Source organism: Ctenopharyngodon idella, chromosome 12, assembly GCF_019924925.1.
Source record: "Ctenopharyngodon idella isolate HZGC_01 chromosome 12, HZGC01, whole genome shotgun sequence".
NCBI lineage: Eukaryota > Metazoa > Chordata > Actinopteri > Cypriniformes > Xenocyprididae > Ctenopharyngodon > Ctenopharyngodon idella.
In genome coordinates this window covers 12,588,320-12,660,184 of record NC_067231.1, presented here as the reverse complement: position 1 = coordinate 12,660,184, position 71,865 = coordinate 12,588,320, and the positions used below count along the sequence as shown (strand labels likewise).

Genomic DNA, 71,865 nt, shown 5'->3' with positions numbered 1-71,865 from the left:
CCACAAACTGTTCTCTGGAATCAGTGCTTTTACTGGGGTGCACTAGATGCTGATCTCCACAGCAGGGTGTTTTTAGGCTGCAGAAACATTTCGTGTGCTATATGCAGGTCAGTGGCTCATTCTACTATGACATGCCCATAGATTAACCCTTCCATTCCCCCCTGCCCGATCACAACCCAAGTCAAATCCACCAGCTATGTGCCAAGACCTGCAACCTCCGCTAATCAGGATGCAAGAAGAGCCCCCCCTCTCACAGACAGCAGGCAGCCCTGCATTAGTTTCAACACTGGGGGCTGCTTCAGACAGCGTTGCAGATACCTACACATCTGCAACTTTTGCGGCGGCACTCATGCCCGTCATGTATGCCCAGTGTCTAAATTACTTAATAAAAAACATCGTCTTTCTATCAAATTAGCTCACCACCCGGACGCTGACTTTACTAATTATCTGCTGTCTGGTCTCGAACACGGCGTGGAATGCCCGCTCTCTCAGTCTGTCATTTGTAATAATCTCCAATCCGCGCTCGCAGAACCCGAAATAGTATAAACTGATCAAAAAAGAAGTTGATTCAGTTTCATGATCGGCCCGTTCGACAACCACCCTTTCGAAATATTTCGAATCAGCCCCATCAGAGTGGCTACAAGGAAATTTTCTGGTAAAAAACGTCTTATAATCGATCTATCAGCCCCGCACAATTCCTCATTACCAAGCATCAGCAGCTTGATCCCTCTCGATGAATTCTCTCTAAAATATCATGACATAGATCAAGCAATCGAGATGATAAAAATCGCAGGTCGAGGCGCTTGGCTTACAAAAATCGACATCACTTCTGCTTTCAAAGTGATGCCTATCCACCCTTATTTTTGGCACCTGTTCGGGGTACGCTGGCACAGGAAATTCTATTTTGCCGTACGTTTAACTTTCGGATGCAAAAGCAGCCCCAAGATTTTCTGACATGCTTTCAGAAACTGTTTGCTGGATTTTGTCAAACAATTACACGATTCCTCACCTCATTTATTTACTAGACGATTTTCTGGTCATTTCGCCTTCCGACGCCATCCCAGACCCGCACATCCTTACAGTTCAAAAAGTTTTTTCTGAGTTTGGAATGCCCATCGCCCTGGAAAAAATCATGGGTCCTGCCACATCCATCAATTTCCTTGGCATTAATTTTGATTCAGAGAAATTTCAGTCTTCCTTGCCAAAAGAAAAAATCGATAGAATAATCCTCGTCTCCTCAACTCTCCTACGTAACTCCAATTGCTCTAAACGCGAACTCCTATCCCTGCTCGGCCACTTAAATTTCGCAATGCGCATCATTCCGCAGGGCCACTCTTTCATTTCACATCTCCTCTCACTCACATCTTCAGTTCACGCGCTAGAGGACCTCATCTCCGTAACTCAGGCATGCCATGAGTCATTTTTCTAGTCATTCATTCCGCAGCAACATCAGCAGCCCAAAAAGGCCTCTCCCAGCAGCAGATTCAAGCTCTAGGAAGATGGTCTACAGACACTTTCCAAAGCTACATCAGGACCAACTGTTTCCATATCAAAAAAGAGAAAAAGAAAAATTTCCCCGCCAATGCTGCGAGTCTTCATCTCCCATCGGATGCTGAAAGAGCCCTCCCGCTCAGTTTCCAACTTTTCCCCTTCTCCGTCCAGCGAGGCTTACCCGTCCGATGCTGTGAGTATTGATCTCCCATTGGTCGCAGCGAGAGCCCTCCCGGTCAGCTTCCATCCTTTTATCCTTTCTCCATCTGGCGAGGCTTACCTGTCTGACACAGTGAGTCTTGATCTCCCGTCGGATGCAGCGAGAGCCCTCCTGATCAGCTTCCATTTTGATTTCCTTCTCTGTCCGGCGAGGCTTTCCTGTCTGATGCCATGAGCATTGGTCTCCGTTCAGACGCCGCGAGAGCCTCCCGGTCGATCTTCAGTGCTTTACCTTCTGCCTGTCCACTAGTGAGGCATACCCGTCCGATGCCATGAGCATTGGTCTCCTGGAGCCTTAGTCTCCCATCGGATACCGCGAGAGCCTCCTGGTCAGTCCTCATCTTTCCTCGTCCGGTGAAGCTCACCCGTCCGAGGCCCTGAGCATTGGTCTCCTGAAGCATTGGTCTCCCGTCGGATGCCGCAAGAGCCTCCCGGTCGAGCCTCTGCACTTTACTTTCCGCCTGTCTGCTAGCAAGGCTTACCCGTCCGATGCCATGAGCATTGGTCTCCTGGAGCCTTGGTCTCCCATCAGACGCTGCGAGAGCTCTCCTGGCCGGGCATTCCAATTCCGTTCACCCCTCTATTGATCTAATCTGTCAGAAGGTGAGTGGGCCCCCTTTTTCGTTTGTTCGGTCGTTCCTAAACCACGCCGCCCCTCGTCTTTCGGACGGTAGGGCTCACCCGTTTGACGCCTTGAGCCTTGGTCTCCCGTTGGACGTAACCAGAGCCCTCCCGATCGGGCGCTCCAAATCACGGGCTCCTCGTCAATCGGCCAGTAGGGCCCGTCCACCCGGCGATGCATGATCCCGTCAGAGGCAGCACAGACCCCCCCGGTCGGACGGTTTAACTCATACTGCTCGTCATTTATTGGCCTTTAGGGCTTTACCCGTCCGATACAACGAGCATTGGTCTCCCGAAGCCTTGGTCTCCCATCAGATGTCACGAGAGCCCTCCCAATTGGTTGTTCTAGATTTTAGTTACTCCCCCGTTTGTCGACCAGTAGGGCCCGTCCGCCTGGGACAGCAAGAAGCTCCTGTCAGCGGTAACATGGGCTCTCCTGGTCAAGCGACCAGGCTTCTTGAAATGCCAGTCCACCAATTCTTGGCGTCTTTTGGGGGTCTTTAGTCTGGCAGCTGTCATTTTGCTCTTTTTTGCTGTTTGGGGGAGTACTTTGGGTTCAGGCCAAAATTCTGAGCTCGGAGCCCTCCCCCCGGACAGCATGCCAAATACGCATTACTTTATTCTATCTAATTATATGTATATGTGAACTTGTGAATGGGGACTTGGTTCTATCCATTAGTTGTTGATTGAATTTTGAGATGTGGGCATTGCACTCAGAAGGGGAGGCAGATGAACATGAGCTTGCAGAAGCAGGGTTTGAGTGGATTAAACATGCATGAATTATTCACAATAAGATAATATGCATTTAGGAAATAGGTAGAATGAATTTTCATTTTATGCCAACTTTAAATGGTTAGTTATATTTTTTGAATGCTCAATTAAGGTAGTAGTGCTGACCTCAAGGCTTTGGAATAAGGCGACTAATCTCAAGTCTTTCTGGCAGAACTGAAGAACATGCAGCAAAGAACAGAACAGCGGTCATGATGAGCTGAATAAAATTAACCAAACCTACTTCAGGAATACACATGCTTAGCTAAAATATCTAGCTTCCGCCAGACCGTCTTCCGTATTCAACTTACGAAGAAAGTGTAAAACTCTCGCAGTTCATAACGCTTACGGTACATCCTACGCCTTCCGTATTCAACTCACGAAAAAAGTGTAACTGACGTTGCGTCGGTTACGTTTTTTTCGTAATTTGAATACGGAAGGCGGTCTGGCGAAAGATAGATATTTTACTTTATAACTTGTTAAATATGGATATTTTTCTTACACAAAAGCTTCAGATGGCCTTTATTAATCCCCCGGAGCCATGTGGAGTACGTTTATAATTGATGGATGCACTTTCTTGAGCTTAATACTCGTTGGTCCCATTCACTGCCATTATAAAGCTTGGATGCATCAGGATATTTATTAATATAACTCCGATTGTGTTCATCAGAAAGAAGAAAGTCATATACACCTATGATGGTTTGAAGGTGAGTAAAGCTTGGGGTAATTTTCATTTTAAAGTGAACTAATCCTTTAACATTGTTGCTGTCATCTTTGCTGGCATGTTGCATGAAAAAAAAAATTACTAAAAAGCTAAATTTAAAATAGCAGTTAGGGAAATTGGTGATCTTGGGAAGACTGGCATCATCATACTTGATGACATCATCATATGACCCAAGGAATTGAAATGTGTCAAGAGTCTGAATATTTAATGCTTCTTCACCACTAGGTGTAGCTGTTTTGAAACTCCTCATACTTTCAATTTTTGGATGTGTTACAGATGGGCAGTCTGAAATTGCATTTTATATGTTAAATTATTTCTTATTTTAAACTTTATTTGACAATTTTATTTTTATTTTTTACTCTGTAGAGGAAACTAGGCTTCTATACTTTCTCAGACTCCATAGGGGGAAAAGGATAAATAAATAAAGAAGAAAAAAATAGGGGTGTCACACCTTCTGGACTCAACAAATTGTACACAATGAGGATTATTAACATAAATGAATAATTTATGTCTGATTGAGTTATCTACTGACTGACAGATAGAATTACCATCTGTGTCTGTGTATTTGTCAGCAGATCAAGTAGCGGTGACAAACTGATGATACTGTAAATCAACAACAACAATAATAAAATAATAATACGGAAATCTAAGGGTTCAATAACCCTGTTATGTTTTTGTAATGTGCTGTCTCTTTTTGTTGTTTATATTTCTCTCTTTCTTTTCATTTGTATTCTGCTTTATCTATGTTCTTGCCACACATATTTTACCAGTGTGGTGTAGAGAGGGTTTGTAGCAATATTGTTTCTTCTCCTTAGCAGTGACCTGTCCTTGTGCAGAACTTAATGCTAAACGCTCTGAGGATGAATGTTGTGGGGTGGGGAGGAAAATGGGGTCCACAACAGCTTCCATACAAGACCTGACCTTGACTCTTATGGTTACATTTATTCTGCTGTATAAATTCAGGATCCATTGTGAGTATTATAATTTGGATTTTGAAATAATGCCAAATCCCTTGGGTGCTTTCACTTTTTACAAGGAGGTAGAGTCAGTTTTCATCAGTAGATGGAGATTTCTGAAGCTGCCTTTCTCCTTTATACATCTCACAGACATTTATTATGCATGTGAATGTCTTTTGGAGAGATAAATAAATTTCACTAAATTCAGATGACAAATGACCCCAGATGATATATACTTTTTTAGTTTCCTTGGACAATCCTCACACCCATGAGATGGGTTTTGCAGAAATGCAGAAATGGAGTCCACCAATTCAAAGAATATGTAGATAAGGCATAGTGTTCAGTCTGTCTGTCATTATTGCAAACCTTGACAGGGTAGTCAGAAGCCCAACACGATGCCAAGAAAAAAGGTCACTACAGCCTACAAAACAATCGGGCTGGCAACATGGTCATGGGACCTGACTGTTCACACTGGTTTCATTTTACCTGGATAAGCGGTCTAACATAGGGCAAATCAGAAGTGAACATCTCTATACTCAGTGCCCTTGTAGTGGGAACTCTGAAGGGCACAGGGCAATTGTGAGTGTGTCTCAATCAGCTCATGAATCAGTATATTGTGTATATACACTCAGTGGTGTAAAGTATTTGAGTAAATGTAATTAGTTACGGCACTGAAGTACATTTACATTTACATTTACTCATTTGGCAGACGCTTTTATTTTTTTTTTTTTATTAAGATGAGGTTAAGTGCTCACGAAAGAGATGAGTTTTCAGCTGTCTTTTGAATATTGCCAGGGATTCTGCATTCCGGATAAAGGCAGGAAGATCGTTCCACCAGCAAGGAACAGTAAACGAGAATGTCCTGGAGAGTGATTTCGTGCCTCTCTGTGATGGTACCACAAGCCTTCGCTCCTTTAATGATCGTAGGCTTCTGGTAGGAGTGTAGACTCGTAGTTTTACTGAGTATCAAAGTATTAGCAAGTATAAGTACTCTTTTCTCCAATACATTTGTGATAAGTAATGCAATGGCAAGAAGTGATATCTCCATCTACAGGGCATTGAAGGTACTATATCTTGTGCGTTTTGCCCTTACTCACCCAAACTTGTTGTCAACATGGCTACTTTGTGCGAATGCCAGTACATTAGCAGGTAGCTGATGAATCGCAAATGTTTTATATTTGAGATGAGGACATGGTTGCAGCCGCTGATGAGGCTGAAATGTCCAGTGCAAATGGGCTTTGACTAATTAATTTTAATTAACATTATTTTATTTAGCTGTTTGAAGAGACCTTGGTTAGGATATTGGTTTACTTGAGCACTTGAGACACTTAAGAGGCTGTTGTGTTGACCTTGATTTATTGCAATATTGAAGTGCTCAGTTTTATTTTGATTTTAGAAAATAAACATGTGATCGCTATCCTCACAAATCAACTGTTTCTTGTTTTTCACTGGCATTTAGGTGTTGAGGACTAGTGTATCTTTGAGCCTACATTCAGTATGAGTAAAACACGTAAGTACTGTTAAAATCATATACTCTAACCACCAGTTTCACAGACAGTTAAGCCTAGTCCCAGACTAAAATGCATATTTGAGCAGTTTTAACTGAAAACAACTTGCACCGACATATCTTAAAATATGTCAATGCCATTGTTTTTTCTCAAGATGCACACCAGTAATTTTCTTTTAAGGCGTGTTTATGAAAGCTATTTAAATATCCTAATTGAACTAAGGCCTAATCCTGGCCTAAGGCCTGTTTGTAAAGATTTTTACTAAGACTTTTACTCAAATAATTTTAGAACTGGTGACTTATAACTTGTAAGTCATTTTCACTGTAAGGTATCTGTACTTTTACTCAAGTATGGTTTTCAGGTACTCTTTACACCTCTTCACACACTATATTGGCAAAAGTATTGGGACACCTGTCCATAACACCAATATGTGGTTGTTTGGAATACTTGGCGACATACAGTGCATAAGGGTATGAAGCATTTTCGGACATTTGTGGGAGTGCACTTTATAAGGAGTTAAATTGGTGCTTTCATTTGAAACAACACTTTGGGCTTTTCACACTGTGCTTAACCCTGTGACGTAATAAACCCCACTTTTAATCCTAGGATGAGGAACGCTTCACACTTGGAATTTACAAGTTAACCTTGTATATTACTCTTAAGAAAAATTGGGTAACGCTTTAGATTACAGCCCGGAAAGTACTGCGTAATTACAACGAGTTTACAGCGTAACTTTCGATAATTATAGTGTACCTATAAAGTAAGTACATGTAAGTATAGGGCAACAATATGTAAAGTCTTGGGAATAAAGGGGTAATAACCAGGAAAATAACAAATTATTTATACTGTAAGTATTTTAGAACTAAGGGGTACTTATACTATTATGTTAGACAACAATCTTACGTTTGGGAGCAATTTAGCGAGAAAGTGCACTGATTAACTATTGCAATCTTTTTTAATACATGGGGAAATATACTTTTGTTTCATGTAGTTACAGGGTAAGTATGACATTGCGGGCTGTAAATTAAAGTGGTGCTTGTTACACTCTTGTTTCATGTAGTTACAGGGTAAGTAATAAAAAATAAAAAAACCCCGCAAACAATCTGATATTACTGACTCCGAAACCTTTATTTGAAAAACAACTTATTTCAAAACAGATTTACAACACCTCTTATTCATTTATTCATTTTTTAAAATCAACTTTTCATTTCAAATTCTAGTCCTGACAGAAAGTAACACATTTTGTCCTTTTTTTTTTTTCCTTGTTGTTGTTTCTCTTGGCTTCCTCCTCCTCTTGTTTCTCAACTGATGAATCTTAAGAAGGAATCCCATTGCTATTCTGTATTAAAAGAAAATACAGTACACCCAGAAATTTTCTCATGGTTTAGGCTATTCATTTTTTCGCTTCCGACCAACTGTCACCAGCGCCTGCATGAGAGTCGACTTTGCATTCGACAAAGCATATTGTAAGCACCGTGAAGCTTTCATGATGTTCTCGTGGGAGAGGAACACATGAGCTTGCATAAAGCATTCCCAGAGATTATTTATTTTTCTAAAAACCTTTGTTTGTGTTCATCTTAAGAAGGAAAGTCGTATACATCTCAGATGGCATGAGGGTAAAAGATGAGTAAACGGTGAGCACATTTCCAGGTATACTGTATTTTCTTTTAATACAGAATAGCAAATGACAAGGGATTTCCTCTTAAGATTCATCAGTGGAAAGAAAGAAAAAGAAGAAGAGGAACAAGAGGAGGAGGAAGCCAAGCAAGAGAAATGTATAGTGTTGTAACTTTAAATCTGTTTTGAAATAAGTTGTTTTTCAAATAAAGGTTTCTAAGTGATATCAGATTGTTTGCATTTTTTTTATTACCCTGTAACTACATGAAACAAGAGTGTAACAAGCACCACTTTAATTTACAGCCCGCAATGTCATACTTACCCTGTAACTACATGAAACAAAAGTATATTTCCCCATGTATTAAAAAAGATTGCAATAGTTCTTTCTACTTGCCTTGAAACAACTTAATCAGTGCACTTTCTCGCTAAATTGCTTCCAAACGTAAGATTGTTGTTTATCATAATAGTATAAGTACCCCTTAGTTCTAAAATACTTGCAGTATAAATAATTTGTTATTTTCCTGGTTGTTACCCCTTTATTCCCAAGACTTTGCATATTGTTCCCCTATACTTACACTTACTTACTTTATAGGTACACTATAATTATCGAAAGTTACGCTGTAAATTCGTTGTAATTATGCAGTACTTTCCAGGCTGTAATCTAAAGCGTTACCAAAAATTGTTCTAAACAGTATTAAATTGGGGTTCTTTGGCTTGTAACAATAGCAGAAGCCTTATTACTTTTATTTTTTATTGACATGGGAAATTGTTTAAATCACAGTGCTCTATAACAACAGTTATTAGCTGAATACATAATTAACATTGAACATGAATAAATACATGAATAAATAAAAAACAAAATAAATGTAATGAAGGCCAAGTTCCAATGAAAATATATTTATAATCCTCTGTGATGTCTTTACATTTATTATTTTGTTTGTATTTTGGTGTAATTTAGTGGCAATTTCTCTGATGAGGTTGTGGGGTGTGACATCATCAATCTAGGTAGAAATACACAAATGAGTTTAGAGTTGCAATGCATCTCTTTCATTTGTTTAAGTAAAAGCAATTAAGTTTAGGATGGTCAAAAGTAGCCATTGTGAATGGATAGTATGTGATCCCTTCAAAATGTTAAAAGATGAAAGGTTATGGTAACAATTTACAATAAGGTTCATTAGTTAACGTTAGTTAACTACATGAACTAATAATGAACTGCACTTGTACAGCATTTATTAATCTTTGTTAATGTTAATTTCAACATTTACTAATACATTATTTAAATCTTGTTAACATTAGTAAATGCACTGTGAACTAACATGAACAAACAATAAATAGCTATATTTTCATTAACTAACGTTAACGAAGATTAGTAAATACAGTAACAAATGTATTGCTCATGGTTAGTTCATGTTAGTTATTAACTAATGTTTAACTAATGAACCTTATTGTAAAGTGTAACCAAGGTTATTTAAAAAAATTCATGGGACAGATTTAATGTTTGTGTGACTGGCATGTTTATGCATAAACCCAAGTAATAATTGAAAATAATATGGATCATAAATTCAATATCTCTATCACTTAGTTGCTTAGTGGAGAATAGGATAGAAATATCCTCAACTAAGCTGGTAAGAGCTGGTCGCACATGTTCTGTAAAAAAAAAAAAAAAAAAATATATATATATATATATATATATATATTATATATACATATATATAATATATATATATATATATATATATATATATATATATATATATATATATACTTTTATTTATATAGCGCTTTTTACAATGCAGATTGTGTCAAAGCAGCTTTACAGTGATAACTGGTATATAATTATATATATATATATATATATATATATATATAGACATTTTAAGAAGTATATCAAGTACCTGTTGACAGACTTTGTTAGATGGTTGAGCTACAGTCAATAATGAGGTGTTTTTGAAAGGATTCTTTGAAAGTTACAGATTTAAAAAAAAAAAAAAAAGACGGTAATAAAGAACCATTTTAGCATAAAACGGTTCTTCGGGATGATATGGTTCTAAATAGAACTGTTACTATGAGTAAAGAACCATCTTTTTAGAGTATAGATAATCACAAATAATCTGTTAATAAAACTCATCTTTCTGTTTGACATTACATAATAAATTATGAATCTACAATTCCCACTTACATACATAAACTTAATTTAAACTGGCCTTGATGTCTCTCCTGTCACTCTCTTGATCCTCTTATTTAGTGCCTCTTTCCATGTTTCCTTCCTTCTCTCCTTGTTCTCTAGTGTCTCATCCCTCTCTTTTTCTTACCTGTCTTTGCTGCCCAATGTTTTTTTTTTTTTTTTTTTTTTTTTTTTTACTCCTCTTGAATAATACATGGCCTCACCTCTTTATTTATCTCCTGCAGGGTTTTTCTGACTGTCGTTGTCCCTCGTCGTGAGCTGAGGTCATTTTATAGAGGCAGAAGACACCATCATATCCTACCTCGATGAGTTAATGATGACTGGAAGCCAAATACTGTTCCTGTGCCTCAGTGTTCGTCCAATTTTGGAAGCTTTATTCACAAATACTAAAGCTTTCTCTGCAAATCTAAATTATTATTTAAAATTATTCTGCATTAACACATCTTATACAATGCTATACACTGTAGTTTACAGGTTTCAATAATTTTCTCCTTATTTCTTAAAGTTTCATTCACCTACTGCCATGCTACTTCTTAAAATTTGTTTTGCTAAACAGTTTACTGGTTAAGGAGAATCAATCTAAAGAGAACCTTTATAAAAGTTATTCACATAACTGAGAAAATAAGAGGAAACTGTAGTAAATTATTATCAAGAAAAAATGATAACATCTTATTATAACCACAATACATTCTACTAAATTTTATGAGTTTCCAGAGGATTTAAACTTGAAACTGATCAAATAAGTGCAATTAAAAGCACTTTGTAATTGTGGCACCACTTTGATTTTACTTAAGGTAGCATTTAAACTTGTTCAATTTTACATTTTATAAAAGTGTAAATACCACTATGATCAGACAATTGGTAATCGCAATTCTATATAAGGCCATGAGGTGGTAGTAGAGAAAAGTCTTTCTAAAGCAAAGTCTCGGAAAATATTATTTGCAAAACAATTTTACTTTTTCTTTACATTAGCTCACAATTCTTTTAAAAAATGTCTGTTTAATGTGCTGTGATGTTTAGGCTACTCTTTTTTTAAACACAGATGATATTGTCATGTTTGTCTTGTCTCATAAGATCCCATTCCTACAGTCATAGTCACAACACTGCACATTTGCAAACAGACACTCCAGCTCTAGTAATTTTTAAAGAGTTACGCCCATAAGCACCTCACGTCATTACGCACAGTCAAGACGCCAATAAAATAAAAGCCGCGAAGAGCGCGCGGTTCGTTCCGTGAGCGTTAACTTGGCAATTTGTGTGGCGCTTCGCGTATAGCTGGAAGTTCTTCTGTTATTCCAGATAGCGCCAGAAAATCAGTGTGTAGTGAAGGAGTGCGATTACACATCATGTTTTTAACTTGGACACGGATATCTGATGGATAATGAGAGCAAAATCTTTTCAGAACCAAGGACAGCTCTCAACGGTCAATATGATTTCGGCGCTGACGAAGGATCGCGTGCAGGCACTCATGACCAGTTTGACATCTGAAGTGATGGATGTGCGCTTTCTTAATAAGATACACGACACCACTACAACTTTGCCGACGGCAAGTTTTATAGATAACGAGACCAGATGCGGAGAGCAGATTTTGAGTTACGGACATGTTGAGAAAGTGTTCATCGGAGGAGTTCTGACATTGCTTACCTTTTTAACAGTTTGCGGGAATCTGCTGGTGGTCATATCAGTGTGTTTCGTGAAGAAACTAAAGCAACCTTCTAATTATTTAATCGTTTCTTTGGCCGTTGCAGACCTGTCCGTGGCGGTGGTCGTAATGCCGTTTGTCAGCATCACAGATCTCATAGGAGGACAGTGGATCTTTGGTCGTGTTTTCTGTAATGTTTTTATCGCCATGGATGTGATGTGCTGCACCGCTTCAATAATGACACTGTGTGTCATAAGCATAGACAGGTATGTCTCCCAGAAATAAATGCTGTATGATATAAAGCTAACAAAGTAGAAGTTAAAAGTAAATTGATTGAACTAATCAATTGCTAAACTGCATTCAGATGAAATGTTTCATTCAGTCTGTATATTTATGAAGAGGAGACCGGGGCAAGTTGTCACACTTTTTACTCCAGTGAAAATTTCAGTCAGTTTCTGTATAGACATATACGTTAAGACTACAAATAAGCTACTGAACATTTTCAGTTTATTTAACGCACATTTACCAGCATCGGGCATGTTGTCACAGTTGGACCTGCCATTAAACAGCCTATAATAGGCTTTTCAGACAAATCTAATTATGAAACAAAAAATGTAAAGAGAGAGAGTAAGAATTAAAATAATTAAATAAAAGTACAGCATACAATACACTTAAAAACGGATATACCTAAATTAGAAGGTTTTAAGTATAAATATATATATATGTATATGTATGTATGTATGTATATATAATTAATATATCAACAAATCTAATTTTTATTGGTTAAATCAGGTAGAAATTGCTCTTTAAGGTAACAATTGCAGGCTACCACTTTTTTATATATATTTGACTATTGTCTGAATGTATGTCATTGATTTTATTGTGTTCACTTGTTTATCAAACAGATATTTAAAAAAAAAAAAAAATCATTTAAAAATTTTAGTTTGGAGGACAGAATTCAAATATATTATTCTAATTTACTAGATGTTTAACTAGATGTTGCAAACCACCATACCACCATACAAAAACACTCATTAGCTACTGAAATTTAGCACTTTTGACAATTAGCCAGGGTCTCTTTTCAAGAAGTTATAGATTGTAATATTCCAAAGAAGGTCAAAGAGAGTCACTGTGAAACTGCCCACCTTTATGCATTCTTTGACACTAATGCACTTTAACAGTTCTTTTTTCCCCCTTCTTTCATTTTTCCCATTCGCCACTCCATTTTCTCAGGTACCTGGGCATTACTAAGCCATTGACGTATCCCGTGAGACAAAGTGGAAAGTGCATGGCCAAAATAGTGCTGTCTGTATGGCTTCTCTCTGCCTCCATCACCCTACCCCCACTGTTCGGATGGGCTCAGAATGTCAACGACGACAACGTGTGTCTGATCAGCCAGGACCTGGGCTACACTATATACTCCACTGCCGTGGCCTTCTACATCCCCATGTCCGTGATGCTCATTATGTACTACCGGATATACAGGGTGGCGAAGGTGAGTGCTGCCAAGCACACGATCGCTGGCTTTCCCAAAGCGGAAGACAAGGAAAGCGTGAACTGCGTGACTGCAGCCCTAAAGCTGCAGAGGGAAGTAGAAGTGTGCGTGAGCTTTTCTCGCCTTCTCAAAAGTGATCGTAAAAACATCTCCATCTTCAAAAGGGAGCAGAAGGCGGCAGCCACCCTTGGGATTGTTGTGGGGGCTTTCGCCGTGTGCTGGCTGCCCTTCTTCCTGCTGTCCACAGCGCGTCCGTTCATCTGCGGGGTGCAGTGCAGCTGTGTGCCTTTGTGGGTGGAGAGGACGCTGCTGTGGCTGGGCTATGCCAACTCACTCATAAACCCCTTCATTTATGCATTCTTCAACAGGGACCTCAGGACCACCTACCACAACCTCATTCGCTGCCGCTATCGGAACATCAACCGCAAGCTCTCGGCAGCCAGCATGCATGAGGCTTTGAAACTAGCTGAGAGACCTGACCTGGTGCTGTAGGCTGTCCGTACCCTTCATGTCTCCCTGGGGACTGATGCAGGCACACGGAGGCTGAGAGAGACGTTTTTGATGAATTCCTTATTGCTCTCGCTGAGGAGCTTTTCAGTCACTTCAATTAAGTCAAATTGCAATGACTTCAATTAAGTGAAATTGGAACGGTTGTAAAGCTTCATGAAATGTTTTATAAAATGCTTTATAAATTAGATCTTATTGCTGTAAAATGTGCTTGATGAAAAAGAAAAATCAATATCAATGAGTGATGAATTCTCCGGTATAATGTTCGTATTTCATACAGTATACTTTGAGCTGTTTACATTATATATGTAATATTCCTCAATAATAATGAACCCATGGGAGCATGAAATTGACGTTTTTATGTCATAGATTAAAAAGGATTGTTCAGCCAAAAATTAAAATTCTGTCACCATTTACTCACCCTCACGTTGTTCCAAACCTCTATAACAAAACAAAACAACTTAAAGATATCTCTCTCCCCCCCCCACCCCTCAAGTCATGTGTCTTAGTGCCGGGACTGTATATGATGACAGAATTTTCATTCTTGCTTGAATGGTCTCTTTAAGTACTTAAGGACAAATTTATAAAGCATATTAGCACACTAGTATAAAGTATGCAGTGTACAAGCAATCATAAAGCTGAACTCTTCACTTCATTGCCGTTCCGTCCCTTCTGCCCTCCAAACAGTCACCTGATTTGACCATCAGTGATTGCCACTAATAATGTGACAGCAAGCTGAGCATGTCTCACCCATAGTTGTATTATTAGAAGCAAGGCATTTATTGTCTTCTAGCTGTGAGAAAGGCAGGGGTGGGCAGGTGTCTTTAATTTCTGTCAGCATGCTTGGCCAACAGATGGTAAACAATACATCAACACTAAGTGGCCCTGTGTATTCATCAAGCATTTTAGTGACCGTGTTTTTGGATATGAAACGTCTATGCATATGAAGGTACAATTAATACTGTAAGAAAAAGTACCGGACATGAATAAGTTAGAGTTTGAAGTAGGTTATTAAAAGGCATGTGGTTAAAAAAAAAAAAGTCATTACTGCAGTGAAAGAAAGATTGAGGCCACCTGAGTGAAAACATAGCAGATAGCTCTATCTGCTATCAATATAGCCAAAATTACTATAATAAAACTATTAAAATTGAATAAATGTAATGAAAATGTAATAAAAATTAATACAATTAAATAGAAAATTCCTTTTAAAACAAAAAATTAAAGAAACCAGTTCAAAAACAAATCAACAAAAAATATACAGAGGTAAATGCATAACATAAAACTAGGGAATGACTGATATTAAAATTGTAGCCAAAACAGAAAAGCTGATTATTTTCATGTTATGGCTAATTAGTAATAAATATTATACTGTTTTCTCTAAATAAATATATATATTTATAATGGACGAAAAAGTAAAGTGTTAGATGACAGCAAAACTTCTCTAAATTTAAAAATAGGGGCATACACTATTATATAGACTGTATTGACAGATATCTTTAAAAAAAAAAAAAAAAAAAAACTCTAATATTGACTGATAATAAATATGGTCTTGATATATATTGCCCATCCCTACCTAAAAAGAATTACAGGCCTGAAAGAGAAAAGTATCATTAAGATGCTGAGGGCACCAAACAGGCATAAAACAATGAATCTATTCTGAGCAACCAGCTGTTGTTTGAATTTATAGAAGATGCAAATTTTGGGAGGTTTTGTGAGGAAAATAAATATATCTGATGCTCATTCACAATGACAAATTGCTATGGTCATTGATTAAAATAATTTTAAAAAAAAACTTGAGATTGTGCCGTTTTGGTCATACTATTATACATAAACCGAAGTCCACATTAATCTTTCATCGTTACATCTAAAATGTTTTTAATATAATGGTTTGCATGCATCCCATGTGAGGTGATATATTGTACTTTATTCTGTAAACAGAAGGAGAAATGAATGCGGATGTCATCAGTGTAATATATTAAACCTCCAAGACTAAAAAGCAAAGGATAGCTCTATTAGTAGTATAGAAGTTATATTAGTCCAAAACAAGAAAGACTTTCAAAGAGTTTCAGAATCTATACCAGGCAAGAGGTTTTGTTCTCATGTTATACCTGAACTGAATGTGAACAACTGCTCCGTAAGTTGTACCTCTTTCTGAACGCTGTGACAGCGACACGCTGCCCTGCTGAGTCTTTCAGCCTTGTTTTTCAATCTACAGCAGCACAGCATGAGGGCTGCTTCCTCTGCATTTCCCAGGGGGCTTTTTGGAATCAGTGTACATGCAAATATATTTTGATTTAAGGCTTAAATGTGATAAGAAATAGCTGTGTACTTTATTCACAGAGGATATCTGTCCATTTAATATTGTAAATTATGAGGTTAAAGACTGTATTCCAGTAGTTTAATTCTAGACATGTATAGCATCGTTCTGAAATGGTAAATTTACACTTTCAGTGATCACTATTAAATGAACTTTGATATAGTTTATTGTTTTTGATATTCACCATGTAGTCTGGCAAAAATGGTCTGATTAATTGAACAAAAACAGTATTTGCAAGGCAGCACTGTCTTGATATTCCTCAAACATTTAGATAATGATTTGTTCTATTGGTTTTAAAAACAACAGTATAAAAGATATTTAAGAAAATCTCCCATTGACTTTTATTGACATGTTCTTTGGCAAGTTGCATAAACTTCTTACACTACTCTTAAAAGTTAGTCAACTATTTTTTTTTTCATCAAGACTGGTCCTAACTTTTTAAAAGTCAGTTACATAAAAAGGTAGATATAATTTGAATCAGAAAAGTAAGACCGATTACCTCTTGTCTAACTGCCAGTTGGTAAGACAAGTCAAAATATAGTCTATGCAACTGGCCCCAGAATTCAAATTGTAACTTACAGCAATGGTGCCTTTGTAATAATTGCATATAATGAATTACAACTGGTCTTCTTTGTTATACTTATTTGCATACTCAATTGTGATTAGATTCTGAGTGTCATAAAAATAGCCTAACAAAAACTAAGCCTAAAAACTAAAATTTTTTAAACCTTTAACACTGTTAACATGTTCGCTGCCTTGCAATCACTTGTATTTGCTTTAGGAAATGCAAATCTTGTATTAAAATAAATGTATGTCATTTTGCACAGTAAACATTATTAGTAAACAGTACTAATTATCATTTTGTGGTGAGGTTTATATTTTTCTTGCTCCATATTTACAGATTATCACACATGAAATCCAAATACTGACAGTTTCATAAAAATATGTTGGTATTAAAGTAGATTAACTTACTCATAATCATACACTCTTTGTTGTAATCATACTGTAGATTTAATATTGTCACATGGAATCGATGTTGATGGCATTGCAATTCTACAGCAGAGCAATTACATCTGTGTATACTCCATTTAGCCAAGGCTACAAAATCAATTCCTTGTTACAAATTTTCATGGTGGGTTGTAGAGAAGCTGATGACAAAGGTGTAGAAAACAGAAACAGTTTTTATTAAATCCACATGGAACACACAGGAGATCAGGGAGAAAACTTAAACACAACCACATATAACAGATGATACCAGACACAGAACTAAGGAAAGTCAGGGCTTAAATACATGGGGAACATAATCAAGCAGAAACAGAAAAGTTGTGTGGAAACTAATTAACAGCCAGGGAAACTAATTAGGAACTCAGGCAAACAGAAACAGAGTAAAAACAAAACCAAAACACAACATAACAGAATATACACATTACACAAATATGGTAGAACTATCACTTCTACTACTAAATATCGCTTTGCAAATAATCTTCCTGATTGGTCTCAATTCCTCAGCATACCCGACAGCTTAGAAAAACTTGAGGCTGCAATAGAAACTATAGACTCTCTCTTTTCTAGCACTTTAGACTCAGTTGCTCATTTACACTTAAAGAATATAAAGGAGAACAGTCCGACACTGTGGAATAACGAGCACACTTGCACCCTCAAGAGAGCAGCCCGGAAAATGGAGCGCAACTGGTAGAGAACAAAACTAGCGTTTTTTTACATTGTGTGGAAGGATATTTTATCTACCTACAGAAAGGTCTTAAAAACAACTAGAACTGCATTCTTCTTGAAGAAAACAAACACAATACTCTATACTTTATAATAAATACTATTTATTTGATACAGTGGCTAAATTAATGATAAATAAAGCATCAATGAGTTAAGACATTTCCCAACAACATAGCAGTAATGAATTTATGAATTTCTTTTCTTATGATATTGATACTATCAGAGATAAAATTATAACTACAGTTGTGGTCAGAATTATTGGCACCCTTGATAAATATGATCAAAGATGACTGTAAAAATAAATCTGCATTGTTTATCCTTTTGATCTTTAATTCATAAAATTAGCAAAAATATAACCTTTCATTGAAGGGAAAGAATTGAAAGTGGGGGGAAAATCACATTATGAAATAAATGTTTTTCTCCAAAACACGTTGGCCACAATTATTGGCACCCTTTTATTCAATACTTTTTGCAACCTCCTTTTCTCAAGATAACAGATCAGAGACCATTCCTTCATGCAGAATCTCTACAGATCCTTCAGATTCCCAGCTCCATGCTGGTGCTTCTTCTCTTCAGTTCACTCCACTCATTTTCTTTAGGGTTCAGGTCAGGGGACTGGGATGGCAATGGCAGAAGCTTCATTTTGTGCTCAGTGACACATTTTTGTGTTGGTTTTGATGTTTGTTTTGGATCATTGTCCTGATGGAAGATCCAATCACGGCCCATTATTGGATTTCTAGCAGAAGCGGTGAGGTTTTGATTTTTTATCTGTTGGTATTTGATAGAATCCATGATGCCATGTATCTGAACAAGATGTCCAGGACCTCCAGCAGAAAAATAGGCCCACAACATTAAAGATCCAGCAGTATATTTAACCGTGGACATGGGGTACTTTTTATCCATGTGTGCACCAAACCCATCTGGTGGGTTTGCTGCCAAAAAGCTCTTTTTTTAGTTTCATCTGAACATAGAAGCCGGTCCTGTTTGAAGTTCCAGTCGTGTCTGACAACTGAATATGCTGGAGATTGTTTCTGGATGAGAGCAGAGGATTTTCCTTGAAACCCTCCCGAACAACTTGTGGGGATGTAGGTGCTGTTTGATCATTTTTTTAGGCTTTCTGACGCTCAAGACTCAACTAATCTCTGCAATTCTCCAGCTGTGATCCTTGGAGAGTCTTTGTCCACTCAAACTCTCCTCCTCACCGCGCATTAGGGCGATTTAGACACACGTCCTCTTCCAGGCAGATTTGTAACATCTTTAGTTGATTGGAACTTCTTAATTATTGCATGGTGGAAATGGGGATTTTCAATGCTTTAGATATTTTCTTATAGCCACTTTCTATTTTGTGAAGCTCAACAATCTTTTGCTGCACATCAGAACTATATTCTTTGGTTTTACTCATTGTGATGAATGATTATAGGAATTTGGCCTTTGTGTTTCCTCATGTTTATACTCCTGTGGAACAGGAAGTCATGGCTGGACAATTTCATGTTCATGATCACCCTGGTGTGCTAAAAAAAATGTAAATATGAATGGGAATATACTTCAGAGATATTTTACTCATAAAAAATTCTAGGGGTGCCAATAATTGTGGCCAACGTGTTTTGGAGAAAAACATTTATTTCATAATGTGATTTTCCCCCCACTTTCAATTCTTTTCCTTCAATGAAAGGTTAGATTTTTGCTAATTTTATGAATTAAAGATCAAAAGGATGAACAATGCAGATTTATTTTTACAGTCATCTTTGATCATATTTACCAAGGGTGCCAATAATTCTGACCACAACTGTAGATCCTCTTCTTAATATTATTAAATCATCATTGTCATTAGGGATATGTCCCAAAAACTTTCAAGCTGACTGTTATTAAGCTTTGCATTAAAAAAAAATTCTCAAATCTCCCTTTTCTGTTAAAAATACTAGAAAAAGCAGTATCCTATTTTCCTTCTTAGAGAGGAAGATGACTGCAAGGATTTCCAGTCATGATTTAGACCATGTCATAGAACTGAGACTGCTCTCACCAGAGTTACAAATGATGCTCTTATCATCCGATCAAGGTTGGATCTCTCTATTAGTGTTACTGGACCTCAGTGCTGCATTTGATACTATCAACCATAACATCATACCATTTTTTTTTTTTTTTTTTTGTTAACACTTATTTACACTTATTTTATTTACTTATTAGCATGCATATTACTAGAATATTGGCTGTTTATTAGTAATTATTAAGCTCATATTAATGCCTTATTCTACATTCTTAATCCTACCCAATACCTAAACTTAACAACTAACTTACTAACTATTAATAAGCAGTAAATTAGGAGTTTATTGAGGGAAAAGTCGTACTTAATAGTGATTACATGTTCCCTATACTAAAGTGTTACCTTTTTTTTAATAGGCTCGAAAATTAGGTAGGCATTAGTGGATTTGTTCTGGCATGGTTCAAATCAGTTTGTAGCAGTAAATAAAGATCTATCATATCAGTCACAAGTTCAGTACTGTAAGGCTCAGTACTAGGACCGCTACTTTTCACACTGTACATGCTACCCTTGGGAGATATCATTAGGAAACATGGCATCTGTTTTCACTGTTATGCTGATGTTACTCAGTTCTATCTTTCTTCAAGGCCCAACGGAAACTAATGGAATGCATAGTTGCTATAAAAAAAAAAATGGATGACTTGTAATTTCCCAATACTATCTATCTATCTATCTATCTATATATATATATATAAAAACTTCCACATGTAATAACCTAGAAAACTGTCTAACATACTGTCTAATGGCTGCTTTGTCAAATCTTTGTCGTTAGTTAGGAACCTAGGGTGTGCTTTTTGATCTTTCTTTTGAAAGCCACATTTCTGGCATTTGTAAAACCGCTTTTTTCCATCTTAAAAATATCTCAAAATCATGGCAAATGCAGAAAAGTTCATTCATGCATTCATGACCTCAATACTATAGATTATTGTAATTGTTTTACTGGGTGGTTGCCCTGCAGGCTAAATAAACAAACTCCAGCTGGTCCAAAATGCAGCAGCTAGATATCTTACTAGAACCAGGAAGTATGACCATGTTAGCCTGGTTCTGTCAATACTTCATTGGTTCCCATTTAGATACATTTTGAAATCTTGCTCATTACTTATAAAGCCCTGAATAGTTTAGCTCCTTTACTTTAGCAAGCTCCTATTGCATTATAGTCCTTCATGTCCACTGCGGTCTCAAAATTCTGGCCAGTTCATAATACCTAATAACAAAATCGACTGCAGGCAGATCCTTTTCCTATTTAGCACCCAAACTCAAACATCGGAACAGTCTTCCTAGCATTGTTCAGGAGGCAGACACACTCTGTCGGTTTAAATTTAGATTAAAGAACCATCTTTTTAACCTTGCATAAACAGCACACTATCACATTTCTTTAATTCAAATCCCTTAAAGGATTGTTAGGCTGCATAAATTGGGTCAACCAGAACCACAACCTCCCACAACACCCTGTAATTGTTACATCGTAAGAGGAACAGCATCTAGGCTAATATTAGTCTGTCTGTCTCATACTTATACCGAGGTTTCCACCCTGGTCAGGTGGAATCCAGTCCAGATGATATATCTGCACCTAGAGATGACCACAATGCAGCCCTGAATGTTAGTGGACAACTAGACAAGCCTTAAAGACAGATCCCCTGTGAAGACCTCATCGACTAGATAGCCCTCGGCACGGATCCTCAGCAAAGACCATGAGAACCAAATCCTCTGCACAGATCCTATGGCCAGCTTTAACTCCTCCCCTCCATATGCTGCCGTAATGTATCTCGATCTTCAAGCAGAAGGAGCTGGATAAAATATTCTGATATATTCTGATATGACATCAATCCACAATCTGACTTATGATGCACCCTGGAATCATAATCATGTTCGTTCGTCTGACCAGATAAAAACTGGCCCCCCGACTGAGCCTGGTTCCTCCCAAGGTATTTTTTTTTTCCTCCTCAATATGGAGTTTGGGTTCTTTGCCACGGTCACTGTTTTCTGTAGAGCTGCATAACTGAATTGAACTCATTCCATAACTGATTAACTTTACGCAGTTGTTGAAGTAAACGGAATCAACAATGAACTGATTTTAGCTGAATAATTTTTGAATGTTTTACAGCAGAATTATTTCTGTTTGAATCACAGAATCATTATTTTCCTGTTCATCACTGTAAAGCTGCTTTGAAACAGTCTGTATTGTATAAAGTGCTATATAAATTGACTTGACTAATAACTCTATTATTATTAATTGCAGAACTATTGTACTTTTTTGACAGTGACAGCTGACAGTGTTATCTTTTTTTTAAAGAATCTAACAAGAATACTTACTAACCACTTATTGCACCCTGTTTTAAATTGGGCCATCTGCATATAAATAAATAAATATTTCAGGAATTTATTTGAGCACCCCAGTGCAGGGAAGATTTCAAGTGAATCTACAGCTACCAGTTTCAGAAGCACTGGCACACATATCAGTTCAATCAGAGAGACACGTCCTTCAACCTACACCGTGTACAAAGAAGGAAAGGGTGATGTTTTCCAGTCTGAAAAGATACTTCAGATACAGATCTTCTGTATGGCTATCAAGCTGTGGAAGTTACATTCTTTATGCTTCCCATCCTGCAGATCAAACAGAAGTTCACACTATCTTTGCTTCTTTTCATTTGTTTTATCATATATAAAAGATAAGCATGCTCCACCACCCTGATGTCTTTGAATACTAGTTTAATGACACTAATTCCACCTGGCATCACTATAATTGCAGCCTAAACTTACAAAGGAAAGTAAGAATGACCCTGTCAGTGCTTGGACCTACCGTCTGCTGTTCTTCAATACACTGCAGGCCCCGAGCAGATTTCACACAATACGCCACTCCATGTGAACATGCTCTCCGCTGCTACCTCTGAAACAAAGAAGTCTCAAGACTAATAAATCACACAGTCCTGAAGGACAGTCCCAAATGTGCTGAAAGCGAGAGGAGGCGATATTATTAGCCCGACATCATCAGGGCTCTGGCACACAAACTGGACGTACAGTATACAGGCTAACAAAAAAATTAAATTCTCATTAAGCACTCTATGCATGTTTGGACGTTACAGTTACAGTGCCTGACATGGAGGATCTATTTCCAGGAGCCCTTCCTTGATTAGGAGCTGCAATTGGCTAGCTGTCCTGGCCATTAAAGTATTGCCCTTTGATACAATCAGACTACATCATTAACAGAACTTCACAATCGGTCAGGAATAACACCTCAGAGATTTCTCCACAGCAGGTACCATTACTAACAAGAAGTCAGGGATTAATGGATGACAGCAATTAGGAACAGGTATAAAAGAGAGACAGAACAACCTCTGTAGATGCTGATTGATTTGTTCAACTGTTTTATGCCGTTAATTCACTAATGTTTAAATGTTCCCAATGGTAATGTCACAGGAACTGGATAGGAAAAAAAGAGAAAAAGTGAGGCTTGACTGCATGTGGCAATGAAGGCCGCTTGTGGTCAAAACGTTGCAATTTATTAAACTTCTTTGGAAGCAGAAATAGTGTGCCGGATCATTTGCATTTCAGCTAAGTTTTCTTTTGACCGAGAACCTGTTTAAGTGATGTTTGGGTGTGTGCATACTACTTTGAATTTGAACAGATGGAGACCATCAATGTACTCTATACATACTTTCTGCTAATAATAGTATAAAAATAACATATATAAATAAAATTATGTCATAGATAAATCACATTGCATAAATCACATTGCACTCATAAATTAATTTAATATATTTAATAAAATATTCAGTGAGGCTCTAAAAGTCCTAAATGAAAATTTGGAATATAAAAACTCATTTAGCTGGTTGCAGGACACTTGGCATGCTTTTTTTTATTTCTATATTTTATAGTCATAGGTATTATTCAAAAGCTTTAATACTAAAAATTCATCACGTGAAACCCGATTTGAAATTAGACATTGTGCTATCATGGAAACAGTACTTTAAACCTTTTTGGGGGCTCAACTTCAAATTTGGAACACAACTTGGTTAGACATGTGGCTTTGATTTTCTAACTTATTTAACATGACTGCATGGCACACCATTTATATTCATATAGAGCAAAATATGTGGCTGATCATACTAGAGGGTTCCAAGAAAAATATTTTCTTTTTTTCTTTTCATCACGCACTTGCAATAGTTAAATTCACCATTTTGTTCACTGTTTAAAAATAAAAAGTATTTCAGCCACATATTTTGCTCTATATGAATATAAATGGTGTACCATGCAGTCATGTTAAATAAGTGTATAGTAATGAATAAATACTAAATTCTTTATAATAAGTAAACACTTTATAAATAAACAACTTACATGCATTCATTTTAAGCTATTCTTCGATTCTAAATTCAAATAATTGCGGTTTTACTTAAAACTTCAGGCCTGGGTGACAAATTCAGGTTTTAGTTGACATGTAACTGTAGAACTTGTATTTCACTTTGGCCAATAATAAACGTGCAGAGCGTATCCTTCTGCTGACATACTGTTATTCACCAGGGCAACACTTTTCAAGGACCCTTCATCAGGCAACAAGGTGCCAAGGGTTTCTGGACAAGAATGTCAGGTGTCAGGTTTATTGTCTAAATTGGAAATCCTCAGTGGATTTATTCACATCATGTTTTTCAAAGTCCGAGGAGTGCTATAAATCCTAAAGAGGTCATCTTACAAGCTTTCTTCTGTGTTCAAACATGTATAACTTCAGTGAGACTCAATCTATAATCAATCAACAGGGGACTACATAATTATCTTTGAAATTCAACTTGGCTTTGTTTGTTGAGGTGTTTTTGGTAAATAAGGATCCCTGTAACTCATTATAATTTATCCTCACAGGTTGTCTGTGTTTATAAGTGTGAGAGGGATGATTGAAGTCAGAACGTATGGGGTGCCAGCCTGAAACACAGGGTGCAAATTGCAATCAAATGACACAGTTGCCTTTGTCTTTTCAAGGTTACATTTCATTCGTGAATTCCATCACATTATGCTCCCTGATGACAAAACGCACTCAAAATCAGAGGATCTTCTTGTTCGCGATATGCAATTTTTTTTTCTTGCTTCAAGCAAGATTTCATTTTCATTTGAAAACCTCCCAGTATCCTGACCGAAGCTTTGGGTCATCCAATCCTCTCTCGCTGTATTTTACATCTAAATAGGATGGACCTCACGGCAAGAATTACAGTCATACTGCGATGCCCGAAAATTATTCATAGATGCTTATGTAAGTCAATCTCTGAACTTCAGCAAAGGCAGACACCAAGTTAAGGCAAGACTGCTGCACTCTAAGAAATAAATTAGGCAATGCCAGAGATACATTTTTTAACATCACTTTATTCATTTATATGCTGTGATTTGTAACAAGCTCCGTTTCATCAGAGGTTTTATTGCAGAGTGGTAATTGATTAATTTGGATGGGTAATTATGAGAGAAAAAAAAAAAGAGTTAATGGTGGTTCACTGATTGTGCAGTGGCTAAATTAATGTGAAACTGTTTCTATTAAAATCAGTTACCCTTGCAGTGCTGAGACCCCCATTTCAAATGGCCAATGGTTGAACCAAAAACATAATTAAACTAATTAAATGTATTTCTTTCAGGAATTAAGAAAAAAATCTTGGTGCCTGCTGTCTCAGCTGTTTCAGAGAGATTATGTGCTGACGTTTAAGGTTGCAAAACTAAAACTAATTCTCAATAATGAAATGTAATAACTTTTATGCACAAGTATGTATGTGGCATACAGCCACAGACTAATTCAATTTCAGTACTCCCTATTAGAACATGGTCTCCTCATTAAATTGTACCTGTTTGGTTCTGTACCATCAAAAAAAGAGTTCAATATGCACATTAGATAACAAGAACAAAGAGTGCCCTATCAGCACACAGCCAAAGAAACCTATTCGTCCTGTTTAGGTAATAATTTATGAATACTTATGAAATACTTACGAAATCAACAGTCTTCTTAAAAATTAGATAATTCCAGTGATGGTTTAAGTAAGGATGAAATTTATTCCTGTGCCTCTTGCGTCAATATTTTTTCAAGCACTGGGCTAAAGCCCTCCTGCCACATTAATCACAGAGTTAGTGCTCCTGAATTAGTGTATTACATTTGCCCCTGATTTCACAGACAATGCTTAAGCCTAGTCCCAGACATTTTTTAACCTGTTTTAACTGAAAGTGTCTGTTAAAGTCTGTGAAACCAGGCCTTGGAGACATATTGTGTATCCCACTATGCTCATCCAAGCTTGTAAATCACAACAGTAAGGTCACCCTCACCACAATATTTGCACCATGTCTTAAATACCTTTCCACAGCCACCAAACAGGTCACTTTTCTACAAAGGAAAAAATTGGTAACACTTTACTTATAGCCTTTATATATAATGCATCATAAAAGTATTTTAATACATTAATTAGGTCTCATAATGCAGCTTATAATGCATTGTATAGTATCATGAATAATTGTAACCACAGTTATAATACATTATAATATTTATAATGTGTTTTATGCATTAAAACACATGACAACCAATTTCAGATGAAACAAGGAATATGCAAATAATATAATGCATTTATATTAATTGGTGGCAATTATTTATCAAAAGATATGAATAACTTTATAATGCATTAAACATAAAGGCTTTAAGTAAAGTGTTACCAAAAATTCCTTTAAAAATAGGTTCTATTACACAAACAAACAAATATATATATTCTGTTTTTTTAAAAACAGAAAAACAAAAACAAAATGTAAGTCACCTTTTGTTGTGCTTTTAAGTGAATTGTAGATTTTATAACAGCAATTTGGAAAACAGAAAAAACAGGAAAGGTAAAAATCAATATTTGAGTGTTGTCATTTAGAGACTACAGTCATTATGACATGGCATGAGCGCAGCATTTATATTCTACATTGTCAGTGAGCCTAAGTTATCCTAAGTTGGTGTGAAGTGAAGTCATTGTGAAACGAAAAGTTGCACTAGTAATTTCTTCTCTATTGTGATGTATTTCTGAGTAAAATGGCTCCATATTCTGGAATGAGAAAAAAAAAAAAAAAAAAAAAAAAACGTAGGGCAGGACTTGATTTCGTCCTTGGGAATTGTTTGGATTGTAGGAAGTTGGGCATTGCTAACTAAATGGAGGTAGATTTAAATACCAGTCTGCAGTCAATTGTATAGAGTTCAACAGTACCCACCCTCTTTTTCAGCAGTGCTCGTTCCGTATTTTTTCCATTCATTTTTCTCATAGGGGTTTTAAAAAAGTCTTCAGGAAAGAGTTATAAGTCATTAACCAAACCAATCAGCTACGAGGTGAATCATAACATTACAAATTTTTATTGAAAATCAGACAAAATGACAAAGGTACAAGACCGACGGCTTTAGTGAGGGAAAGAACTACAGTCGCATGAAACATTGCGAACAGCATAATCGAATTAAAAACTATGGAGAAATATAAAAATTCTCATGTACAAATGTTGATTATATATATATATATATATATATATATATATATATATATATATATACTGTATATATATATATATATACTGTATATATTACATTATAATGATTACATCATTCGCAGTGCTTCATGGGAGTGGGCTGAGCTAAAGAGCTATTTTGTCACGTGTTGTTTTTTTCGACTCGCTGATTGGTATACTTTTCTGTACAGCATCATGTAATAATTTCGAGGGAACTCGTGCTGTGTCATAGTATTGACGCTTTGGGAATGCCTCTGCATGATTGCATCTGAAGCACGTATGTGAAATCAGTCCAATGGAAAAATGGAACGTCACGGGCAAGTGATGTCATGACCAGGAAAAAATAAAGGCAATTCCACAGCCAGTGGCATCAGACATCTGAGGACATCCCCCCAGCCTGGTCTCATTGTTAATACGTAGGTATTAATACGTAACTTTCAAAGACACAAAACGTACATTTTTGTACGCTTAGAAAGGTGCTAAAACGTACAATATTGACGTAATTATGGCACTAAAACGTAAAAATACTTACGTTTTTACAGCGAAAAAACGTAAAATATTTACGAATCTTATCATGTCTTAAAGATATATGTATAATTTCCCTTTTATCGTTTTGTAGATAAATGTAAGATCCCTAAACCCCATCCCGAACCTAAACCTACCCATTTTATACAGAATGTTAAAAGAATAAAACACAATGGGCAGAAATGTGTAGGAAAATTACAATTTTAGTAAAAATATAACATTAAAACGATATTCTGAGCCACTAATCCTACACCTACCCCTAAACCTACCCATAACCATTTCTTTAAACTACCTACTAATATAAATAAAAGAATGACAGACAAACAAGCGTAATCAGAATATTTTTTTTTTTTTTTTTTTGCGAAAATGTCAAAAGTGGTACCAAAAGTAGTTCAAATGATGATGAGTTCCAGTCACAGTCCTCTCTGGCGGTAATAGTTTTTATAGGGTACAGAGCAGAATTTAACTTATTAATCCATGAAAATATGATGAATCCGGCTTCTCTCCGTGAAGGCGCGACACTCATTTCAAATGTCAATCCACTGAAACACGGCATGTCGTAATCTGTGACGAAGGTGAGAACCAATGAGCATTTGATATCAGTGCCGTAAACCATGTCGTAACACTTCTCGAGGGTGGCGCTACTTTCAAATTTGAATCATAACGAGCGCGAGCTTTGACTGTGACGATCGCTGTTGCTGAGAATCAAAATGAAGATCGATGGATAAAAGGCTGAATTTGGATCTGTTCCTCACAAACATATGGATTCTAAAGATTGGGAGTACAGCGAACAAATAAAATTGATGTGATTTGTGAATTTATGTCGTGTTTTGGTGTATCATATGGTTGTATTGTCAGTCACTGCATAGGAGAAAACGCCTTCTGTGTCGCACAGCAAACAAACTAAATATTACAAAATGGTTAAACAATTACAGAAAATTTATTCATAAGGTTTTAAATTGTAGTCTTGTTTAACATTATGCAATCCTCCGAAACGAGCAGCATAAGTCACGAACAGAAATGTTATTTCATATTAAGTAGATGAGTAAACTGCTTTCAATAAATTCGACTAAAAACAACATTAAATCATTAAAGCCACGATTTTAATATTAATACATGGGAATTCATATGCATTCACACTTTACGTTACATGATTTACGTTTTTATTGCTGTTAATACGTAAGTATTTTTACGTTTTAGTCCTCTAAATACGTCAATGTTGTACGTTTTTGTGTGTATGAAAACGTAAGTAAATGTACGTGTGGTAGAACCACAATTTACGTAAAACTACACACGTATTCTCATGAGATCACGTTGATCCCCCTCAGGGCTGGAATGGTTCACACCTCAGCACACAGTGCCCATTCTTCCTTAGTACCCTCAGGAGACCGTTCTGCCAACCCGCCACCCTCGATGGGTGGTGGGGTTGGCAGAACGGCCTCCTGGCAGAACAGTGTAACGCTGGTCTCAGTGTCTGCCACAAGACACTTATTAGTTTAGTCATGTTAGTTGGTGTGTCCTTTTATCTTACACTTTTAACCCTTTTTATTATTCAGGTAGGGTAAGGTTAGTCAAATCTAGCCTAATCCACAAAAGTACTCACCTGCCCTCAAACTCAAAAACCTAACTTTCACAACTGCTGCTTAGTCATTTTATCTTATAACAAACAAAGGAAGTATTGCAGTTACTTACTTTCATAATCATTCAAGCATTCAAGTACATATGGCCTTAACTTAAAAGCAAGCAAACAACATAACATTGAAACAGGTAAATAGCAATATCAATCTCAATATCCAAAACAGCCATTACCTGTTGATTCGCTTCAGGGCATCGAGGTGACTACTCAAATCACACCAGAAGCCAGCCTTGAGAGGCTGGTTCCTTTAGTAGACCATCTGGCAGCATAGAAGCTTCTGCCAAATGTGTCTCAATGGGTCCTGCAGACTGTAGAAATAGGCTACAGAATCCAGTTTGGGTCTTGACCACCTAGGTTCAACGGGATTCTATTCACAGTAGTAGACCCTGAGCAGGACTCTGGTTATGGAGCAGGAAGTAAAAACTCTCTTGGGCAAGGAGGTCATAGAATGGGTTCCACCCATATGAGAATCCGGATTCTACAGTCGGTACTTCATTGTTCCAAAGAAGGATGGGGAGTTGTGTACGATTTTAGATCTGCGCCATCTGAATCATTCAGTCAAAAAGCTCAAGTTCAAAATGTTCACTCTGAAGCAGATCGTGACTCAAATCAGATCCGAGGACTGGTTTGTCACGATAGATCTAAAGGATGCTTACTTCCACGTATCCATCCTTCCACAACACTGGAAGTTCCTGAGGTTCACTTTCTTTTGACCTACTCCTTTCAGAGATTAGGACCAGGAGAAGCTGAACTTTGTGAGTCCAGTGAGAGTGCTTGATCCTTATGTCTACAGAGCTGCCCTGTGGAGGAAAACTGATCAGCTGTTTGTTTGCTTTGGATCGCTGGGCATTAAGCAAGTAGATAGTCGAGTGAATTGTCTCTTTTGCCTACAAGGTCTCTAATCGGCCTCCACCTTTGGCTGTCAGAGCTCACTCAACCAGGGGTATGGCGGCCTCAAAGGCCTTACTGTTGGGTGTGTCCCTGCAAAATGTGTGAGATCCGGTGTGCTGGTCCTCTCTACTCACATTTGTAAGGTTTTACAATTTGGCTCTGACCCAGGTTCGCGGGTGCTCCTGTCTTAGTTGTGCTCACAGTATTCACAGAGACAGGTACTTGTAAACATGGCAGTTTAAGTTTTATCATTCCCAAAGCGTCAATACTATGACGCAACACAAGTTCCCTCAAAAAGGGAACGTCTCGGGTTATGACTGTAACCCTTGTTCCCTGAGAAGGGAATGAGACGCTGCGTCACCCTGCCATACTTGCTTTGGCTAGATAACGCCAGTCATTCCGGATGTGCCTTTATGCTTTCCTGGTCACCCACCTGTTACGTTAGGGAACTAATGTGACTTCTCAGGGAACAGGGGTTACTAGGGTTTGTAACCAGAGACGCTTTTCACTAGGAATTCTGCTGTTAAATATGATTATGTTACAAATAAACTGAAATAATGTGGACTGACAACGTCAACAGAAGCAAATAACATGGATTAACAACCTCATAGCTCACAGTAGGCCTGTCTTTAAAGGTTTAAAAAGTATTGTTCAAAATCAATTTCCCTATAGAGAATGGCGTTTTTACTTCCGGAGCCCGACCGTTGTACCCCACCCTCCGCCGAGACACATACCATGAAGAGAACAGACGTCATTTCAAGGGAGAGGGGAGGTTAAAGTTTTTGTAAGTAATGATGTGCACAGATAAATCATGTACAGTATAATAAACACCTCAACATTCTGTAAAAAAATAAGAATTGTCAATTTTCATTTCATGGTGACCTTAAATCTCTTTCACTAAGTGCCACTCATATATGCTATTCCAGAATGACTTTCGGCCTGTGTTGTTTGGTGCTCTGGTTTTGGCTTCTAGTGAAAATACAAGCTAGCTGGGCAGAAATGTAATTTAACCTGTTAGCTGAAGTACCGCTAGCGGGAAACTTGATATGCTTTTTATTGACTTTTTGCCTATCACATATTTTAGAAATCATCATAAATTACTAATGTATTGCAAGCATTTAAGCTTGGATAGTGCATTTTCACGTCTATGCTCAAATAGGGGGTTGACAGTTAACAGGTTAATTATCAATAAACTTATTAAGGAAGTAAAATATTAATGGATTGTTTATGGAACTGTATAAAAGCAATATCACATACTAATTATATTCAGTTAAACACACTTGCTTGTATACTATTGCTGTGGCTTGTGCGAAAATAAATAGTACTATACATCGAATATTCTGTTTCATTTAAAAAGCAGTTTGCCACAGAAATGAGTTGCTTGTTTTGCTGAGGGATCTTGCGGTAATTGATAAGTGAAGTTGTTGAGCTGGTGCAGTGACCCATCCGATAAAGAGAGTAATGAAGCTCAATATGGCACTCCTGACAAGATTCAGAAGGAGGCTGGGAGTAGTATGGGATTTTCACTCTGAAACAAATGAAGTAGAAAATGAAAGCTGACATGCTAGCACAGATTTCAATATTTAATGGCACTTTTCATAAGTCATTTCGCCTGCTGCTGTCTCTAAAATTGGGCATCCTGACAGTGTTTACATTAGGGCACCAAAGTGCCTTGTACATGAAAGCACTGTGAGGCCACTATATTGTTAACTCCTGTCAGACTTACAGATGTAGATGAGCTTTTATTTATTGAAATAATAAACACATGTTTTCCCCTAATATTTATCACCCACAGACAACCAAAAACATCACACAATACCCAGTGTTGACTGAAATGATCATCATCTTTGGCAGAAATCCCCAGCAGTTACAAGGAAATTCATACTGATTTTATTTCATTAAAATGAAATAAAATTAGGTTAGACTAGATTTAAATGAGCCAGCGACCACTAAATTTATCCCTCAACCTTCAAATGACCATATTAGCAAACAGCACCATGCAGCGTTGTCCTTTCTCTGTTCAGTGGTATGGACAACAAATGGTCAAAAACATAAGCACTTTCCATTAACGGACCACTTGCTGCCTAGAGAGTGAGCTGATGAACTGCCACGACAGAGTGAAGATGTCAATCAATTTATCACACTGTGGCAGGGGCAGGGACCAAAGCAAATTCCACTTCAGGCTGGCCAATTATAATCCACTTTTCATGTTTGATGGTGTTAAATTTAATATTACACCACAGAGCATTGCAATCGCATTTACACATATTAAAACTCACAATGCACTGTAACTATAGTCGGCATGAACTATTTTCTGTGTTATAGATCTTATTGTGAACTATTCATCTGTGCATGTTTTGACCTCGTAATAAGGCGACTAGATTTATGAAATGGAAACCATTGACATTTCCTAGTTCAGTGGTCAAAATATCATTGAAGTCTCACCATTATCTATGAATTAAAACAAACAAACAAACAAAAAAACAAAACAACAACAAAAAAAAACAGGGACAATACATTTTTGTATGTTTTTATTTTTTAATTGCTGTGTGTAAATAAATTTAACAAATATTTTAACATTTTTCCAATTGCATTTATTGTGAGTTTTGTAGTACTGTATACTATACACAGTAATTAAAACTTTTTAACTTTTTTTGAAATGTTATTTTATGTTTGTGCTTTTGGAATCTTTACTATTCTTATAGGTTTATTTTGCATTCTATGCTCATTTTGAGCACAAAGTATGTGATTTCTGCAAATGTAATTGTTGCAAGTGTAATTGTTTACTTAATTATTCTTATCAGGGTGTACTTTCACCGACGTGGGTGTGTGGGAATTACTGCATTGTGATGGTGAGGACATTTAAAATTGTGTGCAAAACAATGACTCGCAACCTGCTCAGGCCCTGTTATAGTAAATACATACAAACAGAATTGATTTAATTTAACATGAATAGTATGCGACTGCTTGAAACCGATAACGGTGTCTCTTTTGATAAATAGTAGTGCTCTGCTCTCGTTCAGGTTAAAGGTGCAATAGATGAACATTTTTTGTTAAATTAAATAATACGATGTCCTACTTGCCTGTCAGCGTATGTTTTTACATACCCTCATGCACCCTGTTCACGGCTCTCGCAGACATCAAACCTCATCAGCGCGTTTTATGCATGAAGCACCGCAAACAAACAGCAGCCACCTTTTACAGTTCCTACTGAATCAAAACAATGAGCTTATGCTGCGTTCAACCTGTGACGTTCTAACCAGAGCTGTTCACGTCCTCAGACTCCAAATTATGTGTTTCCATGTCAACAGTATCAACACCGAAATGAATCTGCAGCAGTCAGGTACTCTAATTTGTTTACATTCATTATTATTGTAATGTTATGTGGTTTGAGACATGAGATAGCCTAAGTTTAACGCCATCTCTTGTGATGCTTTGTCGAGAGCAGCTGTGTGTGTGCGTTCAGTGTTTTGGAGGAGGCGTGGCTTTGGACAGCGATTTGCAGGGAGTGTGGGATTGCATGCTTTCAATGCTAGCAGGCTAATGTTAGCATTTCCCAGATCACCTACTGCACCTTTAGGTTTTCATAAAGTAGCGCACGCAACAAAATAATCAATGTGGCTTGCTGCCCCCTCTGTTGGTTAATATAATTACTACACGATTGCTCTTGTGAGAGAAGACTTTGCTGGTTGGACTTTTTGCAAGGTATTTGTGATCGTGATATAAAAAAAGAGACATTTACGGGGACAGGGCACCAAAAACCGGGAATGTCCCCTGAAAATGGGGGCGTCTGGTCAACCTACCACGTAAAGTTAAATCAAAATGTCATAACTGAACCATCCAATGAAAACGACAAACTTCTCTCTGCAGGCAGGACTTCTCCAATCATTTAAAGAGTTAGTTCACCCAAAAATGAAAATTATCCCATGATTTACTCACCCTCGAGGCATCCTAAGTGTATATGACTATCTTCTTTCAGACGAACACAATCGGAGATATATTTAAAAATATCCTTAGTCCTCCAAGCTTTATAATTGTTGTGAATGGGGGGGCCACATTTTGAAGCAAAAAAAAAAAAAAATGCATCCATCCATAATAAATGTAATCCATACAGCTTTCAGGGAGGTTAAAAAAGGCTTCTGAAGCGAAGCGATGGGTTTTTGTAAGAAAAATCCATATTTAAAACTTTATTAACTATAATAACTAGCTATCGGCAGACGGCCGTATGCATCGATTTGTGGTGGAAGAGTATCCTCTGACCTGACGCATAATGTAATGATGAACACGGAAGTGCAGAGGATAGAGCAAAACAAAACACCAGTCATGAATTAGAAGTCTAAAACAATAATTTTTAAAGGGAATATAAGGGGCTTCAGATTGTTGCCCAGCCCTATTTGTTGACAATTCTTTTTTTTATGGAATATTGCAGTATTTATTATAAATGTACACTTTATACTTGTATAATTTGTAATCTTTAATCAAAATAACTTCCTTACGCTCTCTTGCAGCGACAACCCTTATCTGATGACGTGCTTATCAGCATGAGGGCGGGACAACCTGTCACTCACATGAAATCACAGCAATAGTAAACCACAATGATTCACCGATACAGAGGTGTAAAGAGTACCTGAAAAGCATTCTTGAGTAAAAGTACAGATACCTTACAGTGAAAATGACTCCATTACAAGTTACAAGTCACCAATTCCAAGACGACTTGACTAAATCTTAGAATATCTGATTTTAACAGTATTTAAGTATTTTTTTGTACTATTTTACTCAATACCTAAAAACATGCCCGTGAAAATAAGAAATAGTTGATTTGTAAGATGAGAAATCACATTTTCAAAATAGTCAAAATAAAACTGAACACCTCAAAATTTCAATAAATCAAGGTCAACACAACAGCCTCTTAAATATCTACAAAGTCTCAAGTCTCAGTTAAGCTCAAGTGCACAAAAAGGCCATAAGTAAAATCCTTCAAAAAGGTCTCTTCAATACAGTGGATAAATAAAATGTTATGTAAAATTAACTAGTCAAGGTCTACTTGCACTTGCTACTGTACATGCTGGTTTCAGCCTCATCACCAACTGCATGTCTTCAACTAATAAATCAACACCCACAATTCAGCAACTACCTGCTAGTGTACTCACATTCACGTAAAATAACTTTGTTGACAAGTTTGGGTGAGTAAAGGCAAAACGCACAAGATATAGTACCTTCAATGCCATTAAATGGCAATATCTTCTTTATAGCACAAATAAACTGCTGCAGAAAAAGTAAGGTGCCATGCAAAATGTAATGTGCAATTGCATTACTCATCACAAATATATTGGAGTACAGAGTACATATACTTGTTCAAAAATGTAGTCAAGAGAGTAAAAGTTGCTAATATCTTTGATACTCAGTAGAACTGCAAAGTAGCCAAAAAGATACTCAAGTACAGTAACTAATTACATTTACTCAAATACTTTACACTGCACTGATCCAATCAATTCCTGATGGACAAAATCAAGTCCTTTTTTTGTTTTGCTTGAGAAGCTGTTTCACTCAATAGGGAAGAAAAGACTATTGCAAATTCCGTTTCATGTTGACTTTAAGCAAAATGTTATCATTAAGGACAGCACACTTTTATAACCCAATGCCATGAAGCAACTTGAAATTTACCAGTGATGACGTGCAAGCACACAACCACAAAAAGGTTTGTTTTCAATGTCACATTAATTTCACCTCAGAAAGTGAAAAGTATATTAGTGCAGGTGTGACCTGTGTTAGTGTAAAGTGCAGAGATCACAAAGTGCAGATAAAATGTATTACTTACTCTTCTCTGATGACAGCCACACTCCCTTTACTGACAGTGGAAATAAATGAGTATCATACAACAAGTTGACCCCAAACATTCATCTGGAACATTCTCTTCATCCCCATTCACCTTGCTTGTTTGGAACTGTTTTCCTCATAGGAGCTTTTTTAAAGGATATGAAGTGAAGGGACAATAATGCTTTAAGCTTTTAGTACTAATATATCTCTCTTAAGCATAAGAAATGCAACCCAAACGATGTCTGCTTTTAGGCATTTTTTTTAATGAACAGCATTTTGTTTGTCATGTTTTGTCCAATAACCACAGGAAATCAAAGGCTAAATTTAAAAAGAAAACTTTTTTAGAAAACATTTTTAAATGTTGTGAGCTACACACATAAAATATTTACAAACATTTCCAGTGTTAATAAAACAAATATGAATTGTTCAACAACATTAAACAAGCAAAATATGACAATTTAGAAAAAAAGTAATGCAAAATAACTTAAATTACACGTGGCCATCAAATTAACATCTCTTGGCAGTTCTTGTTCTGAGTTTTCTCTTGATTATGAGATGATCGCTCTCTTTATCATCTTCACTGCTTCCAATGACCTGTAAAATGATTTCATGGATTTAATACACATTCACCTGGCAGCCTTGCTGCAGTTTTAATGCCTTTAAAAACCTTTTAAGACCTGAACAAATAAATGGAATACTGTACCTCCATACCACAACAAACACATCTCAAACAACAAGGTATCAGATTTCTTTTCTTTTACTTTTAAACATTCAACAAAGCCTTAGAACTTACTGCTTTAAATACTCGTTTTAATACTAGAAGTTTAAAATAATCAAACTAAATGTCAAATATGGAAGAATAATATTTAATTATAAATATAATTAGGGCTGCACAATAATGGTTAAACTGATAATCACGATTATTTTGCTCAAAATTATAATCACGATTATTCTATCAAAAAGGGTAATGTAGTTACGGCCATTTTACACATTCTTTACCAACCTACACTTCACCCAAAAGGCCTGTAGGTGGCACACGACTTCATTTAACCAACTATGATAACTTCGTTAGATGGTAAATCAATACAAAATGCATGGTTTTGGTGAGAGCGCTTTGTAATCTGTATTCACATTAGATTTTTAAAGCAACACAATTTGTTTGCAAATGAGACAAACCACAGATTCAGATTGCCCTGCGAATTCATAAAGCAAAGAATGATGCTCTGATATAGCCTATATAAAAAATGTCCCTGGCTAGGGACATTCTAATGCTTAATGTGAAAAATGCTTAACGTGGCTTAATGTATTAAGACAGTGATTTTAAAAGACCAAACTCCGTAAACATAATAAACCATACTGTACAGCAAAGCAGATGAGTCTAGAATATGAACCCAACGCGTTTAATTACGTTAAGTGTTTTCCTCCCATAGAAAACCGTTAAAGAAAAAGCTTAGCGTCACTTAATGTAGCCTACTCAGTGATATTAAAAGATCAAATTCTGCACAAACCAGTGTTTCTGTATAGTATGCTTTATTAGTATAGTGTTTACTAAGTTTGGTCTTTTATTGTCACTGTCTTAGTAGGCTTACATTAAGCCATGTTAAGTGTTTTCTTTATGGGAGGAAAATGCTTAATTAAACGTGTTGCGTTCATATTCTGGGCTCATCTGCTTTTCTGTACATAGTGTGCTTTATTAGTATGGTGTTCAGTTTGGTTTGTTAATAACACTGTCTTAGTAAATTAAGCCACGTTAAGCTTTTTCACGTTAAGCATTTTCATGTTAAGCATTTTAGAACGTTCCAGTGGCAACATGATTTTCAACTGAAAACTGGTAAAACCTTTAGGAACTTCAAAAGATAAAACGGCGAAACTCCTAATATTATTTCCAATAATTCCAAATTATGTTCATTTTGCCGAGTGAACTGTCACATAGGTTGCAAAAGTGCATTCTGCAAACAGTAAGGTGGAGATCCGTGTTGCATTTGTTGAAATTCATTGCTGAAGGTTTGATCATGGCAGATTTAGTCACATAAACAGTACAAGTGGCTTGTGAAGAAACAAAGACTGGCTGTATGACACTTTCATTGAAGCAGAATTTCGCTGTGGAGATCGCTAAACTCCAGCGCACGTTTGTTTTCAGATCATCAGCGCTTCTTCCGCATTTAGAGGGAGCACGTGCACAGAGTTGCCAGATTGCACAGATTAAGTAAAACACCGGGAAGAAAGAATATCCTTTTTAAGGGAAAAGCTCTATTTGGGGGATTTAATCTCTTTGCATCTGGCAACCACAACATATCCCAAAGAAAAAACACGTTTTCAGGATAAATAACGAGCGGGCCAATATCGTGACGATTATTTGTTACCAATCGAGAGAAGCAGATATCGTTATCGTGATTAAACTATGATTAATCGTGCAGCCCTAAATGTTAAGATTAATGATATTAAAAATTTAATGTGGTGCAATGGAGTTTTTTTTTTTTTTTTGAAAGCATAATTTTAATGCGGTAATGTTAGTGTTTCAATATACTGTGAAACTTTTCACCAAGTACCAAGTACGTACCTTTTTAATGTTTAATACATCTAGTGCCCATTAGTTCAGAGTAGGTTGAATAAAGGTTGATTGGGACACTTTTTCCAATTCATCTCGATGGCGAATAGTGTCCCAATCACCCTGAATTCACCCTATATTAACATTGAAAAGCTTTAAAAACAAATAGACTATCAACCTTTTTTGTCTCTTGGGGGCTTAAATAAAATGTTACACAGTTGTTGTAACATTACCGCTAACATAAGGAATGTTTCTCATTCATTCCTACATGCATTTGATTCATTCTTCCATGACTTCTGCAAAAGAAACGCTACTTACAGGATGAGAGGGGATGTCCAGCGGGGAGGAAACCTGAGTCTTAAAGAGCTTTCGTTTGGATCTCTTGGGTTTGTTGTTTACAGAAGCATTTGGCAGTTCAGGGGATTTCACATTCACCATGCTCATGATTTTCTTGGCTGAAGAGGAAGTTAAAGGTTTGGTCATGCTGAGATACAGTATGAAACACTGAGAGCTCCAATCGATACCATTGACTGAGTGTAAAATTAAGAGCCAGAGCTGACCTTTGCTCCCAAAGAGGGTTGGAGAGCTCTGGATGAAGTCACCAATCTTCTGGAGGGCTCCGTCTTTTTTACCTTTCAGGCTGGCAGGAGAGTCTTTCTGCTTTAATTGACTCACCTTTTTTCCTTGCACTGTGGGAGTCTGGTAAGGTTCAAAAATATTATCAAATAAACATTTACAGAGACAGATGTAAGATGTCACAGGTATACCATATTAATACACAGAAAAAAGTCACCTCAACAAACTGCAAGTTTTCCTTGTTGTTCACCTTCAGCCGTCGGTTTTTCCGATTTTCTGACTCCACTGAGTTCTAGAACAACAACAAACACACACAATACAAGTTATATGATTTTGTGTTGTATTACATGTGAGGATGTCAAAATTAATGTGTTAGCGCATGCGATTAATTCAAGTTGTTTAATTAATGTTATTAAATTTGATAAGGATGTGATATCTAAAAATAGACTGGAATTTTATCGCAATAGCTGCAACACAAAGACCCTCTTCGCAGTTAATTTATTTATAAATCCACCCTTTTAACAAAAGTAAACTCATTTGCATTTTGTTTAATTGTGAAACATAATTATCATTAAATTACTGAATGTGTCAACTATGAAAAAAATCATTTTAAAATATAAATGAATATATAGTTAAGAAACTATTGCAGGAGTAGTTAAGGGCTCTAACCAGTGAATAACCATGATTTTTTTCCCAGTCATTTGTAATAAAAATCATTTTATTGAGATCACACTCATAAAAGATACATTTTAACCTAAGAAATACTTTAGAACTGAGCGTAACTAAAAATGTATATAGACTATAGAAATTTACATGACTTTTCCTGATGTGAAAATGACTTAAAAATCCCTGACATTTCCAGGATCGTGGGAACCTAGATTGTTTAGGAAATGTTATCTGTATACCTGCATCTCTGGGCTCTTTCTCTTTCTGGCTGTACGTCGGAGTTTGATCGTGACAGATTCTTCTTCTCCCGGTTTCCTGACATTAATTCGGTCAGGTTTAAGTGGTGTAAAGCTGATTTCTAGCTCAGGTTTGGGGAAGCGCTCATCTCTGAGGCTCTTTGTGGAAAGGACAGAGGAGTCCACCTGCTTTGAGTGATCACCAACACATATTATATATGCACAGTAACCAATTATCATACAGACCAGAACTATGCCCATCTCTGCATGTGCTGCATGCATTTTGCATTAATATCACTTTACTGACCTCTTGTGTTGGACTAAATGAATCGCCTTCATTTTTTGTCTTCACGTTTGAAGTCTGTTTGGGACTGTCAACTTTCTGGGTAGCAGAAGCAGGTAATTTAACAATGGTATCCTGCTTTTCAGCCAGCTGCTGCTTTAACATTTCCTGTAATTAGTATTCAGGGAAGCAAGGAAGAGAAAAATATTATTTTATTAAAATGTTTTAATATCATATTATAGCACTAACACAAAACATTGTTGCTGATTTGAAGTATTTTAAAATATTCAAAAAATTCCACATCTTAACTAGTGATAGGCTGTTATATTGGTCAGAATGATCAATGAGGCAGCATTTGGTCATTTTTAAATTATTAGGCTTTGGACTTTGGTCAATAACATTCATCAGCAGGCCAAAATCCAAATCCAAAATCAGATTAGTGTAATTTTACTATTATTTGGTGAATTTGAGCAAATATTTGGATTCTGAAAGAAGAGTTCATTTAACTAATTAATCAATTACTGTACCGACCAACATTCTCTCTAGGTAGCGTTATCAACCATAAAAAAAAAAAAAAATTATAGTCATCCAACAAACAACTATTGATAGTTGTAACCAGTAATATACTAAAGAAGGTGCATCATCAAAATGAATGCTGTTTAAAGCACTGCCCCTTACAGTGATACACATTGAGATGGACATCACTGGGCTTGCACCATATCTTACGCTGTTTTTAAGATGTCTTTTCGAGTTAAAAATAGCCTAACATATTTTAAAAAAGCACCCAAGACCTCTGCATTCTGCTCTACTTCATCATGCCTTTGCTAAAAAACATATTTTATGAACAAAAGTACACTTAATTTCATGATCCTGATGATCCTGTCCTCAGTTGATTTATACAGGGCTTAGGTAAGACTGATTAGTGAATTAGTCGTTTAAGAAACTGAAAAAATTAAGAGTTTTGCGCATTCCATTTTTCTGCTGTGATATTACTGTCGTGCTGGAGTCCTGTCATTCCTCCTGTTGGCAGGTCACTCGAACCACAGAAGTGATATTAACTCAGAAACCTGCTGTGTAAATAAATTACTATTCTGAGCTAAATCCTGCCCTCAAGCCTGTGAAAAAGAAAATAACGAGGCAGGGTGAGAGAGATGGAAATGCTGATCCTATTACCAGCTCCAGCTGCAGCCTGTCCTGTTGGTCGCCTTCTAGTTGCCTTGCTGCCTGGGCCGCTCTCTCTTCTTCCCCCATGGCTGCTCCATCCAGCCCCTTTCCCTGCTCCTCATTAGGCTGCTGAAACATCAAAAGAAATTATTCTACTGCTGCCAAAAAGGAAAAGTCGGAGAGATTAAAGACTTCCAGGTTCTTACCTTTGTGCTTTCTGCAGGTCTGCAGGCTCTCTGTTCCTCTTGCTGGGGTTTATCAGAGAAACCAACACTTGGTTTCTGATACATCTCCTGCAGTTTTGCAAGATCTGAGAAGAAAAAAGAGATGTTTGTGGTGTTAAGGTTACGTTACAGGTGAGACATTGTTAAAGTGTAACTGAACTAGTGTTACCATGAAACCAGAATTTCAGTAGATGATACCAATACCATGGAATTTTCACAATTCTCAATGCCAAATGCAATCCATTCTTCAATATCATATTATGCTCCAGAAATCATTCTAATATGTTGATTTGGAGCTCAAGAAACATTTATTACTATTTTTTCCTATTATTCTTATTATTATCAAGGTGTACTGCTTAAGATTTATTTGACATTTTTTTCAGGATTCTGAGGAGTAGAAAGAAAACAGAAAATTAAAAAGTCAATATTGCTTATTAATTAATATTAACATATTTTATTATTACAACTATAAATGCATACTGCTAATACTGAAGAAAGACTAAAAATGTTTTTCAATTGATTTGGTACTAAATAGTGCTGTCAATCGATTAAAAAAATTAACTAATTAATCACACATTTTTTCTGTAATTATTCGTGATTAAAAACATTGGGGTTTTTAATATTTTTTTTTATTCTAATAATTTCGCAATTAAAGACAGTATATTTTAAATATCTGTTTAATGGCATCTTTTTATGAATGAAGGCAAGTATCACTGATATTAATACTGGTACTGATGTCTCTTTGAAATTGATTTTTAAAAACATTAATTATAGACATTCAACATTACAGTATAACTGAAAGCTATCAATTTCAACATTTATTAGGCTTTTAAAAAATAACAACTTTTAATTTAAGTGAACTTAAAACAATTTTCACATAAACCCATTATAATAAATGTCATATTTACCTGTGGCCTTCCTACCTGTTTAACAGTACACAGAAATTGAATAAAGTTATCAAACACCTTTACAGTGTTCACTGCATAAATTATAAATTAAATATAAATTAATCCTTATTAAAGCTACAATTTTCTTTGTTACCTTTGTTCTTTGATTAACATTAATTACAGACATCACAGCAATTGGTTTATTTGGCTGCTGTGACTTTAAGACCTGCCGCTGACTTTATTCAACAATATCTAGTGATGGGCGATTTCAAAACACTGCTTCATGAAGCTTCGAAGCTTTACAAATCTTCTGTTTCGAATCAGTTTTTCGGTGCGTGTATCAAACTGCCAAAGTCACATGAACCATTGAAATTTCGAAATGTTTCGAAACACTTATGACGTAACGAAGCCTCATTTACTGAAATCACGTGACTTTGGCAGTTTGATACATGCTCCAAACCTCTGATTCGAAATCACTAGGTATCGCCCATCACTAGATATTGTTGAATAAAGTCGTTATTTTAGGGTTTTTTGGCGCACAAAAAGTATTCTCGTTGCTTCATAACATTAAGGTTGAACCACTGTAGTCACATGAACTGTTTTAAATATGTCTTTAGTACCTTTCTGGGCATTTGAAAGTGTTAATTATCTTGCTGTCAATGGAGGCCTCACTGAGCCAGCGGATTTTTTCAAAAATATCTTAATTCCAAAGATGAACAAAGGTCTTATGGGTGTGGAATGACATAAGGGTGAGTAATTTTTGGGTGAACTAACCCTTTAACTACTATGTGCTAACATTTGAATGAATCATTTGATACAATGCACTTGTTGTGTACATACAAGGTTTTACATTGTACTTGTATTTTTAAAAATACCTGCATGTAATTACATCTGTAAATAATTTCTTTAATTACATTTATAATTACACTGTTTACCCATCCCTTACATTAGTTCACTTTCAAATGAAAATTAGCCCAAGCTTTACTCATCCTCAAGCCATCCTATGACTTTCTTCTTCATATGTATTCAACGTATGAAGAAAGTGTAAAACTCTTGCAGCTCACAAAGCTTACGCTACATCCTACACCTTCCCTATTCAACTTACAGAAAAAAGTGTAACTGACGCGATGCCAGTTTACACTTTCTTTGTAACTTGAATATGGAAGGCAGTCTGGCGGAAGCTAGATATTTTACTTCACAACTTGTTAAATATGGATTTTTTTTTTTTTGTACACAAACGCATCGCTTTGCTTCGCTTCAGAAGGCCTTTATTAACCCCCCCAAAGCCGTGTGGAGTACACGTTTATGATGGATAGATGTGGATGAAAGCACTTTCTTCAGCTCATACTTGTTGATCCCGTTCACTGACATCATAAAGCTCGGATGCATCAGGATATTTATTAATATTTCTCCAATTGTGTACATCAGAAAGAAGAAAGTCATATACACCTAGGATGGCTTGAGGGTGAGTAAAGCTTGGGCTAATTTTCATTTGAAAGTGAACTAATCCTTTAACCCACCTTTAAACCTACCCATACCACCAAACCTAACCTTACCCGTATCCCACCTCAATAGCAGCAAAAGTGTTTGGCAATACAATATGAACACAATAAGTACATTTTACTTATTTTTTGATGTAAGTACATAGTAATTAAGGCCACCTAATATAAAGTGGGACAAATGGTTTAAAAGCATTTGCATGAATAAGAGTGTGATCACTACCCAAATCATGATGGAAAAAAAAAAAAAATGCAGCGTTAATTGAGTTAAATATTTTTAACAAGCTAAAATGAAAAAATTAATCACGTGTTAACGCGCTAATTTGGACAGCCCTAGTAATGAAATAACAGCAATTTTGAAATCCCTACAATGAATCTTACTGACTTCTCACAGTGTGTTGTCTAGTAGAGATTTATAAGAATTACAATTAGAACAGACTCAGTCACCTTCAGTTATGGATTCATTCTCATTCAGTCTGGCCTCCAGCAATTCCTCCTCATCTGTCTGTGTGTACACTTTATTTAAGTTTACACACGTCTCCTCAATCAGCTTCTGCTCTGCCAACAGATCTAGAAGCAAAATCAATCTTATTAAGGACAAAACGTAAGCCGATTTTGTTAACACCAAACAGTATTGTGGAAAAAGGGTATAAATGAAAAAGACACATAGGTTACCTTGACAGGTTGTTTTGAAAGGCTGTATGTTTTCTTCTTCTATTACATGGTTTGACTGCACCTGTGAGTGAAAGGAAGGGGAATAATCCAGCATCTAAGACTTGATAACATCACAAACTGAACAAAGCTTAGAGAAAGAGCAGCACTCACAGTCTGCAATGGATCAATAGTCTGCTCTGTGCTGCTCAATCTGTGTCCAGCCTGATCCCTCATCTCCTCCGCTTCACATGGTCTCTGCTGAAACATTTTGTTTTTTTCACTCAAGATGAAAATCTGAGTGAATAAACAAAGCACTGTTTAAAAAAAACTTGTTTAAATCACATTAGGCACACTAACAACAGACAAAAGTGGTGATTTTACCAACCTGTTTCTCTAACTGTTCTTTATGCAAATTAGCCTCACATAACTGATCACTGACATCAGATCGCTCATTCTCCACCTGCTGCAACTTGCAACTCATAATCTTGATTTTATCAAGTCCATCGGTCACAAGTTCTCTCGACCTGTAACAAGACCAAAACAAGGTCATTCGGACCAGCTGTTGTTTATTAAACCATTTTTCTCATTTCCATGCTTTACCAACTAGAAATAAATAGAAATGAAAAGAAAGAGTATTCATGCAAGATCTAGTGCATATCAAATAAGACACTCAACAAAACTGAGGACTTACTTTTTGTGTAATCAGAAAGTTTGGATAAGAAATGAGGACTTACTTCAAAAGCTCTTGGGCTTTGATCTCTAGTTCTGCATCTTTATGGGCCAGATCATTCTCCATTGCAGTTATTCTCCTCTTGGCCTCATCTCTTGCCTTAGAGATCTCATTTTCTACAATCGCTCTTACTACATTCAGAACCTCCTCATGTTGGTTCAGTTTGCTCAGCGTTTGCATGAATTTGTCCTGCAGAGTTTTCCAGCAATCATCTCTGGAGTCTTGCTCTTGTTCTTCCTTCCTTCCCTGCTGATGTTTCAGAGCGGTCAGCTCTTCCAGGAGCTCAGAGTTGCTTCTTATTTGGGCCACGACAAACTTTTGAGCTTCATAACGGCTCAGTAGGCTCTGGTATTCCTGTGCCTGGGCATCTCGCTCATATTTAAGCTGAGTGCAGAGCTCTTCCAGCTGGCACACGTTCGCTCTGGTCTGGCTGACCTCCTGCTCCAGGTCACTGATCTGTCTGCTCTTCTCCTGAGATAACTCCACCATCATCTCACATTCAGCTTCGTTTTTGTCATGTGAGAGCTGGCGGGCACTGAGTTCTTGACGCAAATGATCTGCCTCAATCATTAAGGATTCAATGGTTTTGGACTGACTGCAAGACTCTGCTTGATGTTGTTTAATCAGAGCTCTGGCTGCATCAAGTTTTTCTGAAAGCTCACTGGCCATCTTTGTCTGAGTGCTCAATTCCATCTGGATAGTTTTGAGCTTTGAGCTCATCTCATTGGCTGCCTGTTGGATTACATGTAACTCATTGGCAAGAGCCTTGTTCTCATTTGTGACTTTGCTGACCTCTGCTCTCTCCATCGCCACAGTGGATTCATGTGCACGAGTCAGCTCTGCCAGTCTATCAGAGAGATCACACACTGTTTTTTCAAGTGAACAGTTCTCAAGGTTAAGTTCATTCAGCCGGTCATCTTTCATTTTCAGTTCTTGCAGAAGCTGTTGAGTTTCTTGACTTGTCATTTCCTCCTCTCTATGTTCAGAGTCTTCATTCAGCAAACACTTGCAGTTGTTTCTGAAATGTAGGATTTCTTCTTTGATATTGTTAATGAAGTCCCTCTGTACATGTGAAAACAAAAGAAAAATCATGGGTCATTACAGTCCAAATGTATAACTTAGTGTATTTTGTATGTATGACCTCATAGAAGTACTTTTCCTTGGAACACAACAGGAGTTGTTTAAAATTTTCTTTTAAATATATTGATAGTTCACAGTGACCATGTCTGTCAAACTCTAAAACACGACAAAAACACCATAAAAGTTCACACAACTACTACTGGATTTCCAGTAGGGTTGGTAATCGAAAAACGATTCCAATTGTAGAATCCGATACTTAAGGTCAGGAATCAGATACTTGTTATAAAATAAAAATTCCGATTCCACTTATTCATTCCTGTGTGCACATTTTAATGAGGTTTTAAACATTTTATTGAGGTTTCTGACATTCAAGTCAAAGAAGACGCAAAAGAGAACTCAATTCAGCATGCGAATACTGAATTGAATTCTCTTTCGCGTCTTCTTGCGCTTGAACGGACAAATACATAAAATTTTCAAAATGTCCCCATGAACACAGTTGGTTATGTCTTAAGTGAACATAAACAGTTGGGAAAGAAAACACATGTGTAACAGTATATTTGATCCATGCATTTGGTCTTGAAGTGACAGCAGCCTAATAAACCTGCTGCTGTCTGTGTCATTACTGTTAATCAAAAAGAACAAAAAAGAAAATCACTCACTGATCTTGACTGAATAACTTTTGTAATTTTATTAAGGATTCATCTATACTTTATTTATAAAAAGAAAACTATGCAGTGTTATTTTACATTTGATTTTAATTTCTGAATTTTGTTCAGTTGTATTTATTAGCGCTATTGCTAATTTGCTTATTTGTATTACTGACTGTATACTTGTCTTTAATAATGTTTGAAATTTGCAAAAAGACAGAATAAATATGTTTGATATCTAAATGTTTGACTTTTTTTTTTTTACCATATTGGAATCGAAACTGGGAATCGATAAGCAGAATCGGAATTGGTGTCGCTAAAATTCAAATGATACCCAAACCCAACCCTAATTTTCAGTGAAAGTTTACTTTTTTAGACACAAAGCTATTGAATGAATTATTGAATACATATTGAATAAACATTTTAAAAACAAGCAATATGAGCTAAGTTTATGTCCTTTTGGATTTTGACAGATACTGGTCACTATAAACTCTTGTTGGTTGAAAAGAAGATACTTAAATTCTCCTTGTGTGTACACAGAAAAAATACCAGCCTACAGGTCTGACACTAAATGAGTAATGATGACAGAGTTTTCATTTTCAGTCAGTCCTATTTGTAGGGCACCACTCTTTCTCAGAGGTTATTTCATGAAGAGAAAGCCTGACTGAACTGGTAAACATGTATAGTTTGGGGTCAGTAAGATTTTTTTCTTATGAAAGAAATTTATATTTTTATTTAGCAAGGATTTCAAATAAAGGACGTGTATAATTGGTAGGGGTGGAAATCTTTAGGCACCTCACAATCTGATCCTGGGAGTCACAATCCGATTCCAAAACGATTCTTGATCCACTTTTTTTCTTATTAATTAGCAATTTTCTTATTGGTAAGAATTATTTTATCTATAATTAATATAGACTTAAATGAAAATATTCTGACAGTGAGACTTAGTAACCACAGGTAGAACAATACATGGCTACTCACTACTACCACTGTCAAATGATATTATATTATGATATGTTCTGTAGGCCTATAAAAACCGCCTAAATGCAGGTAAAAACTATACACTCCTTCACAATGAAATGAATTATATATTCCCCTACCCACCTAATAAATATATTGCAATATAAATGGCTACAACATGGTATTCAATATAAATATTCCACATTTCCACAATCCATGGTAAATTACTACAGTTCATTCATGGTAAATGTTTGTAAGGGTGGTGATTTTGGGATTTTAAAGTCTTCTATCTTCATTCATGGCACGTTTCTCCTGTTTTCCTCATCAGTCTGGTTGGGAATGTTGAGGCTGTTTCATCCGATTTAAAACTAGTTTAATCATCGAGTGTTTTGTGGTTTGTAACCGAGAGGTGTGTGTTGAATTGAAACGTTTCTTACTGGATGTCGCAAAGCTGTTTTATAATGGTGACCGGGAATAAACGCTGCTCCTTTAAGCTTTTGTTCCGTTATCCACTGGGCCGTGCTGCGTAGTTCAAAGTAAACTAGTGATGCCTGAAAACAGCGCTATTTGTTCTGTATTTGTTGTTACTTTCCGAGAAACAACTACAGATGATTCAGTGACAGAGCGGTCCGAACGAATCCAAATCATTTCAGATAGTTATGCAAGCGCGTTTGGCCAATCCACGGAAAAGAAAGAATTGAGACAAAAGAATGATTAATTCACGAATAATTGGTATCGCTGGTTCAGTCGACAGAAATACGGGACACACATAACTGCTAAATTATTCGCACGGAAAACATTTCTCAGGTCAGTCGGACCTTCTGTCAGCGAGTTTCAAATTTATAAAATATAAGCCCATAGCACTCCAAATAACATAAACAATGCCTTCGTAGAGCATTTGTAAGGAAAGTAGGCCTACCGGCCGGCAAGAACACAAGCTGTATGCGCGTTTCTCTCACAGCACACAACCTGTGCAATGATGAAACACGCGAATGTCTGCGCAATGGGCGCGCATGTAATTCTCTCTAACTTTTCCAAACTGTATGAAAGATTATTTTATAGAAGGTTTGAGTAGTGTGTGTATGAGAGGAAATAGAAACAAGCACAATACGGTTGTTTCTGATGGTGCGTGTCCACTGGCACGGAGCGAGTGTATTCAGTTCATTCCTATGGAAGTTGAGCATCTTCAGGCTCGCGAGAGTGAAGCTCAACATCCATATGAATGAATTGAAAACGCTCGCTCTGCTCCGCACCGGTGGATATGCACTGTAAGCACACGCAGCATCATCTCACAACTGTGGTTAAAAATAAGCTCAGAATCGATTCTGAAATACTCAGAATCGATCCAGAATCGTTGAAGAGAGAATCGCGATGCATAAATTTTTTCTCCCACCCCTAATAATTGGTAATGTATAATAAACTTACATCTTTAGTAGTTGCCTCCACATTTTGATCCAAAGCAGTCTGTAATGTAGAGACCATGTCATCTTTCTCCTGGCAGATTAACATGAGTTCCTGACATCTCACTTTCAGGTTTTCATAATTCTAAAAGAGACAAACAAAAATATCAACACACAACAGAAACCATGTAGTACATATAAAAAATCAATTTACAACAACCTCTGATATTTAAAATAAAACTTTGGTTCATATTACCCTATTTGCCTGGAGAAGCTGCTCATTTGATTCCTGTGCCTGAACACACATTGCTTCAAACTCTGAAAAGAGAAATATAATTAGACTTATGTCACAAAACATTGAGTTTTCCCCTTTAAGGCAAATGAATATACCTTTAGTTTTAAGACTGAGAAGTTGTTGGCTTTTGAGAAGCTCCTCTTTCATCTCCTCCAGCTGTGTTCTCAGATGACTGACTGTTCCAGGTGATTCAGGGACATTGGTCAGGCACATGGTTACTGCCTCTGCATCTCCCTTTATCTTAGCTAGATCATCTCGCATAGCTTCAATCATGCTGTCCAAAAGCTCAATCTTAGCCTCCTAGAATGTTCAGAAGAAAAACATTATATTTTCAAATGCCATGTTGTCAGTTTTTAGTCTTTTCTTTCATAAACAGATACATCATTATGTTCAAATGTGTGCCTTGATACAGGTATGGTAGATTACCCACTTTTGCTTTGTTTTTAACCTATAAAATTTGTCTATTTAGTTATATCTACAGTCATAAAATTCTACCATTAGCTATTAAAGGGATAGTTCAACCAAAAATGGTAATGAACGGGCTTCTTTCTGAAGCCCAAAAAAATGCATCCATCCATCATAAATATAATCCATACAGCTCCCGGGGGTTAATAAAGGCCTTCTGAAGCAAAGCAATGGGTTTTTGTAAGAAAAATATCAGGCAGACGGCTGTACTCATCAATTTTGTTCGGATAATGTCTTCCTCTGGCATTCCAAAGAAATTAATACGAGTGGAAAATATTTTCTCCCTTCTACCATGCACTCTCTGATGTCTTAGCAGCAACAATTGCAGCTATGTCACAAAATGGGTTAAGACATGCTTTTTTTGGGCATAAAATAATGGCGCAAATACCAGTAAACTGACGAGCGCAAACATTAATAAATAGCATTGCGTGATTCATTTAAATACTCTCCTCCCATAAATTTTGCATCTGAAAGGGAAACTCCTACAAATGCATATGCAATAAGGTCAGCCGCAAAAACAACTCAGTCCACGCCTTTTCAGTACTAATTTTGCACTGCGTGTCTTTAGTATATCCCAACAGTAGTTTTTTAACGCCAAAAGAGGGTTTGCGTTGACGCAAGCTGCTAGTAAATCTGGCCCTAAATGTTTTTTTCCCCACTATAATAATAACTATAAGAATAACTTTTGCTGCTGAATTATCCAATAACCTCATTTATAATAGTATTTTTGCCATGGATTATGAATATAGCCTTCTCCTACTGTGGCATTTTAAATCTTTGCAAATAAATATCTTCCGAAATTTGTTTTGACAGAGATGATTGGTTGTTTTTTTCCAATTCCTCAGAATTTTTCAATTCCTCAGAAAATGGCCCGAGATGTTTTAAAATCTAATAAAACTGAGATGTTTATAAACCAATTTTGTACAGTGTACAAAACAATTGTCCAGACAAGATAATCACTACAACAATATTATAGTAGTATTAACACTAAAGTCTTCTGATATCATTGTCAATACAATCAAAAACTGAGACGCAAGATGTCAAGTTGCATTTGAATGAAATGAGAGAGCGTGTTGGAGGTGATACAAGAGGCATGGATGTGCGCTGCTATAATGCGTTGCCTTTTGACGATGGTCATATAATTTTATGTTTATGCATTTAAAAAGTACATAGAGCTGCTAATTTCATTTGTTGTTTGTTGATTTTCAAACATAAAACTGTGTTCATAAAAATGTTTTCATTGTGCATATCAGTTCTTCTTGAACATTTTCATCTCATTTTAACAAAACCTCGATAATATTGATAATCGTGATAATTTTGGTCACTATAATTGTGATTTGAAATTTTCATACAGTTCCACATCTAGTTATTTTAGTTTATTAAGTTTTAAAAATTTTGTGTTCATCTGAAAGAAGATAGTCATATACACCTAGGATGGCTTGAGGGTGAGTAAATCATGGGATCATTTTCATTTTTAAGTGAACTATCCCTAAAAACCCATTCCATTAGATCCATCAGGTTTGAAGATTATGGAAAGTTCAGGCCCTGAACCAAAATGATTGAGGCAAACAGCAGAAATGCTGTTATAGCAGCTATAAACACAGGTCAGTGTTTGTAGATTATTTGGTACAGGCTTATAACAGTGGGTGTAAACTGCACTTGTCCTTATTCTTTTATATTATTAGAATCATCTGCATTCACCTTTGCTGCATTCTCGTCAGTGCTAACAGTGGCCATTTCCCCAATAGTTCTGTTCACCAGATTCTTCAGTATCTCCAGCCTCCTTTCTGCTCTTTCCTCAACTATTTCTTTCTCTCTTTGGAGACGTTCACTGAAACATTCAAAAACAGCAACAGAAATTAGTTCATTTTCAATAAAATCAAAGAGAATTTCACTAAAAATGAATTGCACCCATTCACAGTGTTGTGCTGTCTACACTGTCATAGTGCCCTATTCACTAAAAGAATTATGCAATAAAAGAATGGCATAAACATGGCCAAAAAAAAAAAAAACCTCTGCTAAAAACAATTTGCACTGTACAATTCCCCAACTGGCAGGCTCAATCTGAATGCTACATCTGTTAATATACATCATCAGTTCACCACTATGATCAGTAAAATAGAGTTTGACTTACTTGTAGTCTTTTTCCATATTAGAAAACAGCTCCATAAACTCTGTGGTGACTTCTTCACGAATACGAGATTCCATAGTTAATTTTTCAGACTCCTCTTTGGACAGCTTCTCTTTGAGCTCTTCAATTTTCACCTGAAGCTGTGCCGAATATATTATATTAGTATTTTTTATATTGTTTAAAACAACACTGAAAACTATAAACATGCATTCATGAAAACTGAAAAGAAACCTTGAATACCTCACACAGCTCTTGACTTTCCACAGCCTCTAACACAGTGTTGTCCTCCATGCTCTCATCGCCACTCTCTACATCTTCCTCACCAATTTCTTCATCATCTTCATCCTCCTGCACATCCTCTAGACTCATCTCCCAGCCCATGAGTGAGCTTCTCCTGGTCCAATCTTTCTTGTCAGCATTATTGATTATCATAGACACATCTCTGGCAGATCTCTTGAGCACAACGCTAGGAGCTGGTTTAGGGTTGAGGACCACTACCTAAAAGGGAACAAAGTCAAAGCACAAAATAAATAAATAGCAAAGAATCAAAAAATGCCTTTAATCAGTGCTTCTCATAATCTGAAGCTGTCAGTGTAAAAAAGAATAATTGTCCTTGCAGACCTTCTGAGCCACTGCTGAGAACTTAAGGACATTCAGGGTTTCATCGTACATTGAGGCACACTGGTTTATGTTGATAATCATGCAGGCTTTTCCACGACCACAGAAAAAACCCTGCAAATAATGTGTGAGCTTGCTCTCTCTGAAGGGAACGTGCTGATGAAACCTGCACAAAAAGACATATTAGTTCAGTTCCAAGGAAATTTGCATCTAATGCAGCCCATTAAACAAATTAATTGTTTTAAAAGTAGATATTGTCTCACTTGGATTGTGTTTGGTTGAGCCTCAGAGCGTTGATGCATTTTCCCAGAGTTAACAAGGAAGTGTTGATGTTTCCAGCTTCTTTTAAGCGGTCTCCTCGGTTCTGAGTCTTTGCACATCGTTCAGATCCAGCCAAATCACATAATGACAACCTTTAAAAACGAACCAGTTAATGAATAAATTACTGATTCTATGTTAAAGTAACAGTGGAGTGATTGAGGTCACCTACTCGCTTATTGTCTGAACTCGAGGAACACCCACATCTTCAATCCGCAAGATTCGAATGGAAAATATACTGTGGCTATGGAGAAAATGCATATTTTAATTTTAGAACACTTTAAAAAGTAAGACAATAATAATAAGAGTTACATATTAATGCTAAAGTGGTTTAAAATGAAGTACCTTCTGCTTGAGATGTTGTTGAGCTTTGTGGATGAGAAACTTTGATTTTTTCTTCCAATTTTCACAATTTTTAATGCTTCATCTACACTGTTAACTTGAAACCATTTTAGGTCTGGGAAAAAAATATTTAGACAAAATGTATACATAACCATATAACTATAGGTGTACAACCATAAAGATGATATCCTGATAAAGAACCTATATTTAATTATTGAAAAACATTGAAATGTAAATATTTATTTAATTATTATTTTAATGATTCATTATTACATTTTCTACACGGAATGAAACAAGTGAACTTTTAGGGGACTTTCACACTGGCAGTTTAGTTCGAAACGGGGCACGGTTCGCATGAAAAATCACTAATGTGAAACCTCTCATGCGAGGGTGCGCACCGGGGTACCGAACCTGAGACTACCTGAAGGAGGTGGTTCTGAGTTTGATTGCATTCAAACTGTGGTGCGGTTCGTGTGAATATGAAAGCAACACGGACTTGGGTGCGCACTTGTTCAGGAAGTAAAGTAACCTGCGCGTGCGTTTTAGCCGATTACAATGTATTTACTTCAATAAAACACATGTAAGTATTGATAGTATTGATGATTTACCTGGATTCGAGCAGGAGTGAGCCTGCAGTGTATTTGCACTTTGCGAGTGCAATCAGAGCAGTAAATGAATGGCAATCAGCTGTCTCCTCAAAATAGTATGCTTGCAAACAGCGGAAAGCCATCTACATGCAACGAGCATACAGTAAACCCAAGTGTTGTTTACTCTGCTGCCCATAATAGCACCAAATTAGTAAAAAAACACAATTTACTGATCCGTGTTTTGTTTTCTATCATGCGCTGTGTACGCTTGTGATGACGTAAGATGAATGCAAACGCACCAGTGTTCGACAGAATCAAGTTGAGTGTGAAGCCAGACCAACGCAGCGGGGAGGGAACCGGGAACCGCGCCCGGGCTCAGACCGCAGCAAACGAGTCCAGTGTAAAAAGCCCCCTTAGTCTTCTAAGTTATTTGGTTACCTTTGACAAAAGCATTGCCTTTAACATCTTGGGCTAGTCGCAAAACACTCCTTCTGTGAGAGCCATTTGAAACAAGATCAAGCAGATCATGGACACTTTCGTTGTAGATTTCACAAAAGGAGACCCACACTGAGTATTTAACATAAGAGGTCTCATCCAAACAGACACTGTCCGCATTCGTGTCACTAGAAGTGGAACCTGGAACAAGAAATCAATGTAAACTGTAAGCTTATATTTACTGACACAAAGGCATAGAGAAAGACATAAAACATTTAATAATGCTTACTTTCAAATGATAAACAACTAGAGCTGGACATGCTGGACAGTGTTTTTTGGGAGTCATTCTGATAAACATCAAGAAACAGCCATTATGTGAGTATTAGTAACATGCTTCTCTGTATTAAAAATGGTGTATAAAAAATGTAACCATATACATATAAAAAAAATGTACATCTTTAAATCTACGAAGAAGGTTTCTCTTATTTGTAGCTTCCTCATCCTGCTGCTCTTTAGTCAGTCTCATAAAGTCGACACATCTGTGAGGTTTGATGTTATTTTGAGAATAAATTCTGCCTTCTATGCTGTTAAAGATCACATTCAATGACCTGGGCAGAATTCCACCATCTGATTCAGGGCCTATAACATAAAGGTAGCATAAATAGACATAAAAATGTGTTAATATACACCTATACATACATTTTATACATTGATACATTACAAACATCTCATTCAACATCATTACCAAGAAAAGTAAACGTCTTCCCAGCATTGGTAACTCCATATGTAAAGATCAAGGAATTCCCTCCCTCCAAGACTTCTTTCACAAGGCTTTTAGTTGTTCCATCAAATATCTGTCTTTGAGTTGTTTTTGGACCGTACACCTAAAAAAATGAATTCAGCATTGTTACAGCAGAAACACTTAAAGAGTTAGTTCACCCAGAAATGAAAATTCTGTCATTAATTAATCACCTTCATGCCGTTCCAAACCCGTAAGACTTTCGTTCATCTTCGGATCACAAATGAAGATCTTTTTAATGAAATCTGAGAGCTTTCTGTCCCTCTATTGACAGTCTACACAACTACCACTTTCAAGCCCCAGAAAAGTATTAAAGACATCATTAAAGTAATCCATGTGACTCCAGTTTAACCTCAATTTTATGAAGCGAAGATCTTCATTTGTGTTCCGAAGATGAACGAAAGTTTTACGGGTTTGGATGGAACGACATGAGGGTAAGTCATTAATGACAGAATTTTTGAGTGAACTAGCGCTTTAATAACATTTTTCAAAGCCTGTTCACAATAAATGATAATGCTAGAGGTGACTGTGGCCGTCCTCCTTATACCTGTGAGAACTGAAATCGTTGTGCCAGCTGTGGGCCGAATCTCTCACTGTGTCTGGCTGTCAGAGATGCTCTAGGTGCCTTAAGAATCACAGTATCTGGAGGCTCGATTGAAATACACTCCTGTTTGTAGAGATTACAATCATAACAAATTACATTAGGGACACTAAAGTGATAGTTCAATAAAAAATGAAAATTCTGTCATCATTTACTCATCCTCATGTTGTTCCAAACCCTGATATATACAGTAAAATTGAATGGTAACTGAGGCTGTAATTCAACCTAACAGTTTTTTGAAGATGGTTATACGGGTATTGGAACAACATGTTGGTTGTGGTGACAGAATTTCTCAAAAATGTTTATAAAATATTAGTTTAAAAATTTTCAGGCACCGGCGATTCTCCTTCTGCTGTCTCTGCAGAAGTGAACGGACGTACACGGAGATAGACCTGCAAATGCTCTTTTTCAAGCAATACGGAGTCCTGTTGGAAATATAAATATGCAAAATAAAAGAATAGTTACACCCTAAAAATCAGATTCAAGTGCTTTAAACATGAGTTATGTCTGGTAATAATAAATACCCTTGATAATTTGGAGAACTCGGAGAAGAGATCTTTCCTGAGGTCTTCAACCGTTATAGATCCAACTCTCTCAGGCTTGTGATTTAAACACGATTCCATCATCTTGAGAAAGCCTATCAAAGTGTGTGACGTTTAGCTAAACATCTTGTTATTATATGATAATAAACATTTAAGTGACTACAAGCAAAAAAAATAAAACAGTAATGACGCAACGACCATTTAACGTGTTACAACGAGCTCATAACTGAGATGTTATCCTATTAAACTAAGAATCGATTTTGAATTACATGTAACAATATTAAAATATTACCTATGTGTTTTCATTATCGCTAATTTCACTTACTTATTATTTTCTTTTGTATATCCCGTTTACATTGCTAACATGCTTCTTTCCTGCCGTCGCGGTTCTCTGTTCAAATCGAACCAATCGGAGAGCTCGCTACAGACGTGGCGCCGCCCCCAAAAGAGGAAATTAAATGAATTGTAGTTTTGGTTGACTGAGAGAAGTAACGAAACTAAGGAAAGAAATGGCTTAAATGAACTACATAGCCCATAAAGCTCCATTGACTCACGTGGTCCACTCTTCTGGTTCACGCTACTTCAGCGTGTAGTCGAGTGTGTTGTATGCATGTGGCTCTCAGTACGTTAGTTGAAATGGTTTAGATTTATGTGATAAGAAGTAAACTAAATTTGTGCTTGTAAAACCTTTGCGGATCGGTGTCAGTGGAAGAAAGATGTCTGTGTTTATGGATTTAAACATCATCAGTAGTAATGATAAGAACAGACTCAAAAGCATCATAGAGACAGCTGCTCACCGTAAGTATCAGTAATAGTAGTTATATTCACTGCAATGTTTTTTTCTAACATCAGTAGTTTAACTATTTGTTCAATTATTCATAAGGTTTTCAATAATAATTAATTTTGATTGTGAAGGCTTAATCTTATCCTAATGTTAACGTCATTGAAAATCTAACTATTTAAAACAGTGTAAACAAATGCCTAGATCTGCTGTACTTTTAGAGAAATCCTTAATTCTGTTATAAACTTTTACTCTTTATATTACAGTTGGCTACTCAACAGTCGCAATAAACTATGTAGTTGAACCACAACAGAAGAAACCGGTATGATATAAAGAAGTTAAACTCATCTGTACACTTTGAAAGACTTCATGTGATGATGCTCTTATTTTCTTGTATTACAGGAAATTCCTAAGCCACAGAGTGTGTCAGACATATTTGATAAATTCCCAATAGTACAGGTAAATTACTTATAGCATGTTTCCAGAGCTTAATTACCCATCATGAATATTCTTTAATGAATAGTCTCTGCTTATTTTGTTCATAGGGAAAATCTTCACCCATCAGAGTACTGAATCGATTGACCATCGTGGCCTCTGATGCATCTCATTTTGTGAGTATACAATGAGGTAACTATAAGAACATTTTTGTTAGTTTTATTTGTATAGTGAGATTTTTATCCTCTTGTTGTTATTCTCAGAGACCAACTAATGAATACAAAAACTTTGACCTTGTGGCGGTGTACCCCAAGACAGAAAAAGTCTTTCATGTAAGTGAAATTGCAATTCTGGATTAGCTTCAATTTAGGCCAATCAGTATTAGTTATTTTATTTACATTTCTGATGACAACCAACAGTTATTAAAATGTCTATATGTTTTCCCTCATCTGAGCCAGGCAGCCTGCATGACTTTTGATGTCGACATTATCTGCATTGCAATGACTGAAAAACAGCCTTTCCATTTTAAAAGGGCTCCAGTTAATGGGGTGAGTGTATAGCATGTTATATCCATACCTACCATGTGATTTCAAGCAGCACTAAGGCATTTATTTGAAAGTAGATTTTGGTAATAAAATAGCCAAAATTACTACAATGTGAATACGAGGACATATTTCACTCCAAAATTAAAATGAATTTACTCACCTCATGTCGAATTGTATGGACAACTTTTATAATACTTCTCATGGTATTTTTGCATCCTTTTCGAGACTTTTCAGCCCAGTTTTCTTATACTTTAATTTTATCTTTAAAGTGCTTTGATTATGCTATTTGAAAGGTTCCTAATTCTGTTTAGGAGGTCTCCTACAGCATGTTTACATGAATCAAAGGTCAAAAAACACTTTAATTTTCTCATAATATACATTGCACATCACCACATTTTTCAATGATTCTCAAACGACTCGTCTGATGAATAAGTCTCTCTAAATCCCTCCTTTCCACGAGCCTGCTCTGCTCTGATTGGCCAGATGTCCCAGTCTGTTGTGATTGGTCTACCATTTACAGCTCCGGAGCTTTCTTAAGCTCAGTGATTGTACAGACAGTAACGATTTTACCATATCAATCCAAGCGCGAGCCAGATGATGAAATATTGGAAGTCAAGTCACCTTTATTTATATAGCGCTTTTTACAATGCAGATTGTGTCAAAGCAGCTTTACATTGATAACTGGTATATATTTTTGGCTGCACAGCAGCTCTTAAAGAATAGTGTCAATGCAGGCAGATCAAAGCACTGTTGAGTGTCAAATGTCAAGTGTCCCCAACTAAGCAAGCCAACGGCGACAGCGGCACGGAACCTCCAACAGGTGACATCAGGTGGCAAACAAGTGGCAAATAGGTGTTTAAATGGAGAAAAAAACCTTGGGAGAAACCAGGCTTAGTCGGGGGGCCGGTTCTCCTCTGGCGAACAGTGCTTTGTTACGATTCAGGTTGCTATCACAAGTCCGATAGGATCGCAACATTCAAAGTATTTATTTCAGTTCCATCCAGTTGAGGATCGTATTCATCACGCCGGCATGGACGGTTGTTGAGGAACTGCGCCACTGGTTGTCGTGTCGATGAGGCCTTCACAATGGATGATCTAGTTGACTCAATCTCTGCTGATACTTCAGGGCTGCGTTGTGGTCGTGTCAAGGTGCAGGTCCTTGGTCTCACCTGGATACGGCCCGGATCCGGTTGACTACGGTAAACCTCGGGATAAACAGAAAGACTAATATTAGCGTAGATGCCATTCTTCTTCTGATGTAACGAGTACATCAGGTGTTATAGGAAGTGTTCCCGGTTCCGGCTGACCTAATTTATGCAGCCTAATAATCCTTTAACGGATTTGAAAATATAAATTGATAATGTGTTATGTGTATGCCAGGTTAAAGAAATGCGTTTTTAGTCTAGATTTAAACTGACAGAGTGTGTCTGCTTCCCGAACAATGCTAGGAAGATTGTTCCAGAGTTTAGGTGCCAAATAGGAGAAGGATCTACCACCTGTGGTTGATTTTGATATTCTAGGTATTATCAGCTGGCCTGAATTCTGAGATCGCAATAGATGTGAAGGACTATAATGCATTAAGAGCTCACTCAGGTACTGGGGAGCTGAACCATTTAGTGCTTTGTAAGTAATTAGCAAGATTTTAAAATCTATACGATGTTTAACAGGAAGCCAATGCAGTGTTGACAGAACTGGGCTAATATGGTCATACTTCCTAGTTCTAGTAAGAACTCTAGCTGCTGCATTTTGTACGAGCTGTAGTTTATTTTATCAGGCGAGCAGAACAACCACCCAGTAGAGCATTACAGTAATCTAGCCTTGAGGTCATGAACGCATGAACTAACTGTTCTGCATTTTTCATTGAGAGCATATGTCGTAGTTTAGATATATTTTTAAGGTGGAAGAATGCGGTTTTACAGATGCTAGTAACATGGCCTTCAAATGAAAGATTGGTATCAATGGAAGAACTAGTTATTCAACCCAAACCTCCATCGCAAGGACGACTTGAGCAGGACGTTTCTCAGTGAAACGCTACTCAGTTTGATGTTCATCATGAGATGTTGCAACTGTAATTCCTCACCATCAGCATTAACAAGTGTATGTCCATCAACAAACCAATGTGTATATTTCCAATTTATCACAGTGCACATGCGAGAACTGTATTAACAGTATCAATAACCGTGCATAAGTTAGCACTAACGTGAATGACTGTAACATTAAAGTTTGTCAAACAAATCTTGCTCCATCCTTTATCGTTACTCAAAGTAGTAAGAATGACAGACAGTCTGCATTAATGGACACAATTTTAGGTAATTGTGGGCCCACAGCTGATTAGCAGAAGTATTTTATTAAGACAGTAATAACGTGAGAAAGCCGGAGACATACACAATATAGCTAAAACACACAACTATGTATTTTGAACACTCGGTATAAAATACATCAATAATTAATCACACTTACAGGTTGTGATTCTGAGGAGCAAGTTGGTCCAAATAAAGCAGGTACTCTCCCATCTTTAACCACTGATTCTTCACAGCCTCATCCTTTTGGAAGTGAAAAACCGATTTTCCTTTCACAGCGCAATTTCCTTTTCAGCATCTTGTTGACATGTTATCCACACTAATGAGCTACAGCGTTTAAGAGGGATTCAAGTTCATGCAGAACGCAGGCGGGCATTGTGCAAAAGTATTAAGTTGTGACTTGTGAACTTTGCGGAAATGGGATTCGAATTACAAACAACTCGTTTAAGCGGTTCAGAGTCGACTCTTTCTTTTGAGGGACAATAACTTTATCTATGATGCACTTTCAGCTTTACAACTTTTCAGACTGTTTACATTCACATACAGCTACATTACACACTGCATGAAAGGTAATTTTAATCCGTAATAGGAAAAATCCATAATAGGGGCAGTTTAAAATTGCACCTTTTAATTTGGGTTTGAAAGAACATGAGAATTGTTATTTTTGTGTGAACTATCCCTTTAATTTTTTATCATATTTTTTTTGTCACTTCAGGCTATTGACAGGGGGGTTTACTTTGAGATCTGTTATGCAGCAGCCATCAGAGACTACATTATGAGAAGATACACCATTTCCAATGCCTTCGTCCTCATGGAAGTCTGCAAAGGAAAAGTATGTTGTCCGCTTTTACACAAAAACGCCCATAAAACGTTACGATGATTCAGAAATTGCATTTATTCCCCCTACAGAATATCATAGTGTCCAGTGGAGCAGAAGGGGTAAAAAGTCTTTTGCAAATTATTATATAATTTCAGTGTTACTGTATTGTATCGTCAGTGTGATGTTGCCATCTGTTGTTTTTCTTTTCCTTAGCCTCTTGAGTTGAGGGGCCCATATGACATTGCCAATTTGTATCCTTTTTAAATTAGTGTATGAATAAGTTGTCTGAATATGTCATGGTACTTTTAAGGCACTTTATACATGTTGGTATGTTCCTTCATTGAGATTTTAGGGGGCTTGTGTTCAGTCTGTCTGAGGGAGACGCCAAAGCTGCTGTTTCTACTAACTGTCGATCTGTCTTGCTGCATGGAGGTAAATTGATTGGAAAGAGCCACACTATTTCTCATTTCTGCAGTATAGGCATAAATCTATGCCACATGGTCCTGTTTCCAGTTAAGGTGCGTTCACACTTGTAGTTCGGTTCATTTGGTCCGCCAAAAAAAAAAAAAAAAAATACATTTAGTCCCGGGTCCGATTAGCGTTCACATTGGCAATTTAATCACCGAACCAAAAGATACCGAACCTAAAGGCATAGGGATCTGTTCACATCCTGATTGGTCGGATTTTATGATGTATTACCTATTTTGAGAAGGAACTTGCCAAACATCCAAAACAATGCTGTGTGCTGAGATAAATGCGCTTGTTGTGTGTGTGTAGCCTGCATATGATGGTATTTTATTTTTAACTTGTGAATACCTTATAAAATGTGTAAAGGACTCTGCGTGGAGACGCGCGTCTGATGCCTGTGATGGGCAAACTCGCGACTATGATGAGAAAAAAACGATATGCGTGAGGATTCTGTCATTGACCTATCTTTTCAGCGGTCTCGGACCACTTGTTTGGTGCACACCAGGGTTCGGATGGCAGCGTTCACGCATGTTTAAATGAACCACACTAACAGAGCAATCGCACCAGGGTTCGTTTTAAGCGAACCAGACATGACAAGTGTGAACACACCCTTAGTTTGCTTGTCGATCTGCTGAGTATGCATTTACACTGGTGGGCATGAAAGAGGTTTTATTTATCTTTCAGTCTGTCTTTTTGATATTACATTTGTTTAAAATGATATATGAATGTTTATAGGTGATTTTCATGTTTCTTTATAACAGAGACGAGAGCTACTGCATTTGGTGTTGTTCACACCATGAAGAAACCACAAACTTCTGAGAAACCAGAAGAGGAAACTCCAGCATCAAAAAAGGCCAAAATTGAACTAGTGTAGTTAGTATCAGCTGGTGTTTAATTTGTCATGGATAATAACTATATAAATATATAATTTTCCGTTCCTTAAAGTCTTGCAATCTATTTAATTGAAAAATTGGAAAAAAAAAGACATTTATTTAATCAACCTTTGGAATAATTGCATGCAAAATAACAAAACAAAAATAAAACTAAGTACAAAATTGCTCATGTCTTACAAAGTACATTCAGAAATAATCAATCAAAACTTAACGTGAAGCCAAATATAAACTTACAAGAAACTTAACAGAGCTACTGTATTTCAGGCAATGCATTTCCATGTGAAAAAAGGAAGTATTCCAATTTCCAAGTTTCTCATTCCTTTCTGCCTTATCTATACTTTAAAAGTTGCTGTACTTCATTTTTCAAAACTCTTATAAAGGTTTCACATAACCTTTCCTTTTGAAAAGCTTTAATGTCATGCAGAGCTATACTTTTAATATATAATATACCTTTCTTAGATCAGATTCTAATATACAGGCAATCTCTAAAAATGCAGGTTTTGAGCATGTTATGCCCAAAAACATTGCAGCTGTCAAGATGTGCTTCTATTTTTTACCATCCTTAAAGTTGTCAAAGATGGTTTTAGCTCCATTCTGCCACTCACAAACACTGTCCATTGGTGACTTTCCCTCCTGGAGAAGACAAAGGAACAGCAAGTGTGACCAAACAATAGTGAAAACAAGATATAGTGCAATTAGTGCAAAAATGTCAACTAAAAATAATTTTGGAGAGCCGTTTCCCCACTAGCAAAAGGAATAAGTTTACATAATTACCAGAAGATGGCACTGCGCACAGCTTAAATAAGCATCACAGTGAATACATTTAGGCATGACAGCTGTAAATTGATTGGTTACACCCTATGTAAATTATATATTAGCATTTATCAGTAACAACATCCTAATACATCAGCAACAGGATAATAGTATATAGGCTAAGCATTAAGACTTACACAATTCTTGAGTTTTAAGTCTCCTCCGTGCATCAGAAGAAGCTGGATAAGTTTGAAGCGATTTAGTCTGACAGCATCATGCATTGGTGTGTCACCCTCCTGTTACAGAATGACATTAAAAGTGACCATTAAAATGTTAATTCAACTATTTACTGACTCAAAGTCCATGTTGCCACATTTCTTACTATGTCTTTTGCGTTGACGTCTGTGCCGCAGTGTATGAGATGTTCAGCACATTCGTAGTGTCCTGTCCTGACTGCCACATGAAGGGGAGTGCTGTGAAGCTAAGGACATCAAGTGTGACCGAAAAAGACATTTCAAACCACACCAGCTATTATTAAAACATATTTGCAGTCAAATAACTGCTTCTACCTTGTCTCTGGAATCCAGTTTTGCCCCGTGATTAAGTAGCGCTTCCAGCACAGGCAAACTGCCACCACGACAAGCCCAGTGAACTTCAGTTGCTTGAAGCTTGTTAAACGCAACCATGAGAGTACAGTAAGTTCCATAGTATTATCTAAATTAGAATCCACTGAATAGATGTACTGTGGAGGAATGGCATGCAGCTCATTTTTAAAATATTTAGTAAAATAATGCAATTAACACATACACCTAATGTACATGGTAATGTATGAGTAAAATGTATAATAATTTATATAAGCAGTGTCAGTTTTGTTAAAATTTACATTTTTGACAATTTTGAATACATTTGGTGCAACCCTGACCCCTATGATATAAAGATCAATGAGGCTCAAAAAATATATTTATGAATTAATTCAAAAATGGCATAAAAGTTTTTTCAAAACCAAATGGAACTGACATGAATACACATTTTTCTAAGAACTTGGCACATGGATTTTAAGCAGTATTATTAAAATAATTTTCTTGTCTTTATCTTGCACATGTTTGTCAAGCATTAATGTGTGTTTGTATCTATAGAAAAACTACATGTAAACATTATTCAGTATACCTTGTCCTTATTTTCAATTGAAGCTCCAGCCTCTAGAAGCGCATTCACAATCTCCACGTTTCCTTGTGAGCAAGCTCTGTGTAGAGCTGTACGGTTGAACTAGAAAAAACAATATTTTGTGTTTTTAGTCCTTTAGTGCTCCCAATTGACTATTATTCAATGTGTTGGGTAAACACTCACATTATCACATGCATCTGGGTCCGCACCTCTGGCGAGGTAACTCTTGATCATTGGCAATTTGTTGTCCAGCGCTGCCTTCAGGAAGTCATCCTCATCAACAAAATCATTCTGTGAGAATATGAGATGTGATTACTTCAGGGGTTGAAATCTCTTATTAATAATGATTATTTTGAAGCACAATGACCATTGTTTACCACTATCTCTTGTTCAGGCTCTGTTTTGTAGACTGATGTACTTCTTTTTATCTTCTGACTTCCTTCTAGAATCTCCTGGAGGTCATTTGTGCTGTTGTCAGTCTGCAAAATCATTTCAATATGCCAAAGAAAGTATATTTCTAATCAAATATGCTTGCTTAGGTATGCAAATGCATGCTTCACAAATCCATATCTTACATTAAAACCATCTTCACTGTCACACTGAAGATTATTATGGGTTTTCAGATGATGGTCAACAGTCTTGCATTGTTCAGAAGGATATTTCTGTGACACATCGTCCTGCTCTTTGTTTCCACTTGTGATGTCTGTAACCTAAAATAATAATAATAATAATAATAGCATAAAAATATAAAGCCTATAATATGATAACCAAAGAAATTGCTACTTGACCCAAAATGAAAAGGCTGTCATCATTTATTCACCCTCATGTTATTCCAAACCTGTATGACTTTCTTTCTTCTGCAGAACACAAAATAATATATTCTGAATAACATAATGGTAGTAACCAAACAGTTTTGGTGAATATTGACTTCCATTTTATAGACTAATTAACTATATATATATATATATATATATATATATATGTTCAACAGAAGAAGACGCACTGGTTTGGAAAGGCACGAGGGTGATTAAATGAAAGAATTTTCATTTTTGGATGAACTATCCCTTTTAAACCATTATAAAATACCTATTATAAAAAAAAAAAGAAAATGCAGTATTGATAGAAAAAGAGGTATAATATATAAAAAGATATTTATATGAACTATTAAAAATGAAAAACAAACAAACAAAAACCCAATGTTTTTTTAATAGACGTTTAGAAGTGCCTACCAGCTCATCGACCTGTAGAATTCCCATGACTTTACTTGAAAAATCCTTGTGTCAAAACTAAAGCATCTGAGTCAAGCATCACTTATATATGTAGTGGCGACAGTTGGAGGAGGTCATGGTCCTGCTGTTCAGTAACTCCCACATCTGAGGTGTCCCATGTCACTGTGATGTCACATTTTGGGGGCGTGCTGAGGGTGAAAAACCACCATTTTCAGAAGTCAAATGCCGACATTTGACGGAATGGAAATGAAACCTGAGGGGAACTTGAGGTGCCGCCATAGAGCCCCTTGTTTATCCAAAGATGACTTACAGCTGTCAACGGAGCCAAAGTCACAGAACACTACTCCACATCACACACAAAGATGACAGGAAATGTTTATGAAGTTATATGGAGACATATAACATCTTAATCAGCTTTGACTGTCTCATATATTAGAGGAGTTGTCTTCGTTTATGAAGCTATTTTCTTCTTGGGTTTCATCACTTACATTACTTCTGTTACAAGAGCAGGTAAAATTGTCACACCCTGTGACTATTTTTAATGCTGCCCATGAATCACTTAGAGTAATGAGTCACATGTGTGGTTGACTTGCATGACAGCTGTGATTTTACTAGTTCTCCACATGTCTAGGGTCTATAAACCTGGGAAATGATGCAGTCAGGATGTAAAGAATTTATCTATTAAAATTAATATTAGTGACATTGTACCATGTCTAATTGAGTGCCATTTTCAAAGCTTTCTTAAGCACTGTGGGAGACTGCATATGGCATCTTTTAACAAGCTGAATATTTCACTGGTGTTAGACAGAGAGATCCCACCATAATACCAATATTTGTTTGTATCCTAAGCACTGAAGAAAAGACAAAATATTGTCATTGTTGTCTATGGAAATGCAACATAGGAGGTTTCTTATTTATTCATTTAAACTTTAGAGTGCACTGTATCAAGAAATACAGACAATCTGTGTGATATATATATATATATATATATATATATATATATATATTAAAACTAGCCTGACAAAACCTGTCAAAACAGTGTACAGTGTATTTAGAGGGTTGTTAATTTAATAATCCTCTAAATATATTTTTAAATACACAATCAAAACATTAAACTGAATTTCATTGTGAATCAAATCATTGTTTTTGAATTTGCACACATCGATTTTAAATTGAATTGAAGAGAATTGTAAAATTGAATTGTTTCTCACCTCTACTTAAACCTTCATTTGTATCATTAAAATCACCATGAAGTCAAAATAGACAATTCTTCTTTTTTTATGAAATATTACAGTTTATATATATATATATATATATATATATGATTTAGCTGTGCACATCATGTTAAAAAAAAAAAAAAAAAAATCTATCACAACTTTCGTTTCATGCTGACTTTAAAAGGGATCTGGAGTCCAAGCATCTGCCTCCACTGTATTTTATGTATTTTATCAATTATATTTTATTGCAAGGATTATTTAAAACTGCATCTTTTTGCAGTGTTTAATCTTAATAAGTGCATTGCACCTCTCAGAACAGGTCAAATAAAAAAAGAAATGTCCTGAAGGGCGTGGATTTACAACCCCTCTTCTTATATTATTTATTGAATTGTCAATCATAGTTTTCTTCAAAGCAGTGTATCTATTGTGGTATTTCTGTTACAGGCAATGTCTGTATTTGGTATCTGAGAGGTGACTGAGGGTCTGACCCATGTCAGGAATGCAGTAACAGTGTTTACTCATTTAGCCCAGCTTCCAGAGAATAAATATATACTTGTTTTGAAATTAATTAATTTGCTCACACAACCACATTAATCAAGAGTTATATTTTGTAGAAAGAGAACTGTAAGTTTAAACTTTATTCTTATTTATTTTATTCTGCTGTTCTCTTGATAGCTGTATAAGACATGTTAAACACAACTGTGTCCAAAGTCATGAAGGTCCATAACATACTACATGTATCCATTGCATATAGTATGTGTAAATCCTTTTAGACTTTATAGCACACTATATATTAAACTACTGATATAAACTATAAGTTTATATCAGTACTCTATGCCCTGTGTGGATGTAGTTTGTATGTTCTTTTCCAAAACTCAGCCTTGAAGGGAAAATATATCTGTATGTTTTACGTAATTGTGCTTGCAGGGGTTGTTTATTATTTTTAAAGGCATGTGACCATGCCAAAGGAATAGTATCCAGGAGAGTTCAACAGCGCCCCAGATGAGAAGAGTCCCTTTTGGAATTTATGACTCACCTGTGACTTAACAAAGTTTCTTACGTATATAGAACAAAGTGTGTCAAAGATAATGTCCCATTTGTGTAAAGAACTGAATACCATGTTCGGATGCTGCTAGAATGATCTGTACTGTTAACCTATCAGAACTTGTAAAAAAAAAAATATGTCAATTTATTATCCATATATAAATATAAGTACTAGTGTTTCTGTATCCTAAGTTAGTTTGAGGCTGGATCCTCTTACTCATTTTCTACGGCCTTTGGAAATGTGGAGAACTTTTTCTTTAGTAAACTCTCTGTCTTTGAACTTTAACTTTTGAACTTTAACTCCTGATCTTCACTGAGCATACTGGTCTCTTTATGTGGCTTACTGTAATTCAGTCCCCTTTTCAGGATACTGTATTTAAAAGATAATTTTGTGAAAATCCAAATAAGCTTCACAGATCTTGATTAGAACGGGTTTAAACAATGTTTCTGATGCTTGTTCAATAAACCATAAACAATTATTGCACATTCTGTTGAACAGACACTAACAGTTTACAGGCAGTAGACAATTAAAGCTGCAGTCCGTAACTTTTTTTGGTTAAAATGATCCGAAATCAATTTTTGAGCAAGTACATAACCAGCCAGTGTTCAAAACTATCTCTTTATCTTATAGCCTGATTCACAACAGTAAGCTTGTAATAATGTTTTCTAATAAGAGCGGTACTGGTGGGTTTCCGCTGGAAATTCAGCCATTCGTCTTTGCGTCATTACGTCACGTCTGTTTACATGAAGATGGAGTCCCAGCTAGTAGGCTATATGGCATGTGAGGATGCTGCAGTTTGTGGATCATTTATAGCCTTTTCTCACAGCAGCTGCAATAATTAAATGTATCATTTTGATGGTGGATTGTAATCCAGTAATGTCCAAATGACAATCATCAGTGACAACAGGATATTTACCCGTAGTCAAAAGCAAAAATTTTCGGACTGCGGAGTGGCTACAGAAATTGAAATCTACAGGTAACGCTAATACACACTAAATACATATAGTGTGATGTTGTTAACATTAACAATTTGAGAACAAAGTATACCAATAATAGTAATTTGCATAGTTTGACATGATTTGAGCTAGGCGATCGTTAGATGTAATCACCATTGGCAGCGCGATTTATTGTAATGCTTTTTTTTTTTTTTCTCAGTTGGTCAGAATAAAAGCGGCAGACATGTTACTTACTTGTTCAGATGACATTTTCTGGTGAAAATTCTTATTTTGGTCATACATCCAAGATGTAGAATCTGTGATTCTGAAGTACAGTATCCACACCGATGTGGTGACTGACAGCAAACATTAGATTCATCCGTGCCGATGCACAACCCAGGTAAAGATGATAATTCCGCAAATAACTGCAATTGCAGGTTTCAAACAGAGATGGCGACAAAGAGGGTTACAGGTTACAATAATAACTTAGGACACTAAAGAGACCTTTACTGACTCTGAAAAACACCAGAAGAAAGATGGCCAAGGTCCCTGCTCACCTGCATGAACATGCCATAGTCCTGCTGCATGAAGGCATGCATAAGGACTGCAGATGTGCCTTCCATGTCTGTCTGTTTGTTATTTTGTTTAATTTTTCAGTTGATGAAACAAATTTTTACACGTTAAGATAATTGCAGATAAAAAAAAGCAGTTGAAAATAAGAGGATGTTTCTCTTTTTTTGAGTTTTCATTGATAAGGGAATCAATCCAATCGGATAAAAATGAGACTTCTACATTTACGGTATATGTAATATTTTGTTGATGTATTTAGGCCAAATGTCAGTAGGATATTTGATACGTGATGTGAAGCTTCCCTCTTGTGTTTTTATCTGTCCTCATTCTCAGAGTGTTATTAAAATGCTTGTAAAAGATGATCTGTAACTTAACACATTGCCTGAATACCTAGCAACAATTTCTGGACCATGTAACAGCTTCTACCTGCTCTTTAATGACCTCAGGTCTGACAGCCACACGCAATGCTGTAAACAGTTTTTCAGTAAAGAGACCACTTGAAATGATCTGTGGCTTTGCATTACCATTTTAGTTTTTTCTTAATCCATGTGATTTTTTTTTTGTCATTTTTTCTATTTTTTAAACAGTATTTTTAAATCAGTTACTCTATTTCCATAAAAAGATCTAAACATGTTTAAAAAATGTTACTTTTTTTTTAAACATAACTTTTTTATCATTTTCTTTTTCACAGTGTGCAGTGTTCCTCTAATCTGAAGGCATGTATCACATGAACTTCATGCTTTGAGTTTTCAGTCAGGTGGTACTCTGACTGATTTATCTACAAAATGGCACGTGTGTGTGTTGAACTTGTCACCACCCAGCTGTGGTACAGCATACCTTGAGCAATATTAATATAGAATATGAAATATGAACCTTGTGCTGATACATGTTTATATAGTATATTAGAGATACTGTATGCAAGGCAGGTTTTCAAACCTTTCATCACATTAAGTGATGCTTAATATCATATAAAAATATTACTCAGTGTTGATGCATGAAATATTAGCAGTCATATTACAAGCTGAGCATTTGAGTAAGCGGCAGAGCAACAGGTCATGAGCCTCCTGCATTAAACACCCAAGACCCTTGAAGAGCGTGAACCGCACAGAGACTGCAGTTTGCGAAGATAGTTGTTCCTTTACTAAAACATTATTTCACACTCTCACTAAATTATTTAATTTATCTAATAACAATGTCAAATATAGTGGACATAACAGGAGCATTTTGATATGTATTTCATTGTAATAAGCAATTTAACCACATCTCACATCATGTATTGTTTAATAATTTCTGTGCATGGTTAATTTGATAGCTAACATTTTATGTATTCTAAATACATATTTAAATATAATTAAATATATACTTTTTTTGCATTACACATATTCAATTTTTACATATTTGAAAAAAAACAAAAAAATTACAGCTTGACACAAAAATATTTTAATATTTTTCTGTTTTTACAGACACTGTAAACAAGCATGATCCTTTAAAAAAAAAAAAAAAAAAACTTAATAGCAGCAATATTGTTGCTTGTGGCGGAAATGACACCAAACAGCTGTAATTTATGTACAGATTTGTGTAAATGTAATCATTTTCATGCAATAAATATTGAACATTTAAATTTATATTGTTTATGTTTATTTATAATAATGTTTTGATTATATGGTGAAATCCTAGTGTCTCCATAAAGAAAAAGTGTGCATCACACCTAAGAGTGAGGAAGACCAAATATGAGTGCACTTTAGTTTTTGGCCTGTCACAGCTTCAGCAATTAAAATCATACCACAATGTCAAAATGTAGACAACCTATTGATTTGAGATTCATATTTAGCTGTGTCCCACATTTTTGCATGCAA

The 71,865-nt window shown here is 36.4% G+C and overlaps 4 protein-coding genes across 9 annotated transcripts; 2 read left to right on the top strand and 2 right to left on the bottom strand.

Moving 5' to 3' along the window:
* The first annotated feature begins 9,801 nt into the window (after window positions 1-9,801).
* Window positions 9,802-16,805, top strand: LOC127524217 (5-hydroxytryptamine receptor 7). The gene is made up of 2 exons (XM_051915682.1): window positions 9,802-11,997; window positions 12,965-16,805. The coding sequence occupies exons 1-2, from the start codon at window positions 11,471-11,473 to the stop codon at window positions 13,716-13,718; spliced, it is 1,281 nt and encodes a 426-aa protein (XP_051771642.1). The 5' UTR covers window positions 9,802-11,470; the 3' UTR covers window positions 13,719-16,805.
* Window positions 16,806-36,408: 19,603 nt separating this feature from the next.
* Window positions 36,409-57,273, bottom strand: kif20bb (kinesin family member 20Bb). Of its 4 annotated transcripts, none has more exons than XM_051914994.1 (31): window positions 57,180-57,273; window positions 56,837-56,949; window positions 56,648-56,737; window positions 56,259-56,378; window positions 55,658-55,796; window positions 55,367-55,551; window positions 55,202-55,259; window positions 54,916-55,113; window positions 53,894-54,005; window positions 53,721-53,792; window positions 53,494-53,643; window positions 53,234-53,396; window positions 52,853-53,110; window positions 52,616-52,752; window positions 52,183-52,312; window positions 50,112-50,316; window positions 49,978-50,039; window positions 49,747-49,866; window positions 45,639-46,696; window positions 45,290-45,428; window positions 45,076-45,198; window positions 44,926-44,986; window positions 44,698-44,820; window positions 41,847-41,950; window positions 41,650-41,769; window positions 40,501-40,644; window positions 40,197-40,382; window positions 39,509-39,583; window positions 39,276-39,414; window positions 39,034-39,170; window positions 36,409-36,761 (listed from the first exon to the last, which is right to left on the bottom strand). In XM_051914994.1, exons 2-31 carry the CDS (start codon window positions 56,936-56,938, stop codon window positions 36,675-36,677), a joined length of 4,797 nt encoding a protein of 1,598 aa, XP_051770954.1. In that variant the 5' UTR covers window positions 56,939-56,949; window positions 57,180-57,273; the 3' UTR covers window positions 36,409-36,674. The 4 variants fall into 4 exon arrangements, with proteins under 4 accessions (XP_051770954.1, XP_051770955.1, XP_051770956.1 ...); XM_051914995.1 differs by having other exon boundaries at window positions 40,197-40,379; XM_051914996.1 differs by having other exon boundaries at window positions 41,650-41,766.
* A 135-nt stretch (window positions 57,274-57,408) lies between these two features.
* Window positions 57,409-63,261, top strand: rpp30 (ribonuclease P/MRP 30 subunit). The gene is made up of 11 exons (XM_051914999.1): window positions 57,409-57,652; window positions 57,902-57,957; window positions 58,038-58,094; window positions 58,181-58,246; window positions 58,334-58,402; window positions 58,529-58,618; window positions 61,631-61,747; window positions 61,825-61,854; window positions 61,949-61,986; window positions 62,088-62,167; window positions 62,965-63,261. Exons 1-11 carry the CDS (start codon window positions 57,571-57,573, stop codon window positions 63,075-63,077), a joined length of 798 nt encoding a protein of 265 aa, XP_051770959.1. The 5' UTR covers window positions 57,409-57,570; the 3' UTR covers window positions 63,078-63,261.
* Window positions 63,262-63,447: 186 nt separating this feature from the next.
* ankrd1b (ankyrin repeat domain 1b (cardiac muscle)) lies at window positions 63,448-67,800 on the bottom strand. 3 transcript variants are annotated; one of them, XM_051914998.1, is made up of 9 exons: window positions 66,243-67,800; window positions 65,589-65,723; window positions 65,391-65,492; window positions 65,197-65,304; window positions 65,017-65,115; window positions 64,419-64,517; window positions 64,232-64,330; window positions 64,047-64,145; window positions 63,448-63,729 (listed from the first exon to the last, which is right to left on the bottom strand). In XM_051914998.1, the coding sequence occupies exons 1-9, from the start codon at window positions 66,267-66,269 to the stop codon at window positions 63,643-63,645; spliced, it is 855 nt and encodes a 284-aa protein (XP_051770958.1). In that variant the 5' UTR covers window positions 66,270-67,800; the 3' UTR covers window positions 63,448-63,642. The 3 variants fall into 3 exon arrangements, 1 of the variants encoding a protein (XP_051770958.1); XR_007932957.1 differs by lacking the exons at window positions 65,589-65,723; window positions 66,243-67,800 and having other exon boundaries at window positions 63,448-64,591; window positions 65,017-65,304; window positions 65,391-65,425; XR_007932958.1 differs by lacking the exons at window positions 65,391-65,492; window positions 65,589-65,723; window positions 66,243-67,800 and having other exon boundaries at window positions 63,448-64,591; window positions 65,197-65,236.
* Between the last annotated feature and the right edge of the window lie 4,065 nt (window positions 67,801-71,865).

What these genes read in the sequence shown, in the direction of transcription:
- kif20bb (XM_051914994.1), bottom strand. Translation starts at nt 56,938, where the DNA reads ATGATGGAATCGTGTTTAAATCACAAGCCTGAGAGAGTTGGATCTATA. An exon ending in AAGAACAGTTAGAGAAACAG is followed by an intron (nt 45,199 to 45,289) that starts GTTGGTAAAATC and finishes TTATTCACTCAG; the next exon opens with ATTTTCATCTTGAGTGAAAA. An exon ending in CTATTGATCCATTGCAGACT is followed by an intron (nt 44,987 to 45,075) that starts GTGAGTGCTGCT and finishes TTTCACTCACAG; the next exon opens with GTGCAGTCAAACCATGTAAT.
- LOC127524217 (XM_051915682.1), top strand. Translation starts at nt 11,471, where the DNA reads ATGAGAGCAAAATCTTTTCAGAACCAAGGACAGCTCTCAACGGTCAAT. An exon ending in TGTGTCATAAGCATAGACAG is followed by an intron (nt 11,998 to 12,964) that starts GTATGTCTCCCA and finishes CCATTTTCTCAG; the next exon opens with GTACCTGGGCATTACTAAGC.
- rpp30 (XM_051914999.1), top strand. Translation starts at nt 57,571, where the DNA reads ATGTCTGTGTTTATGGATTTAAACATCATCAGTAGTAATGATAAGAAC. An exon ending in CCTCTGATGCATCTCATTTT is followed by an intron (nt 58,247 to 58,333) that starts GTGAGTATACAA and finishes TGTTATTCTCAG; the next exon opens with AGACCAACTAATGAATACAA. An exon ending in TGGAAGTCTGCAAAGGAAAA is followed by an intron (nt 61,748 to 61,824) that starts GTATGTTGTCCG and finishes TTCCCCCTACAG; the next exon opens with AATATCATAGTGTCCAGTGG.
- ankrd1b (XM_051914998.1), bottom strand. Translation starts at nt 66,269, where the DNA reads ATGGGAATTCTACAGGTCGATGAGCTG. An exon ending in AGCCTGAACAAGAGATAGTG is followed by an intron (nt 65,305 to 65,390) that starts GTAAACAATGGT and finishes ATATTCTCACAG; the next exon opens with AATGATTTTGTTGATGAGGA. An exon ending in ACGTCAACGCAAAAGACATA is followed by an intron (nt 64,146 to 64,231) that starts GTAAGAAATGTG and finishes ATTCTGTAACAG; the next exon opens with GAGGGTGACACACCAATGCA.